This window comes from Solanum dulcamara, chromosome 2, assembly GCF_947179165.1.
Source record: "Solanum dulcamara chromosome 2, daSolDulc1.2, whole genome shotgun sequence".
In the NCBI taxonomy this organism is placed as follows: Eukaryota; Viridiplantae; Streptophyta; class Magnoliopsida; order Solanales; family Solanaceae; genus Solanum; species Solanum dulcamara.
The window spans coordinates 5,671,108-5,741,757 of NC_077238.1; the positions used below are offsets into that span (position 1 = coordinate 5,671,108).

The following is a 70,650-nucleotide window of genomic DNA, read 5'->3' on the forward strand; positions in this document are numbered from 1 at the left end:
TCTGCCGTTGTAATTATGCTTGACATTCAACCAAAAGAGCTATAACTTATACTTAATCCGTTCACTTTTACTTATCCATTATTTTAAAAAATAGTTTTTCACTTTTACTTGTTACGTTGAACATAGCAAGAAAAGAAAATTAAAATTTTTTTCTATTTTACCCTCAGCATGTTACTTATTTCCCAAATCATTTCTCAAATCCTAAACTTATACATCATTTTATGAGTATTGTGGTAAAATACTCATATTAATTATTTTTCTTAAGGGGAATGCAATACACGTTTAAAGTGGACAAGTAAAAATGAACCGAGGAGTAATAATGATCGGGAAATTGAGCCACAAGAACACGCAAATAATATAAGGCAACAACAAAAAAACATATATAATTATCATTTTTCTTATTTAATACTCTCCCTATCCCAAAATAAGTATCGCTTTAATTTATTTCACGCTTATTAAAAAAATATAAAATATTTTGTTAAATTATCCTTATTTATTAGATATTGTTCAAAAAAATTTTTTTTTTTTACAAAGTACTTTAACAAGTTTCATCAATGCGGCTAGGATTGCCATTCATAGTCTAAATACTAATTCCACTCATACAATACGTTCCCATTTATTGATCATATAAAATAGTTAAAGCTTAATTTTTTTTAAAAAAATCCTAGGTTCTTTCCTTCTTAACCATGGATTTGGACAAGTAATTTTTAAGATTTAAAAAAAATAATTTATATATTTAGAAACTACATAAAAAAATATTAAAAATCATCAAAATTAACAATTTAAACATACAAATAAATGACGGTAAAAAAAATCTTTTTTGATTTTCAAAATTCGAATTATGTTATATAAATGTCACGACCCAAATCCGGGTGTGATGGCACTCATCTCAACCCACCGAGATAAGTCAGTCTAATACCCAACAGAAAATAAATGCTGCAAAAAAAAGAAATGAATCAAAATTTAACTTAACCGAAACCACGTAAAACAAACTCAATTCCCCCAAGATTGATTGTCACGTGTACAAGCCACTAATATATTACCGAAGTATGAAAAGAAATACAGTCACAATGTCTTTGTCTCTAGAATAGGACTAAAACATAATAAAAGAGTAAGAGATGTTCGCTAGATGGATGTAACAACTACCTCAACACTCGAGATGATAGCCTCAGACGTGGTAGACAACACTAAGAGATCAAGCAGGTCCGGGCTCACAACCTACACAAGTGTAGAAGCAAGGGGTGAGTACCAAACAACACGGTACTCAGCAAGTGGACAACTAAAACTAAGCAAAGCTCAATAGATACAAGAACTCCTGTCTTCCCAACCGAACCTCCTTAACTACAACCTACATAAAACCAGCCCAACTCTACACTTGTACAATAATAACAGTAATACAGTCCACGAATACTCATCAATAGTTTCATCAATGAATCATATCAAGTCAAGTTTAGCATATACAGAGAAATAAAGAGGTAAATACGAATTCACAAATATCAACAAAACGCGATGCAATGCAATGAGATGATGCATATCTGTCCTATCGATACACATCCGCTGAATTACAGTTCGGAACCCATATGGGACATTTCTGTCCATGTAACCTGCCATGGAGATTGGAGCGTGTGGCCCGTCCCCTCAATATATATATCCTGCCACGGAGTGTGTGGCCCGACCCCTTTGTTTCATAATATCTGCCATGGAGCGTGTGGCCCGACCCCTTTTGTTTCATATCATTTTTAGTCTCAACACAATATATCAGAACCAATGCAATCAATTCATGTTCATATAATTCATGATAATAACATGACAACAACAATAATTTTTTCTATCTCACATCAACATAGTCATTTCACATGTCCAAAATAAATCCATAATCATAACATATCAATTCCACCAATACATGTCATTAGATCACCATTTTATACCCCTCATCTTCATTTTTAAGGCCAATCATACAGTCAATAACCCAGTCAAATTCTCATTACTCTCCAATACACATAACACGGAAATACAAGCATCTACAATCTTAAACTGAGGTTTAGAAATTCACTTGCCTTAATTAATCAAGTAATCACTCCGGGACTTGAGCCTTCCCTTTTCGTTGGGTCTCCAAATCAACGTAATCTAGTCAAATAAATAATCACAATAAGATTTCAAAACTAACAACACCCTTATTATCATATGTCTAGCCTAGACCCAAAAATTTAAGCAAATCTATAAACACGTTCCTAATCTTGATGCCACTTAACATGTCAACTCCCATATTTTTTGAATTTCAAAACTAGAGTTAAACCTCAATTAAATTGAATAATCACTTTAAAACTTGAGCCTTTCGTAACGCTTCCGAACGATCAAAATCTGTTCAAATACATAATCTTCATAAGAATATGAATCCAATGACACCCATATTGCTATATTTATTTTCAGATAAAAAATTGGGTCAAAAAGTCATCCCGAGTCATTGAAGTCAAATCTGAAATTTTCTTTTCGATTATGTTCATTGATGATAAAATAAACTCACATGTCAAATTTCAGCTAAAACGGATCGTTATTCGACCCCCAAACCAAGATTTTATGTGAAGAACTCTAAGGTCATATTTTCTTATTTCAGCGTTATTTCTCCACCAATATACCCTAAAAATATGTTCATAATTACATAAATATTGTATAAATGCACTTATTAATTGTATAAATACAATGTATTTTACTATTATTATAATACAAATATAGTGTATTCTACTACATAAATATTGTCTAGGCATAAATACACTTATTATTCACACTGATACAATATATTCTACTATTATTATGCACGCAAATATAGAGCCCGTTTTGATTGGCTTTAAGTTGGTCAAAACCAACTTAAAGCCCCTTTTCAGCTTTTGGACGTGTTTGCCTAATGCTAACTTTAAGCCAAAAAGTTCTTAAAGTCAGTCAAAAATGAAAAGTTAGGATTCCTAACTTTTTTTTTCTAAGTGCTTAAAGTCATTTTCTTTGACCATGAAAATTACTTTTATATCCCTTATATTTTAACTAAATTCCCAAACTACTCTTTTTATTCTTTTAATCCTGAAATTCACATAATTTTTCTCATTTAAGCACTTTTATCCAAACACTCAACTGCTTATTTATAAAAATAACTTTCAGCACTTTAAAGTTCTAAAAACACTTCATACATAAAAGTTAATTTTTTTAAGCCCATCCAAACGGGCTCATAATATTTTTTATTACATTTTGAAATCAAAATATCATTTTGTTTCTTAATTAAGAAAATTTTCATTTTCTTTTGTAAATCTGAGAAAATAGCACCACTATAGCACTAGCAATCTCCCCACGCCACTCCACCCCCACATAATTTTTTTTTAGTTCAAATAGCGCTATTTAAGAAATTTTCTCCAATTTGTTAGGCAAAACGTCAAATCCATATTTTGGTCATCAAAATCAATTCTTGTAAGTTGAAACAATAAAATGTCAATTCCAAATCCTGTTTGGTCATCAAAATAAATTGTTGTACTAACATATAAATGTTTAGCAACTATTTCATACGTCTTCAATGAAACCTAGTGCCATCAGCACCATCAAAATAATATATCAATAGCAATTGCAGTATAAGTTAATGTATAATAATAATATAATAGCAAAGTAATATATTGTTACAGTATATATATGTATTGTGATACCACATGACATGTATCATACATATATAAGGTATTATAGAAAATTAATTCATTCCTTTAAGAAATAGTTCATTTTTATATGATATCAATCAAAATTATATCACGTATTGATAGAGTATTATTAAGGATATTAATTGTCTGAACTTTCATCTTATTAGTAAAAATTAATTGATTGTTAAAACTTTTATCTATAAGTATTTGATTCGATCTCTATTTTGTAATTCCTCCCCCATTTTTTTTTCGTGCATTGTATTTTTAATGCAAGTCCGTTACAATAAGTGTCTCTATTTTGTATTGATCATTAATTCATGTTCCTTATGACATAAACAATTTTCTTATAGAACTATATATATATATTTATATATTATTACATCATAATATTTCGTAAGTTTTGTTTAGTAAAAAAAATAATGTAAATCATAAGTATATATTTTTATATTATCTTTGTACATTCTACGTATATTTGTATATTTAATTTCAACAACAACAACATATATAGTGAAATTCCACAAGTTTGGTCTAGAAAGAGTATAGTGTACACTGACCTTACTAGCTACTACCTCATGGAAGTAGTAATGTTGTTTTCGAAAGATCTCAAATCAGTGCAACAAATTCATAGACAAGGAAGAAGAAAACAATGAAAAAAACACAGCAACTAACACGGGGCAATGCAAATCCTACAGGAAAGGACCAAGAACAAAAAAATACTGTGATAATCATAACACAATAAATAATAGACGACGATACACATCACAATCGATCGAAAACTACAATAATATCGCTAGTACGACGACAAAACACCAACAAGCTTAATTAAACTCTTAGAAAGTAAGACAACACTCCACTATCTACTAACATTCTAGTCTAATACGCTCCCTCCACACCTTCCAATCTAAGGTCATGTCCTCAGTAGCATGAAGTTGAGTCATGTCCTGTCTAATTACATCTCCCCAAAACTTCTTCGACCTACCTCTCCTCGTACCTACTATAACCAACTTCTCACACCTCCTAATAGGGGCATCTGTTTTCTCTTCACATTTCCAAACCATCTCAATCTCGTTTCTTGCATCTTATCCACGACGGTGGCCACTTCCACCGTATTCCGAATATCCTCGTTCCTAATTTTATCACTCCTTATATGCCCATACATCCACCTTAACATTCTCACTTTTACAACATACATTTTCTGAACATGAGAATTTTTAACGGACCAACACTCTGTCTCATCCCGCCATGCCGAACTTTCGTTGTTAACAAAAAGTAAAAATTAAAAGCCTCCATTTAGGAACAAAAATTAAAACAAGAAACACATGCAAAACGCCACATCGTTGTAGGGTATTTATTAGGCAAATGTCAAATCGAATCTCTACATAAATTATTGGCTGCTGAATTTTTCTTTTTATGAGTATTGTATTATGTAGCAGAAAAAACCAGTAATAACTCTCCGTCTGCTTCTACTATGGTAACATTTTTGTCAGCCGGAGCCGGTGGTGCTCCTCCGCCAGCATTTCTCCTATTTGAACCCAATTTGAAATGTTCGAATTCGAGACGTCTAACGATGTGGGCTCGCCGTGATTTTCCTGATTTTCTTCCTAAACAAGTCGAGAAAATCAAAGACCCTTATGCTAGAAAGTTGGCTTCACGAATTGAGAGAGTACCAGTATGTTATTCCGCTCTTTTTTAAAAAAATTGTGCTATTTTTGGGATGATTTATGTATCTTTTGATGTGCTTAGGTATTTCAATGAAATTCAAAAAAATGAATAGTTTAGGTGTGTTTTTGACACTTATATCTTTATATGTTGAACACCCTTCCACTTCTTTGTATGCTCTGCCGCGGTCATCAATGGTAAATTCAGAATTTTCACTCAAGCAGTTGAAAAAATAAAAGTATAAACACGTGAATAAGTCAATAAAACACAAATCTAAAAGAGACATTAGTATATAGTTTATAGGCACAAAAAAATTAATTTTTTGGGATTAGAAATCTCTAATTCACTATTCCAACACTTTCTTTTTTAAAAAAATAATCATAGTTGGCCAGTGGTCTCGTGGCTATTCTGGAAATTAATCAAAAAAAATAACAAAAGTTAAATGTTGAAAATAAATGAAAAAAATTAACACAAGCTAAATAAGTAATATAATTGGTGGGATTTGAAGACATAGGAGTGCAATGGAAGAGTCTTTACCACTAATCTACATTTTGTTTATTGTATAGGGGGTTCAAAATTAATATATGTACATAAATAAAGAAAATTTATACTATATATAGAGTGTTATTTTTTTGCCGAGGGGTTCGGGTGAACCCATTCCCGCTCCCCTAGATCCGCCAATGCGGCGGTGACAACAACCAATATAAATATATATTGTTTTCTTATATATCACACACACATAGTTAGCTGAATGCAGCGGGTGTGGATGTAACCATTACAGTAGTATACCTGCTGCCATGGAGTTGTCCACCCACGATCCACATCTTCTTGTATGGAGTATGTATTTTCCTTTTAATCCTAAGCTCAGATATCTAAATATCTTGCTTCTCCTGTTTTGTATTGAATCCATTCTAGTCCTTATTTTTACTGCCTTGATGGTTCATCTTTATTGCTGGTTATTCATTTAGGTAAACTTTTCGAAGGATCATGTCATGAGTAGTGTTGTGAAGCCAAAAGAACAGAAAGAGGCCAATCCAGTTGTGCTTCTCCATGGTTTTGATAGGTGTGCTTCATACTAAGCTAATAGTTTTTGATCACTTTTTCTAGCTGTGCTACTGTTGTTCATTAGATATACCTCATTGTTCAGCACGTGTTTAGAATGGAGGTACACGCTTCCATTTCTCGAGGAGGCTGGATTGGAGACATGGGCAATTGATATCCTTGGATGGGGTTTCTGTGATTTAGGTATTTATCTTGTTCTTGTCTTTGTTCTTTCTCAATTTTCATTTTTCAGAAATTTTTTCGCAAACAAATATTGAAGACTTGCTCATGCTATCACCTCTTTATGTTTCCTTGTGATTTTTAAGAAAAGCTTCCATCGTGTGATGTAGCTTCCAAGCGCGATCATCTTTACCAGGTACCTACTCATTTTGTGAAATTTATGTTCCAATTCAGTGCATACAAACTTGAAAGATTGGGTATAATAGCGTAATATTTACTTCGTCTAAGTTTATACATCTATAAAAATCAGTACAAGGGCAATAAGAATTCTCCGTTTACTCGTTTTCTAGTTTTTCAGTCTTGTTTTTATTTCAGCTGTGGTCTACCTACATCAGGAGGCCAATGGTACTTGTCGGACCAAGTCTTGGATCAGCTATTGCTATTGACTTCTCTCTCAACTATCCAGAAGCAGTTAAGTACATTCAGTAACTGTGAATCCCTTTCGAGATTTTACAGATTAATTTCAAGTATGAAGAAGGAATCATTTTAAGGCTTACTCCCAAGTACTTTTAACATTATAGGTGGATAGGTTGGTTTTAATCAATCCAAGTGTTTACTCGAAAGGTACAGGAAACCTCGCAACCTTACCAAAAGCAGTAGCTTATGCTGGGGTGAGTTCGAGTTCATCCCAAGTCATCCTTCTCTAAATAAACGGATACATTGTACTCCGAATCATAGATATAACATGTTTTCAGATATGCTTACAGCATTCTTCGAGTATCTTCCATCTATGATTTCTTTGTGTTTTCACTATCTTGACAACAAACCTGTTGCAGGTCTACTTGTTGAAAAGCATACCAATTCGATTATATGCAACATCATTGGCTTTCAATGGCTTACCATTAAGTACATGTATAGAATGGACTAATGTAAGTTTTGACTCTGTGATCGTTAAGAAACTTGATAGTCATGGAGCTCAGATGTTTAAAAATGTGCATCTGTACTTACTAGTTGTCTTATCCAGATAGGTCGTCTACATTGTTTATTACCTTGGTGGGAGGATGCAACAGTGAATTTCATGATCAGTGGAGGTTACAACGTCATTGATCAGATAGAACATGTATGTGGAAATTTACTAATAAGTGAGAGTGTTTCTTCTATCGTTTTGCTCCATTTTCTGGTTCCTTCTTGTCCTCGTGGAAAATTTTTCAGCATTCTCATTGCTAGGTGTTGTGTCATATAGGTAAAACACAAAACACTAATAATATTGGGTGAAGATGATCATATTATTGACTACAAGCTTGGAGTGGTACGTTTTCTTTCAAACTTCGGAGCAATATTACTAACATGCATGCTAGCTCTTAGCAGCCAAATATGCAGTAATAACTCAAGTGTATAGATTTTTATGTGCTCAGAGATTGCATTGTGAACTTCCAAATGCGACTCTACGCCAAATACCAAAGTGTGGCCACATTCCTCATGTGCAGAAGCCTGATGTTGTCTCCAGGTTGATCGCGGAATTTGTTCAGTCTGATCAATTACAAAGGGTGAAAACTGACTGTCTCAACCATCTCTGTTCCTGTGATGATTTCGGGTATTTGTACAAGCAGCCGGTGTCTCCACCATCTCTTCAATTTCGCGACATTACCCTTGTGGTCGGGCCCTTCCCCGAACCCTGCGCATAGCGAGAGCTTTAGTGCATCGGGCTTGCCCTTTTTATGTTGTCATAAACCAATACTATTTTTCTTGTGTACGTATATAAATAAAGGTAAATAGTCAAAATGTAGAGTTGTTTAGCCAATTAAGTTAAAAATGTCATTGTTAGATATGATGAGAATACTCAAATTTGATTCACAAGAATGTTGTGCAATATGTTCCCAAAGGATGAAAGGTAAGAATGAAAGTTTGATACTGAAGAGGAATTAAATTTGAAACAACAAACATAATCTAAATTAGATCTCTTTCTAATTAGCCTATTTTTTTTCCTCAAGCCAAAGAAAAACAAACAAAAAACATAATTGAAAGGAACAATATGACCAAAATTTTATTATTTCAATTTGTTTGGCCTATTTTTCTTTTTAGTTCGTTTAAAAATGAATGACCATTTTCCTCTTTAGAAACTCTTTAATTTAAACTTTTCAAGTAACATATTTCAGATCACAAGATTAAAGGACATTTTGGTATATTTGACTAGGGGTGTATATAGATCGATTGGTTTGTTTTTTCATTAAAAAAATAACAAATCAATTGTGTTGATTTAATAAATTTATGAACCAAACAAATCAACATAAGATTATTTTTTAAAATTTTGATTTTAGTCGGGATTTTTATTTTGATTTTCTTACAATTACACGATGATTGAAAAATATATCAAATATATTCTTACTTACCTGTGTGATAGGCTAGAACTTTAAAAACGTTAATTGAATAGAAATCTTCAAAAAGACTGAAAAATTTACATGAGTACAAAATACTTTCTTTGAAATATTAACATTCGATATGCTAAATTTATATTAAATGCCACAGTCAAACTGAATACATAGCATTTTTCTTTTACAAAGTAGATTGTTAACTTGCGATCTGAAATCTATAATAATGTAATTGTAACTTTCAATCTGAATACAAAATAAAATATTTACAAATCTAAATTTGAAATAATATATATATATATATATTGTTGGTTCAGTTAGGGATCATTTTGACTTATGTTTTCTGTTAATACCAAATCAAATCAAGAGTGGTTAGATTTATTTTTTCAACCTCAAACCAAATCACAAATCATTTTTTTTTTTTTGGTTTGACTTGGTTCGTCGATTCAATTTAATTTATACACTCCCATATTTGACATATTTTTAATTCAAGACTATAAAATTTAAAAATTATTTACTTTTTTAAAACTATGTATCAAATCAAAATAGACCAAAACAAAATTTTAAACGAATGGAGTACAGTAAAACCTCTATAAATGCATATGTTTGGGATCGGAAAAAAATATTTATTTATCGAGATTATTAGTTTATCGATAAATGCATAAAATATTTATTTATTGATAAATAAATATTTATTATTTTAAAGAATATTTTGCAGTATGTGCCATAAGAAAGAAAAAAAATATTTGAATTAAGAATTTCAAAAGTTTAAAAGCAAGAAAACTAAAAAGTTTAGTCTTTGCATATTTATTATTTAAATCTATGAAAACTAAACGAATTTAGTAAAGTTTAATGTTTCTAATTGTATTCATGTATATAGAATATGAAGAGATTTTATGTTAACTATAAAAGGAAAAAGCTAAATGTTTAAAAATTATAATCCAAGTATAATGTCTTATCATTATTTTGGTTTTGGTGGAAAGAAAAAACAATCAATTATAGAATCATATTTTAAAAAGAAATAGTTATTGGTCTAGTATTATTGACTGATTAATATTTATAAATTTTTGATGTATTCTATTAATTATTATTTCATATTTTTTCTGGGTCTTTAATACTTTATTTTTAATTATTATATAATGCATTTAGCGAAAAATATTACTTTAATATAATTGACCCAAGTCGGGAGTGAATTTTTTTTTTTATTTAGTGAGATTATTACTTTATCAAGGTTTTATTGTAGCTCTTTCCCATTAATCTATTTATTTATTTATTTTGAAAAAACTACCTAATTACACAATATTTCTACATAATTACATAAAAACTCACTATAATTTAAAATAATTATATATTTTCTCACTAATTAATAATTTCATTTCAGATTATATATATATATATATATATATATATATAATATTTTGTAAATATTTTGAATTGTCATTTTTTATTAAGTTTATTTTATATAGTTTTCAAATATATAAAATTTATTTTTAAAAAATTTAAAATTTTCATGTCCAAATGACACGTAAATTGAGACAGATTGGTATTTTTTAGGCTAATGAATGGCCAAATGGGTTAGTAAATTCTCGGAAAAGTTGAATCTTTGCAGAAAAACCCAGTAGTAACTCTCGGTCTGCGTCTGCTATGGTAACATTTTTGTCAGCCGGAGCCGGCGGTGCTCCTCCGCCGGCATTAACCAATTTGAAATTGTCGAATTCGAGGCGTTTAACGATCTGGGCTGGCTGTGATTTTCCGGATTTTCTTCCTAAACAAGTCGAGAAAATCAAAGACCCTAATGCTAGAAAGTTGGCTTCACGAATTGAGAGAATGCCAGTACGTTTTTCCACTCTCTTTTTTAAAATGTGTTTTTTTTTTGGTGTGTATGTGAAGCTGATTTTTCGTTGTGTTCGAAGTATTGGGGATCAATGGGGGCAAAATCTGTCCTTTTTGTTGTAATGGGTCGGTGCTGATTGGCAAAAAATCCGTTTCTTTAGACAAATTTAGTGTCTAAAATCAGTAGATTAAGACTTCCATCATGCATGCAAGATCCCTACACTCTCTGAACTCCATTTGTGGAGTATGTTGGTCGTGGCTGTGCCACCTTGTGTGCATGGATTACTTACTACCTCTCACGGCGCGTGTATTGGGTAATTTTGTGGCTTTGTGCAAATGGGATATTTTGATGTCTCTGACTGAGGACGTTAGACATGGATGGGGGTTGTGTTGGAGGACAAGAAGGAGTGGATACCACTTATGGAACTTGTTTTGAAGTCATTTTAGTAACTTGTTTTCGTGGAGAAAATGTTTTCCAAGAAATTTAACAACCAAATGTGTAAAACTGAAAACGTTTTCGGGTAAACATGTGAAAGTTTTACATAAATGACATGGAAGAAGTGTTGGCTATTGGGAAGGAGGGAATACTTTCTATTTAGTCATGGTTGTTTAGGAATATAGCAAAGGCGCATCCAAGATTTTAAGACAGGTATTGAGTACTACTACACATACTAGTGTGACAATGCATACGGAATTAATATAAGTATATATATTGTTAAAAGCTTTTTATGTATATCACACACAATACCTAGATGAATGCAGCGGGTATGGATGTGACCATTGCTGTGATAGAGGTGTCTGCCCATGATTCACAACTTAACCAGTCTTCTTGTATGGAATATGTATTCTCCTTTTAATCCTAAACTCAGATATCTAAGTATCTTGCTTCTCCTGTTTTGTATTGAATATCTAATTCGCTTCTCCTGGTTCATTTAGGTATACTTTTCGAAGGGTTGTGTCATGAGTAGTTGTGTGAAGCCAAAAGAACAGAAAGAGGCCAATCCAGTTGTACTTCTCCATGGTTTTGATAGGTATGCTTCATGCTAAGCTAGTTGTATTGAGCACTTTCTCTTGCTGTGATCCTGCTGTTCATTATACCTCATTGTTCAGCACATGTTTAGAGTGGAGGTACACGCTTCCATTGCTTGAGGAGGTGGGGTTGGAGACCTGGGCAGTTGATATCCTTGGATGGGGTTTCTCTGATTTAGGTATGTTGTTTTTTTCAAGCTCTTTCTCAATTTTCATTTTTCAAAAAGATTTTGCGAACAAAGACTCAAGATTTGCTCATAGTTTCATCCCTTTATGTTTCCTTGTGATTTTTAAGGAAGGCTTCCATCGTGTGATGTAGCTTCCAAGCGTGATCATCTTTACCAGGTACACACTGATTTAATGAAATATATGTTCTAATCTAGTATCGGAAACAACCTCTCTACCCCACTAAAGTAGGGGTAAGGTCTGCGGTGCCCTCACCCTCCCCAGACCCCAATTATGGGACCACATTGGGTATGTTGTTGTATATGTTCTAATCCAGTGCATACAAACTTGAAAGGCTGGAATTATTCTCTTTTATCGCAAATTCTAATAAATGTAAAAGTAGCTTATACAACAAGTACATACCTTGTGTAATCCCACAAGTGGTGCATGGGGAGGGTGGTGTGTACGCAGCCTTACCTCTACCTTGTGAAGGTAGAAAAGAAGTAGCCTTTATAAGTACAAAATTAAGTTAAAAGTCACATTCAATTAGCTCCGAATAGTGTAGGCTAAGTAAATATTTAATATGCAGGGTAAATGTTCCACAATTACACTATTGTTCAGTACTATAATATCACAGTTATATAGCATCATAGAGGAGCTCTCTTACTTACTAGGCAGAGACCCAACTTGGAAATAATGGTGTAATGCTTACTTCATCTAAGTTTATCTGTAAAAACCACTATAAGGGCAATAAGAATTTTCTGTTAACTCGTTTTCTAATTTTTCAGTCTCGTTTTTCTTTCAGCTGTGGTCTACCTACATCAAGAGGCCAATGGTACTTGTTGGACCGAGTCTTGGGTCTGCTGTTGCTATTGACTTCTCTGTCCACTATCCAGAAGCAGTAAGTACGTTCAATGACTGTGAATCCCTACCCATTTTATAGATTAGTTTCTACTTTCTAGTATCAAGGAGGAATCATTTTATGGCTAACTCTGAAATACTTATACTTTATAGGTGGATAGGCTGGTTTTAATCGATGCAAGTGTTTATGCGGAAGGTATAGGAAAGCTCGCGACGTTACCCAAAGCAGTAGCTTATGCTGGGGTGAGTCTTCCCCAAGTCTTAAAATAAAGAGATACATTCATCTCGATTTTGACCATTTGATGTAACTGAACATCCTTATCATAAGGATTGTTATTTCACCTATAACTTGGTTTATGATTAGCCTTAAATAAAAAGGAGAGAATCTTCTTACCTAATCGTTAATGATGATTGAATCAACTTAATTGATCCAAGATAAGCATCCCTTGTATACTGAGGCTCTTTGTTCGTCAGATCTTTCCCTTAGTGCTGCAAAACACCATATAAAGAAAGAACCCGTTCTAGATTCATGGGACTACTCAAAGGGAAATATTCTGATCCAAATCATAGATATAACATGTTCTAAAATATGCTTACAGCATTCTTCGAGTATCTTCCATCTATGATTTCTTTTTGTTTTCAGTATCTTGACAAAAACCTGTTGCAGGTCTACTTGTTGAAAAGCATACCACTTCGATTATATGCAATATCATTGGCTTTCAATGGCTTACCATTAAGTACATGTATAGACTGGACTAATGTAAGTTTTGACACTCTAATCTTTTAGAAACCTGAAAGCTGTGGAGCTCAGATATTTAAAATGTGTGTCTGCACTACTTCTTTTATCAAACCTTTACATGATTTCCTATCCAGATAGGTCGGTTACATTGTTTATTACCTTGGTGGGAGGATGCAACAGTGAATTTCATGATCAGCGGAGGTTACAACGTCATTGATCAGATAAAACATGTATGTGGAAATTTACGTACTAAATAATCTTAATGGCTTCCTATATAGACATCCACCTTTGTTTCTTTCTTTTGTCATGACTATGGTATAAAGCAACATTTTCTTGCTGTAAATGTGAAATGTTGGAGTCTATATACAGAAACTCATGCCAAATGGTTAATTTTGAAAATATGTTTTAGTAAGTGATATGCCAAAGTCTTGTCTGTCCAGCAAATTGGCATACTGTGAAGTTCACATGTTTTCTTTAACCACAACTATTAGGTGGAAACCGTACCACTTGCTTCAAGTAATTCCTATTTCCTATCCAATTAATTATCAGTTTTCGTTTTTTGGGTTGTCCCACATGATATCAATTTCTGAAAGGAAATAGAAAATCTCCTATATACTTATCACATAACACAAAAACTTACTCGCGTCATATTTTTTCCTATTAGTACAACATTGTACATTTCCAATTTCACCAAAACTGCAATCTTGATGAAGATATGAAAAAACAACATTGAAAAAAAATCCAGCGTTAGATGCTATCTCCAGTTTAATTTTGTATGTGGTGAAGTTTCTAGGAGCTCCTGAGTTAAGATACGGTGAATCATTAATTCCATGCTCAATGGTGTTGCTTAAAATTTGGTTTATTAGTTCTGTACTATCATGAATTTCCAATTTTTGTGCTTATCTTAGGATTTATTGATTTCTTTGCCTGGAAAGGGTAATTCTCCTGCATTCTGATGCTAGGAGTTCTGTCATACAGGTCAAGCACAAAACACTAATAATATGGGGTGAAGATGATCAAATTATTGACTACAAGCTTGGTGTGGTACGTTTCTTTCAAACTTCGGGAAAATATTACTAACATGTTAGCTCCTAGCAGCCAAACATGGAGTAGATGGAGTAATAACTGAAGTGTCCATTGACTTTTATGTGCTCAGAGATTGCATTGTGAACTTCCAAATGCGACCCTACGCCAAATACCAAAGTGTGGCCACATTCCTCATGTGCAGAAGCCTGATGTTGTCTCCAGGTTGATCACGGAATTTGTTCAGTCAGGTCAATCACAAAGGGCGAAACCTGACTCTGTCTCCGCCATCTCTGTTCCTGTGATTACTAGTACTTGTACAAGCAGATATTTAGCATATTCAATCTGTCTTCCTGATTCAACATAGTGATGACGTTAGTTTGCCAGCTTCAATGGTGAACTATGATTTCATTCTTCAAGCAACGTCGACAATATTACCAACGTACCAAAGGTGCTTTGGCATCCAGTGCATAGTGTAATAAACTGAACATTTATGCAATCAGCAAATACTTTAGAATTCTGGGACATATTTCTTTCAGTTTTACTTTGATACTCAGAGCTAGAGTTTATGACCGGTGAATCATAGCTTGGAGCAGTGCAAGCCTTAATGGGCTGAGTCACTCGATATTTTTGGTGAGAGGTAGCAGCTGGGGGAATTGTCGAGGAGCACACAAGCTGGCCCAAGACCCACAGTTGTGAAAAAAATAGCTTGGGGCATTGTTGAACTTTTCTTGTGTAACATATCTTGAATTATCGTAGTTGAGGCATATTATTAGATGGAAAGTTAGTTGACTGATATATGTTTCTACTATTTGTAATCTTGTTAAAAGATTAAGCTTTTCTGCACCAATGGTTGCATGGTTTCCTAATGGTTTCTAATAGATCCTCTTCTCAAAAGAGAAGTTACTTTCCCCCTTGTCTCTCTTCTTTAACTAATGATGAAGCAAATCCCTAAAGTCAAAGTAGTCCATGAGCGGGGTTGCCAAAAAAATATGACAGTAAAATATCAAAATACAAAGCAGATGAAACAACATATATTAATACACATGAAAGAAAAAGAAACTACACGATAACTAAAATACTATTACCTGCCTCTCACACTTTAAGTGAAACAATACTGGATTATCTACTAACATTCCACTAACATTGTATCTTAAATCTTTGACAATTATATTCTTAATAAGTCGAAATTCTGTTGATTTCCCCAACCCCCTCATTGAACTCCTTTAGGATATTTTATGTTAAGAAAACTCGATAGGTTAAATTACCATAATTTCTTCTTTTATCTTGCTAGCAAAATATAATGTTTCAACAAATGAAAATTGAAATAAACCTCATAATTATTATTTTTATATATATGTATAAAAAAATATTTTAAAAAATGTAAATTTATGGGTGAAATTTTAAAATTTTAGCCACATGATTGGATAATATTACGTCGGCGCCTTTTGGTATTGTCTTCTCTTCTCAGTATGAAAAACCAGTGGCCACCGTGCAGGGCTGAGTGAGTGAGAAACAAAGAATATGTTGACACTGCTCTCAGCCGGAGCCGGCGGCTCTCCGCCTCCGGCATTTCACCTAATCGAACCCAATTTGAAATGGTCCAATTCGAGGCGTTTAAGGATTTGGGCTGGTGAATTTCCCGATTTTCTTCCTAAACAAGTGGAGAAGATTAAAGACCCTTATGCAAGAAAGCTGGCTTCACGAATTGACAGAATACCAGTATGTTTTTTTGTTGCTATTATCTTTTTTGGGATAATTTCTGGATAGTTTTTTCATTTGGTTGTTGAGGAACCCAAGGAGTAGAATTTCGAAGTGCTTGAAAGATTGGAATTCAATTGGGGGGAAATTCTGTACTTTTTTCTGAAATGGGTAAAATATTGTTTAGTGTATGAAGAATTGACATGCAACAAAATTAACTTTGTAGGAGTACTTTTTATGAAATGGGTGCTGTTCTGATGAATAAAGTTTTGTTCTTTTGGACAAATATTACCACATAGGTAGCAAATTCGAAACTTTATTAATCCATATGTTTTTATTTGTCTGTCTGGTTTTGACTTGGTGAGCACTTTAAGAAAGTATTTAAGATTTCTGAATCTCGCAGTTTTAAACTAAGGAGAGGTAGAATGTATCAACATGTAACATGTCATGCGAGAAATTGAAACTAATGTGTTCCTAAAAAGGAAAGAGATAATTTTTGTGAAACAGACTAAAAAGATAAGTAAGACAAACAAATTGAAGCGGGAATAGTGTTTTAGAACCTAAAATCAATAGTACAAGATTTGCACTCATGGATGCAAGTACTTATTGCAGCTACAAGGGTTATTTTTATGCCTCTGCATGTGAATGTCAGATATGGATTAGATTACAAGGAACAAGAGAGTTCTTAACTTTCCTTTTTTGATCTTCTTAAGTTGTTTTCTTTCCAGCACATTTTATATGACTCTATTTAATTGAACCTAGGATCTGAAGATGCTAATTTGACTTCAATATTTTTTGGTGGTAGTGCAAGAAAATAGTTATGTAATTGGTGAAAAATTGAATTTAATACAGATAACATCCCAGTCTATAATTTGGATAGTTCAATGAACTTTATTCTTGAAAGCAGTGAAAGCAGTATAGAAGTGACATGTTGTCGAACATTTCGGGACATCCCATAAATGGAAAGAATAACATATATTGGGAAGCAGGGAATATATTTTTATAGAGGCGGATCCATGATTTTAAGACTTTGGGTGCTGACTACTACTGGACACACTGCTTTGTGACGCGATGCGTACTGACTTAGTATGAATGTATATTTTACAAGTATTTCCCTGTTCACACACACACACTTGGAACCTAATGGAGCAGGTGCGAGTACACCCATTGCAGTAGTGTATCCTCTGTCACAGAGGTGTCCACCTATCATATGCAACTTAATCATTCTTCTTTTATGTATTCTGTCCTTATAATCCTAACAAAGTCGCATATCTAGATATATTGCACTGAATTGAATTAATCATTCTCTTCTTTTGTTTTTGAAACTGGTAACTAATAATGCACTGAATTGAATTAATCATTCTCTTTCTTTATGAAGTTCTGGTTACTGCCTTTGTTTGATGGTCCAGCTTCATTGCTGGTTCATTTTAGGTGAACTTATCGAAGGGATGTGTCATGAGTAGTTGTGTGAAGCCAAAAGAACAGACAGACGCCAATCCAGTTGTGCTTCTTCATGGTTTTGATAGGTATGCCTCATGCTAAGCTAATAGTTCTGATCACTTTCTCTTGCTGTGCTCCTGTTGTTCATTATACCTCATTGTTCAGCTCATGTTTAGAGTGGAGGTACACACTTCCGATGCTTGAGGAGGCTGGATTGGAGACATGGGCAGTTGATATCCTTGGATGGGGTTTCTCTGATTTAGGTATGTTGTCTTGTTTTAGCGCTTTCTCAGTTTCTTATTTTTCAAAAAGATTTTTTCAAACAAAACCAAAGACTTGCTCATGGTTTTGCATTTTTTGTTTCCTGTGATATTTAAGGAAGGCTTCCACTGTGTGATGTAGCTTCCAAGCGTGATCATCTTTACCAGGTACCTCCTGATTCCAAAATATATGTTCTAATCTAGTGCATACAAACTTGAAAGGTTGGAATTAGTAGTTTTCAACTTTCATTATGCATACTAATAATAAATGTGTAGTTACATATCTAAGTTCAAAATTTAGGTAAATCTTACAATCATCTTTTTCCTTGTAGTGTAATATAATACTTAGCGTGCAGGATCAAGTACACAGTTATACCCCATTGTGCATTGTGCAGAATGCAATGGTATTATATCCAGTTATGCAGCATAAAGAAGGGGTACCCTTGCTTACTTCACACAGCTCTACACTATGAAAATATCGAATTAGTGTTTATTTGTCTATCTGTAGTAATCGCTAAAAGTGTAATAAGGGTCAGGCAGATCGTCCTGGCCTGGCCTTAAGACCATGTTGAAGTATTACTCGGATATTAAATTTCTTAAAGAACTTTCCATTTACATCTTTTGAAAATTCTCAGTCTCGTTTGTCTTTCAGCTGTGGTCTACCTACATCAAGAGGCCAATGGTACTTGTCGGACCTAGTCTTGGATCTGCTGTTGCTATTGATTTTTCTGTTAAATATCCAGAAGCTGTAAGTACATTCGGTGACTTAGGATCCCTGTCCAGATGTTGTAGATTAATTTCATGTATGAAGAAAGTACTTTTTATGCTTACGTCAAGTAGCTTTTACTTTATCAGGTTCATAGGCTGGTTTTAATTGATGCAAGTGTTTACACGGAAGGTACAGGAAACCTTGCAACCTTACCCAAAGCAGTAGCTTATGCTGGGGTGAGTGACCTCCTAGTCCTCTTAAAACAAAGGGATATATTCTATGCCAGATTGGATTGTTTGATGTAACATAACGTATATGTTATAATGTTTGTGGTTTATTAACAACTTGGTTTCTGACTAGCAAACTCAACAAGTGGAGAAACTTCTGCCTAATTGTTAATGATGATCGATCTAGGCTCTCTTTGTCTGTCAGATCTTTCTCTTAATGCTGCAAAACCCCAACTAAAGAAAGAACTCTTAGTATCAATTTGTTACCAAAATGTACTCGGATATGTTTCAGCTGCATTCTTCAAGTATCTGCCATCTGTATTTGTTCGTTTAGTTAATCCAGAACAACCTGCTGCAGGTCTACTTGTTGAAAAGTCTCCCACTTCGCTTATATGCAACTTCATTAGTTTTCAATGGCTTACCATTAAGTACCTGCATAGACTGGACTAATGTAAGTTTGAGCCATTGATCTTTTTAGAAACCTAAAAGTCATGGAGATCAGATATTCAAAATGTGCTTCTGGCATATTTTTGATGCTCTTTGTTTTACACTTTCTGATTAGCTGGTTTTCTATCCAGATTGGCCGCTTACATTGTTCATTACCTTGGTGGGAGGATGCATTGGTGAATTTCATGATCAGTGGAGGTTACAATGTCATTTCTCAGATAGAACATGTATGTGCAGATTTACTAAATTTTCTTAAGCATATCCTAAATAGACAAGCGTTTTGTCACTTTCTTTTTGCATCGACTCTAGTATCAAGAAACATTTTCTTGCCGTATTTAATAGACAATGATTGGATCACGAAGACTAGCAATATCGAGTTTTATCTTACTAGTTTCATCTTAGCATGGTTGTTATTTGGGCATGTAATTGTTGGAGTCTAAATACAGGAACTCCTGTGCACTGGTTTTAGTTTTGAAAAATATGTTCAAATAAGAGAGATGCTATCTGTTGTGTTGTTCTAAAACAGACCAGACAAGTGATATGCCATAAGTATAAACTGCAAACACCACACAACTTCTCTTGAAATTACAAACCTATTAACTTTAGATGTCATTAAAATCATTGATGTGGTATGTAGATTAAATTAAAGTTACAATGGCACTCTATTTCTGTGGCCCTCATAATTTGCAGGGACCAACACTCACCAACCTAATGGATCTCGAGTCTGATTGATTCAGCTTGCTTCTGATTCTGCTTTTACATGGCATTAAGAGTGTTTCTAACTGTAGCTCCATTTTCTATGTTGTCTACTGGTTTCCTTGCTGTCACAATGGAAAATTGTACAGCATTCTCATGCTATGACTCCTGTTATACAGGTCAAGCAAAATACACTAATAATTTGGGGTGAAGATGATCAGATTATTGACTACAAGCTTGCAGTGGTATGTTTTTTTTCAAACTTTGGAACAATATAAACCTGTTAGCTCCTAGCAGCCATTCATTCAGTACACGGAGAGTTGCTGAAGTGTCCATTGACTTCTATGTCGTCAGAGATTGCATTGTGAGCTTCCAAATGCAATTCTACGCCAAATACCGAAGTGTGGCCATATCCCTCATGTGGAGAAGCCTGATGCTGTCTCCAGGTTGATAGTGGACTTTGTTCGCCCTGACCAAGCACAAAGGGCAAATCCTGAATCGGTCCCCACCATCTCAGTTCCAGCTTGATTACTGGTACTTGTACAAGCAGATAGTTAGCATATCTCACATGCGAAGATCCGACTTCCTGATTCTACTTAGTGATGAGGTTAGTTTGCCAGCTTCAATGGTGAATATGCTCCCACTCTTTGAGCACGTCGACCTTATTGCCTACGTGTCTTTATCAAAGGTGCTTTGGCGTCCAGTAGAGAAGTGTATAAACTGAATACTTGAGCACAGTATTAGCTGAATGCTTTAGCATTCTGGTTTATTTATCTTCCAGCACATGCTAATCTTATTTTATGTCAATTACCAGTTACTTTGAACTTATTTGATTTGCTGTTGACATGTCTTGTTGTGCAACAAAAGTACAACCTTTCACAAAGTTCAAAGGTAGTTACCAAGTCATTATCCCTTATTATATCATAAAAAAACACATGCATGTGCAGTGGAGTCACCCAAGTGAAACAATTATTAGTGTTCTCTTTTTTTTAATAAAGAAACCAAACAAGTTTTCAGTCCAGATTCACTTTACCTAGCCCTTTTCGTCTGTATAAACCAAACAAGGTCAAAAAGATCTTGCTTTGAAACTTCTTAAAGTTGTTCATGCATTTTTGCACCTAACCGTGGTGTTTGCGTAATGTGCAAGACTGTATACATGCTAGCAAATGCACTACAATATCCTGACCACAAAGATTCCACTTTCTTTTGTCTCTATGAGATTCAAAATCTTGATCTCTTATAATTTTTGCTCATTTCATTTACAGTTGTATGAAGGAAGACTAGTTTGATTCATTACGTAAGATGCCAGGCAAAAGGGTGGTGAAGTAAACCCTTATTTGGTTTTGTTCTTTGTGAAAAAACAAGATTCCATTCACTCTGACAACTCAGATAACTTATTCCTATTTGTGCATTTTTTAAAGTTGGGTTTTCAATTATACTTTGCTCATATTCTTTAATATTATATACAAAACATTAGAGAGACAGATTACCAGAGATGCTGAGTAGGGTAGCAAGTACTCATTGATTAAATTTCTAAAATAAAAAATACAGTCTCTACTTCTCTAGATATACAAAAAGGAAAATCTAAAAAGAAGAGATCAGGATTCTTCTACATTACTAGTACATATTACTACCCCCAGAAACAGCCACATCTCCACTTCAAGAAGGAATCTAATTCCAACTTTTTCCACTCACCAGAGGAAAGGGAAGATGGAGATAATAAAGAAACAAGAAGAAAATAACAAAAAAAGTCCAAGTGGAAGTGTGTCCAGATGATTCTCCCCTGCTGACCATTGAAAAATGCTACCCATACTTTGTACCCAAAAAGTCCATTATCTTCTCATACCCTTCTTTCATTCAATGCCTCACATTCATACTTTTTTCTTTACACTCTTAGGCATACCACCAACAAGCTGCTTGTAAACAAAAGTGCTATGGCGAAAAAAAGTCTGTTTTGATGAAGAGCCTCTGTGCCACTGCCATCTGGGTTGTAGCCACCACTTCCTGTTGGTCCTAACCCAAAAGTTGGGTTGTTAATACCCGTATTAGTTCCTGTGCTTGTGCCTGTGCCTGTGCCTGTGCTCGTGCCGGTCCCAGTTCCTATCCCTGGATTTGTTGTGGTTCCTGGTGCAGTTGGGGTTGTGGTACCTCCAGTGTTGCTGGTTGAAGTAAAAAATATTATATACGAGAGAAAGAACAAGATCTACACCATCCATCCACTACAACAACAACATACCCAGTATAACTGGCTGGGGAGGGTAGAGCTTAATGATAATCGAACTATAAGAAACAACATATAGAAACAGAAATCACAAGATAATACAGGAGCAATGCTATACCGTCCATCCACTATATTCAATTATTAGTTCTATAAAGAAACTCAAAGTCCATCTAAGACAGGAAGCCGCCTTCAACTTGCTTGAGATTGACACTTAGTTAACACTCTGTTGTTGTCATTATAGTATATTCCAGAGTAACCATGTTACATAAATTGTGAGAAATGGTGGAAATGACTTTGGTTCTTATAAAATATTTGCATCACAGCTGGAAAACACATTTCAACTTAAAAAGATTTTCATTACGACAATGGGAGAAAGTGAAAAATAAAATATTAACATAAAGATTACATCATTATCAAGACAGGTCACATGGGGATATATAAATGATGAATCTAACTCATCTTGTTTGAATGTTATTGTCACAGTTAGGACACTAAAAATGACTATTGATAGATTTTGGTAAAAAGAAAGAAGAGACAGCTAACAACAATCTTTAATTATATCCTCAGAGAAAAAGGCCACTATATTAGGAAAAGTTTTCAACCATTCATTCATACAGTCAAATTAATCTAGCATTAATAATTGCACATCTTTTAGGTCCTTTTTACCTAGAGAGTTGAGTTTTAGCTTCCATGTACTGAATCTTGGGGGGAAAAAAGCTTTTTCCAAGATCAAGAAGTTAAGAATGATCTACAAGGTGAAGCTAACAGGGGCAGAACAAAAAATCTTATTATTTTGTGTCAAAATCAAGGGCAGTATCATCATTTTTTGTCCTAGAGGGAAAAAAACTTATTCTGGGAAAATAACAAAAAGAATTATGGACTTGATGCAAGTTGTGGAGATGTTGCATTCAATATTGACAAGATTTAACATCACAAATAATAAAACTTAAAAGAAAACATACCCTCCTGTGGTCTGGTAGCATGCAGAACTAGTGGCTGTTGATAAAACAAAGAAACAAAAGAAACAATATCAGTGACTATTATCAAAAGAGGGGAAACCAGAAGAGTAGAAGAATAAGTTGATTCAAGAACTTACAGGATGGTAGAGTTGAAGTCAAAGTTGCTGTTCCAGAGAAGTCACAAGTAGCACCAGTTGCAGCCTTCCTCTGATAATAGCTATTTACAGCATAGGAGCAGTGATCTTTGATAGTGTTTGGGTTGTAGCAAGGGCCATTTTGAAGGATACCAGTACAGTCAGCTCCATTTCCACAGGCATAGTCTATATTTTTCTGCAGAACTTGGTCCCCAGACCCATCTTTGCACACACAGTAATTAGCACCACCTAGAAAAAAAGACCACCATATGAAATCAGCTCAAGAAAGAGAAATTTTTTATAATGGTCAAGGAAAAAGGACTGGATCTTTGAATAAGAAGTTGTTGGATACACCACTATGAGCAAAGTCTGGTGAAACACATGATGCAGAAACAAAAAGAGAATCTTGAAGTTGGAGCCCCCAAAAAAACTCAATCTTTGACTAAAGGGTTCTTGGATACACCACTAAGGAGAAACATCTGGTGAAGCACATGGAAAATGCAGGAAAAACACAGAATCTTGAAGTGAAAGCCAAAAAACAAAAAATTCAAATCTTTGAATAAGAAGTTCTTGGATACATCACTAAGAGGAAAATCTGGTGAAACACAAAATGCAGAAACAAAAAAGAGAACCTTGAAGTGAGAGAGCTAAAACAAACTCTTATCTTTGAATAAAAAATTGCAGGATAACCAACTAAGAGCAATATCTGGTAACAAACCCATCACAAGAAAAGAGATTTTTGAAGTGAAACAGCAAAAGAAATTGTTGGATACACACTAAGAGCAAAATCTGATATAAACCCATGGCAAGAAACATTTGAAAAAATGCAGGAAAAAGAGAATCTTGAAGTAAGAGACATCAAAAGATATTGTTGGATACACAACTTAAGAGCAAAATCTGATGAAAATACAAGAAAAAGAGAAAATCTTGAAGAGAAAGAAGCAACAAGCAGCTTACTTGAGTAACCAGTTAAAGCCAAGAGAAGTATTAAAGACAGTACAAAAGCAGCCATGATTGTGCCAAGATCTAAGAAGTAGATATGAAGATATTACTGTTCCCTGTATTTTCAAGAAGGTTAATAGTAGAGCTAGTGAAATATAGTCCGAAGAAGAAGCAGAAAAAAGAGATGTTTCAAGGGAAACAGAGAAAGTGTACTATAGGGAAATGGAACTCTCGAGACAAGAAAAAAATAGGTGGAAGGTGGAGGCTCAATGTCCATTTTGAGTGGCATTTTATATGTATAAAATTTTATTTTATATTTAATATATTTTTAATTTAAAATAATAAAATTTAAAAATTTAATTCTTTATATTTTATATTAAATTAAAATAGATCAAACAAATTAAAACGAACAAAAACTTAAATGAGTGGGGGTATGGGGGAATGTGTTTTAGGATAGTGAGAAGCAAAAGCCAAAGCATATTTTGTCATGTATTTGACTGTATGTATATACTCTGTACTATGTATGTCAGTGGCATTGCTTTTCAAACGGTCATAAACTTAACTATGTGGTTAGAATTTAACCAAACCATGGTTCAAACTTGAAACAATTGGATGTGTTTTGTATAAATGAAATTATTTTCCTGAAATTTTTCAATAATATTGTTTCAAAAAGACCTTACATAATGATAAATATTATGAAATGAGATGGTAGATACTATCAAACACCTCTATAACTGTTATTCTCGGTAACAATTAAATTTTTTGATTAATTTTTTATGACAATGTTATATTATATTATGTATTTTTTATAATAATATTTTATTATAATAATAAAAGAGTTATCAAAACAAATAAACGACGATAATATATTCGATAAAATTTTATAAATAAAATTTTAAAAAAATAAAATATATACAAATCTTATTACTATCTCGTCACACAGCCTTTGAAACAGAAGAGGCCCCATAAGGCTTTTTGCTATTGTTGTGCTGTCACTGTTTAAGTTTGCACTTATTGTGTCTCTTGGCATTTCAATGGAGGTACTAAGAAAATCTCAGAATCTCCAAGACAGATAATACTTCAATATAATGAAATAAACTAATTCATTCATTATAATTTATGTGATATTTTTAAAATTTTAAGATTTAAATAAAAAAGTTATTCATAATTTTTGGAAAAATAACATTTATAAATTAAAAAAAGTATTTATCTTTAAATATCTCATTACTTGATACTTTATTTTTATTTTTAAATGACATAAATTTATTTTAAAATTCACACGTTGACGTCATGTGCGCACCCTACATGATACCGATAGAATATCACTATACCGACGGAGTATCACAGAGAGTTAAGTTCAGTCTCATACGATATCGATATGATATCAATATATCGACGGACTATCACAAAGAATATATTTACTAATTTAGAGTTTAATAAATAAGATTGTGATTTTAATAATTTTCTCTTAATTATTTTATTTTTATTTCTTAAAAAAAAGCTTAATCCTATATGATATCGATAGGGTATCAATATACCGATGGAGTATCACAGAGAATTAGGTTCAATTTTATATGATACCGATATGGTATTAATATATCGATGGAGTATTACAGAGGATTATTTAATAACAGTGATGTTAGCGTCAGCATGACATCATGCGCAAAATTAAAAGAGAGAAAGTTGGATAAGATGATGAATAATTTGGGTCATAAGTCTATTAAGTGTAAATAGTTTGTGTTGAATCCAATTTGAGTAAATAGTTTCACAATTAGGTCTATTTTATGTAAAAAAAAAATTATATCTTTTAAATATTTTAAATTATGAATATTGTGATTTATAATATTTTTTACATAATTTTTAAATATATAAATTTTAATTCAAAAAAAGATATATTAAAATTTCATGCTCGAATTTATGAGTTTAAATTAAACTATTGACTTTCGAAATTTGAATTGTACCATATAGTTTGGAACAAAGGGAGTACTTTTTGTGATTTTTTATTAGTTTTTGGGGTGAAAGTTTTTCCTACTCACGAGGTTTTAACTCTTTTTCAAGTTAAATTAACGTCCAAATAAAAATTAACTTTTAAATATCTTTTTCAAATTGAGTTTTGAAAACAATAGTATTTGTAGTTGAAAAAAATATTTGAAAGTTAGAATTGTATTTAAACACGATAATAAAATTGAAGTTTTAAGCATGGCAACTTGAACTTTTTTGAATATTTCCAAAAATCAATCATTTCAAATTTCAGATACTACTATATTTTAAGTTTGTAGTCCAAATAATAAGTCAATTTTATAAACAGACAAATATTTAAAATAATTTCTAAATAATATTTCAAATTTTTGGAACCAATATATATAGTCAATGAGTTAATTATTCATGAAAATCGAAAAGCTATGGTCTCTATCACATATCCTTTTATCTCTATTTCTTTTTGGGTGTGTGTCAAACTCTAGTCATATTAATGGTCATTTCAATTTCAAAGTACTATTTGCGTATGAGAAAATACTATTTTATTTTGATTTATGTAAATTTATTTAATTGACACGAAATTTATTAAGGAATAAAGATATTTGAAATATAGGTTTTAAACACATCAAAATAATCATAGGATTATAAAATTTATGAAACTTGCGGTTTTATTCATGTCATATCATTCGTGTGATTGTAAAAATCTGTCACCTAAGGTTGGATATAAAGTTTGAGTTAAATTATTTTCAATTTCAAGAAAAAAAACTCTTTTAAATAAACATAAAAGAAAATAATATCACGTAATTTGAATTCACAACCTCACAATTTTTCATCATTTCATTGACAACTATATTACATCTTTGGATGTACATAAATATTACTTCTTCCGTTTTAAAAAAAAATGATCTAATTTGACTTGACACGAAATTTAAGAAAATAAAAAAGACTTTTCAATTTTATAGTCCTAAATTAAAATTATATCAAATATACCAAAATATCCTTTAATCGTATGACTTTAAATATGTCACATGAAAAGTTAAAATTAAAGTATTACCAAAAAAGAAAATGGTCATTGTTTTTGAAAAAGACTAAAAAAAGTATATTATTCTTTTTGAAAAAAAGAGAGTATTAAATAGCAAATATTTTATAAAATCATTAAACTATAGTAATATAGCAAGTGAGAAATGCAAAAAGAAAAAAATACAAATAATTTTAGGCAGAGTAGATCAGAATCTCCCTAAACTTGTCGATTTTTATTTGGTGTATACCTAAATTTTGTGTTGGGTTAATTACCCCCCTCAACTTGATAATTTGATAGTCACGGCCCCCTTGAATGCTGATGTGACAAAGAGCGTGAATGCACTCTCTTTTAGTCACGTGAGAAGGAAGAAAAAATGAAAAAAATAACTTTCAAATGAGTATTTTCAATTATTAAATGCCACATAATCAATATAATGATTTATTTGTTTCAATCGTAGTTCTCTATATTTTTTCTTAATATACATTGCATATTTTATTTTGAATGCATTTTTTTTTCAGATGCAATGATTATTTATTGATATATATTTCTTTTATTTTTCAAGACCCAAATTTATAAAATTTAGTTGGAACTTTATTTATTTTATCCATATTAAGAGAAGGTTTAGCCAAAATAAAGAAATTCAAACATATATTTTCTACAAATTTTTTTTGTGTGTATTTTCTTCATGCAAAGTTTATTTATTTCAATTGTGCATTGTTCCTTTTTTGGGTCAAATAAATAAAATATTTTGTTGAAATTCTATTTAGTTCTTCTTTAGATATAACAATTATTTTTTCTAACTGTGTATTTTTTTTCCTGATATTGATTAAAATATCATTATCTTTAGCCAAATAAAAAAATATAGTCAAAATATCATTATTTCAATTTTTTTAATACAAAATTGGCCTTGAAAAGATGATTAAATAATTAATGAACTTAAAAAGGTAAAAATATATATTTTATTCTAAAAAAGCCACATGGACAAAAAAAATCATGTGGCAGCGTGTGTATTACACATCCATGAGTTGTCAGTATTCAGGAAGGTCACGACTATCAAGTTACCAAGTTGAGAAAGATAATTAAGCCAACACAAATTTTAGGTGTACATCAAATAAAAATCAACAAGTTTAAGGAGATCATGATCTTTAAAATTCTTTAAAGAAAGAATGAGTTCAAAGAAAATGACACAATCATCGTGGACATGAAAAGAAATATAAAGAAATGAAAGCCACGAGGTTAATATAACTTTTGGATTATTATTTTTTCATTCGATGTAAAATTTGTTTTAGGGTTTATGTAAATCTTATTTTAGAGTTCAATTAATTTAAAATGATTTTGAAATTTTTATTATAATGATAAAACAATTACCATTTCATTCAGAGCCTTGATCAAAGACATATGATTAAGAATTAAAAGTACTTATCACTCCATGCAAATTATGTTAAACTTATATTATTATTCTATATTTTGCAGCATAGAGAAATCAAAAACATACATAGCAATTAATTGAAGGTTAAATTACTTTAGCACTAAAATTATCATGCACCAACAATTGAGGGACCAGAAGCATTATCCCATTTTAATTCTATTTCATGTCCCTCTCAATGAATATAAACTTAAATCTTTATAAATATAGTATTTCATATAGAAGCAAATTTAAAATTTAAATTTGATATAATATAGTATTTAATATACTTAAATCTTTAACAATATAGTATTTCATATAGAAGCGAATTCAAAAATTTAAATTTAATATAATTTATTTAACTTCTCAAAGTTTTGTCAGTAAACTTATTATACTTCTAAAATTATAAGTACAAAAGTTAATATTTTATTAAAATTTAATAAAATTTTCGTGTTGAAAATATTAGGTACGACTAATCTGTGGTAAATACGTGACATCCTTCCCTAACGGTAGAAAATAAAAATATTACTCAATCTTTATATTGACATGTAATTTTTCACACCATCATTCAGACATAATTTATTTTATTATTAAAAATTAAACTGAAATAACAAGTCTATTTTATTTTTAAATCAAAGACTTCGAATATGAATTATAAATATGTTTTTATTTTTGATAAATTGTGCTTTACTATAAAGTGAAATTTCATAAACGACTTTGCAAAGCATATAAAGAGGTGATAAAGTAAACTAATCATTTTTGTCATTTTCTTTTCGAGATAAATACGTGAGCAAAAAGGGCATATCCAACTCATATACAAATTAATTTGAAGAAGACATTTATTTATTATCAATTAAATGAATGGACACATTTTCGTCAAAGATGAGCAATCTTTAATCATTTTATATAGTTGTTAACTAAACAAATAAAATAATATAAAAAAGGAAAAAAAAATTTGAAATCTAATACACTTACAAAAAGCATCTTTTTCATATTTTTTAAATTTTTTTTATTTGGTGTTAGGAGTCTGTGAAACTCCGATTAAATTCAAATTACACACTACAAAATTTATTCAAGGATGACGCTCCCAACATGATTTTTCCATGCCCAGGTCTCCATCTTCTATCTCTACTTCTCATCTTTTATCTTCTTTCTATTTTGCGGTACTAGTTAGTATTTCACATATGATTTTATTCTTCGATCTTTACTAGTACGTGTTGTTTTATTTGATGTGTATTTTTTGTTATTATGCTGTTAATTTTGTTTTATTCTTTGGGTATTTGTTTTTTAGTTAAAGATCTATCAGAAATAACATCATTTTCTCATAAAAACAAAGGTAAAATTTATATACATTTTAAATATATTTTATTTGAATTATATTATCATTGTATAAAGTTTTGAAAAGAAAAGTTCTATTTTCGTCATCACTATTGTCAAACGCGGTTGATATATTCTTTGCCTTTAACATATAGCAAAGGCAAAAAAGAGGGGTTTAGGGTGGGGTGGGGGACCTTACACCCACTAAATCCAACAAATAGTGACACCCTTAATTATTTGTCACAAAATAAATTAATCATAATTAGAGAATCACATTCACATTCACATGTTTCATTTATTTTGGACAACCAATAAGAGTAGATGAATCTTGATTAATACTACTACTTTTATGGGTCCAACCACCATTTTTGGTTCCATGGAATCAACCTCCTACTACCATGGCATCTCATTTTGATTTCAACAACAATGTTTTAAGTAATCAGTATGAGAAATCTATTGGTAAAGTTGTTGTTATATGATTAGGATGTCACATGTTCAAATTGTGAAACTAGTTTCTTATAAAATTGCAGGGTAATTAAAGTTGTGAACAATAGATCTTTGTGGTTCGGTCCTTCTCTGAATTTTGAGCATAATGAAAGCTTTGTGGCACCAAATTGCCCTTTTGTTAGAGACATCAACTGGCTTGTGGTGCAATGATTAATACTTTATTATTCTTAATCAGAGATCTCAGATTTGAGTCATGCTAGACTTAGAGTCGTTTTTGTCAGAGAACATTTTATCCTTCAAATTGAGAATTTCGATGTGAATTCAGATTTAGTCGAACTACAATATAGATATCGAACACCAATTTGAAAAAATAAATAAATTAGAGCCATGACCAAAACTTTTTAGTCATGGCCATTTTGACTTGACATGTTTATATTTATTTGATAAAAAAAATAATAATATTACAAGAGTGGAAGGGAAGGAACAATGAGAATCCAACTCCTATTTATTATGTGAAATTTTTGTGATAGTACTACTAGATTATAGTGGTTAGTTAACCCGTGTATCTTGTAGATCAAGTGATGTTTTTTCACATTTATATTTGTAACACATGCACAATATTTTTACCTTCATAAGGTAGAAATAAGATTACGTACACATTATTTTTCTCAAATATTATTTATAAAACTATACTGAATATATTATTATTATTATATATCATATAAAGATAAAGGAATTGATCACTTTTGGAAAAGGGTGAATCCAAAGTAGGAACAGGGAAGCAAAGAAGATGGGAAAGTCATGGAAATTTAAAATCTGTACAATGCAGAAGCATGCTATGAAGATAAAAGGAATAATCACTTTTTAAAAAGACAATTTAAATTTCAGACTTTGAGGTTTGAAATTTGGTTCCAAAATTACTAAATTTTAAATACTTTTATAAATTTTGAACATATTTAGGCATATTAAGAATTATATTATGTGGCTATAAAACATCATATTTCTATGATTTTGAGACATTACGTATAATCCTTTGATACTTGCTGCATAATATTAAGAGGGAATTATTGAGATAAGACATAACGTTTACTCGCTATTTTTTAATCATGTTTTTGAATTATTGAATTTCAATTTTCTCATTTAAACTTCCATGATATTATTCTGAAGTTGCACCCTTGGAACTTGAAACTCAATTATAATAATTATTTTTTCTATTACAAAAACTAAAAAGTGTCTATTTGTAAATTTTATACATTAGTTGAGAGGTTGCTTCGCGCCGTGAATATTTCTTATCTCTGATCATGTGATTTATAAAAAAGATCTTGATCTTTTGACCCTGTTTTCCCCACTAGTAAAACTTCAAGTTAAGCATTTTTAATTTTAAACCTTGAGGTTTTGTTTGGTAATTGGTTTGAATTATGCAGATATTAATTATACATGTATTTTTTATTTCATCTTCTAACCGCATAAGATAACAAATACATCAAGTCTCTCATTACTTAAACATGTATTAGTTATGTAAATTTTTAAATTGCAAACTAAATATCGTATTTATTTTATACACGAATAACTTATTTTCTATCTAGCTATCAAATATTGTAGAATATAACTTATATAAAAATTAATACGATTCGTGAAGATTTATCGATATGACAAGCCGAAGGTCAAAAAGTTTAACACCACCTCCTCACTCATTTCCATAGGCCTTTTTGAAGCCCATTTCAACTGGCCCAATTTTTGAAAGCCCAGACCAAAACAATCAAACATTCACTGGCCCATAGGCCATAGATCTATGTTTCACCAAATTTACCCCTAAAGTTTTAGATAATATCAACAATACCCCTCTAACCTTTCTTTCTTCTTCAACATCCTAAAACCCTAGCAAATAATTTCCCCCAAAAAACTTAAAACACTTACAATGGCGATCCTAATTCGATCACGACCGTTGATCAGAAAATTAACAAACTTCAAATCAATCACAACCGTTCCTTTCCTCTCACAAGAACCTCAACTCGCCGGAACTCCGCCGGAAACCACCACTACTCCACTACCACCAAATCCATCTTCGGGCAGCCCACTTTACAATGAAAACTGGAGATCCCCATTCGCATCTACCTCGCCATCATCTTCCTCTGTAGTTCCCTTGAGTGGCTTTCGCCAATCACCAGCTGTGCGTATTCAGTCAATGTCGGAAACACTTGATGTGGAAGGTTTGATGAATTTATTCGCTGATTGGATAACGACGATGAGGTGGGAGGATATGAAACAGATGTTTGAGCTTTGGATTAGGTCGTTGGATAGAAATGGGAAGCCGAATATGCCTAATGCGTATCTGTTTAATCATTACTTGAGAGCTAATTTGATGATGGGTGCTACGGCTGATGATTTGTTGGGATTAGCTAGTCAAATGGAGGAATATGGAATTGTTGCTAATACTGCTTCGCATAATTTGATCTTGAAAGCTATGTTTCAATCTGGTGCACCATTGTCATGGGCTGATAAAGCTGTCAAATTGCTCGAAAGGTTTGTATTTCAATGGAATACCTTAGCTTTGAATATATCTATTGTATGCTTAGCTGGTTTGGAAATGAGTTATGCAGGTATTAAATTTTGCATAACTAATACAACGTTTGCTAGTTAGTTTGGAGGTAAGTTATTCATCTGTAAAATTAATATTGTGTTTGGTTTGCAATTTAGAAACCCGCATAACTAATGCATGTATAACTTACGAGCGAATCTATATATTATCTTAGATTTCCTGATAACTAATCATTATATTACTAATACTTGCATAACTCTAAACAACTACGAAACGACCTATCAGTTGTACTACAACAACATACCCCGTGTAATCTCACATTCGGCATGTTTGGGGATCTTACCTCTACCTTTGCGGGATTGAGAGGCTGTTTCTGATAGACCCCCGGCTCAAAAGAAATGGTATTGATGCAGGAAAATAAGAAAGAAAAAGAGACAACAAAATATCAAAATATAAGACAAGTGTAACAACATATATGATGCATTTAAGTTATATACACTTGTAGTCTTTCAGTATAGGGTTGTTGCTTTACTTTTAGGTTATGGATCCATGCTTATTTAAACCATTAAGTAACCTACACTTATCCGGGTATAAAAATTAGAACTTTGTATGTAATTGTGAAGATCCCTTTATTTGCTTTATGTTCATTTATATGAAATCATTGCGAGCCTTTATTATATTTTCTAAAGTTGGAGACAGTTAGTTGAGATTAGTATTGAGCTCAAAAATTCATTGCAGCAAAAGAAAAGCAACATAGAAAACCTTAGTCTTAAAAACTAGTAAGTTGAGAGTTTTAAGACCTTTATATTCATAGATTAGAAATATGGAATTTATAAGCCGTGTATATTTATAACATAGAAAACCTTAGTCTTAAAAACTAGTAAGTTGATAGTTTTAAGACCTTTATATTCATAGATTAGAAATATGGAATTTATAAGCCGTGTATATTTATAGAAAAATGTTACTTTCATTTGTTGTGATATTAACATTTGCGGTCCTTTTATTTCACTGCTAGGGTGATCAAGGATTATGGTATGATATTTTTCTTGGAAGGTCTCATAGTAGGGGTATTTTCTATGGGATTAACTTTTCTATTTTCCTTTTTTTTTTCTTCCTTCATTGAATTGAAAGTGGAACCAGAAGTAATTTATAGGAAAAAATTGCTTCTGGCCTTTATTTATCATATAATCATATTTGTGTACTGTATTACACACTAAGAAGCTTTGCCAGATTTAATTGGTGTTGTGATACAGCCGCCAGCTGGGTGCGGTTGCCAAATCAAACTTCTCTATTTAGCCTCACCAAAACGATGAAACATCTAAATATCAGAGTGAGGATCTGCCTCTACAATGAACAGAGTGGGGCATGCAAAAACTATTCCTAATTCAGCAGAAGTCCAAACTCCTGTCTGTTAGCTACTATTGGATTCATAGCTTTGTTATTTTGGTTTTGTTTTCCTTTAATTTAATCTTGCTGTGAACTAAATTTTTCCATATGCCTTTGCTCCTCCTTGTCCCTTCTATACTTCCTTTCTCTCAGCTTGGATATTCTTGTATTCTCTGGCTCCTTTCGATGTAGTGTCGAATAGCAAGTCTACTAAGTGATAAGGAACGTCGTGGTGTGTATTGAACTTGTTTTGAATGCCATAGTTCACTATGTATTTTCACCATGCATGCAAGTACTCTGTCATGCATTGATAATATTTGATAGATTTCATGTGTTATACTTATGCCAGGATGATTGAGACTGGAAAAGAGTATAAAGAAGCTTTGCCTGATGAGGAGTCATATGACTTGGTTATTGGCTTGCTATTTAAAGCAAACCTTATTGATGATGCGTTGAAATGTATTGATTCAGCCTTAAAATCTGGGTATAAGCTATCCATGATTGTATTTAACGAGTGTGTGCTAAGCTGTGTCTACAACAACAGGCTGGATACATTGGTGTCAATAATAGAGAGATGCAAGGTATGGATCCCTTCGTTGAGATCATTCGAACCATGAAGCTTTCTATTATTTGAAATATATTTTAGTCTTTGATACTGCTGTTATTGGTATTCCCAGAAAACAGATCAGAACAAAGGCCTGCTACCGCCTTGGAACATGTGCACACACCTTGCTGATGTTGCACTACAAGCAGATAATTGTGCACTAGCTTTTTCTTCCTTGGAGTTCTTTATGAAATGGATTGTTAGAGGTGAGACTGTGATGCCCCCTGTTTTACTCACTGTTGACGAAGGACTGCTTGTGGCTGCACTTGGAACTGCTGGTAGAACTTACAATGTGAAACTCCTCAATGGTGCTTGGGAAGTCCTTAAGCGCTCACTAAGGCAAATGAGGACCCCTAATCCTGAATCTTTCATTGCGAAGGTATGTGCCCACTCATCAGTGGGACAATTGCAAAACGCTTTTGCTACCCTGCATGAGTTTGAGAAAACTTATGGTAGTTCTGAAGAAGAGAGTGCAGAAGACCTATTTTCTCCCTTTACCTCTTTGAATCCACTGGCTGTTGCTTGCTGCAGGAATGGTTTTGTCACTTTGGACTCTGTATGATCTCTTTCTCTTCCAACTAGGAATTATGTATATATCACAGCTTAGCACTATGCTGTACCTGCTTCAGTGTGTTGGATGTTCTCTATATGGTTACCTCACACTTAGCATTACCACTGACCTCCAAATATTTCAGGTTTACTATCAGCTGGAGAATTTGAGTCGAGTAGACCCCCCTGTCAAGTCTCTTGCTGCACTCAATTGTGTAATTTTAGGCTGTGCCAATATATGGGATATTGAACGTGCTTATCAGACATTTGCTGCAATTGAATCCACTTTTGGATTAACCCCAGATATCCATTCATACAATGCGCTGATATATGCATTTGGGAAGCTTGGGAAGGTAAATAGAAATGAATGTAACATCTGAATGCACATAGTATGGGTTCAACCTAGAGGTCATTTCCTTGGATCCTCTTTATTTGTTCATTGGTAAACATGTGACTGAGAATAATCTGAAGGGGTCATTCTACTAATTAGCCCCCAGGGGTTAGCTCAAACGGTAAAGGTTTAGGGACATGTGTTTTATGTCACAAGTTCAAGCCCCGTGTCAAGTGAACTTAACTAAGTCCAAGGGGCGGGCCCACCATCCTTGAGTTTTGAAGGCTGCGGTTCGCCCAAAGGATTTGCCCGAGACGAATTTCTCAATCATAAAAAGTACTGACTGCGATACTCTTGCAGATTCTTATCCCAAGTATTGTAATAATAAATGTGTAGAAGCTACATTCTTTCATTTGTTTGCACAAGTAATTGGAAAACATATTTGCATGCGATGCCTTTCTTCTGTTCTATGATTATATGAATATTGATGAAATATCTTTTCTTGTTGCAGAGGGATGAAGCCACAAAAGTCTATGAGCACTTTATGGATTTAGGCGTGAAGCCAAATGAAATGACATATTCTCTACTTGTTGATGCTCATCTTGTTAAGCGAGAACCGAAAGCTGCACTTTCAGTAGTTGATGAGATGGTAATATGCCTTCCACTCTCTCAATGCAATCATTAGTGACAAAAGCCTGCTTGTCATTTTAGCTAAGGCATTGAGCTCTGGCTTCATGTGCAGGTGAATGCCCAGTATAAACCTTCCAAGGACATACTGAAAAAGATCCGAAGACGATGTACTAGAGAGATGGATTATGAATCTGATCTTCGAGTCGATGAGTTGACCAAGAAGTTTAACATCAGGATGGGCCCAGAGAATCGTCGTAACATGCTCTTTAATCTTAGATACAACATGGAATATGCTGGTTAGATGTTACTGAAGTGGATTAGAGTTTCCTTGCATAGTCGACACCATTCAAAATTTCTTGGCCTTCTGCTGAGGAACTTGGAATGAAATAGTAGAATATCTGTGCTTCTAGCATTTGAATTTGGACTCTTTTTCCTCTTCTTCTAGCTGATGCAGGTGTTTGCAAAGTTTCGTGGTGTCACATCTCTCATATGCCTTAGCGCGATCCTTTAACCAGTGGCTGTAAATTACTTAGTTCTGGTTAGTATTGAGCTGTGGAGGATGGTGTCTGGTTAGAAGAGTTCTTGTTTAACATATTTATGTATTCTTTTTTACCACCCATTAGGTAGCTTAAAGACGCAGCATTGAATAAACTGTACTCTTCATGCTGAAGCAGTTTGCATCAAATGCAATTTTCTGCTTCATTCTTGGTTTTTCAATTTCTTCCATAGCTGATTACCATTTTTACAAGGGAATGAGTTGTTGTAGCCTCCCCCACCCCCACTCCAAAAAGAAAAAGAAGAATTTTTTTAGTACCATAAGACAAAAGTTATCCATGGTTCAATATGAGTCTTTACTATCATGTATATCCAGTGTATTTGTACAGATAATAAAAAATTTACTTGCGCTCAGTGTTTTAAAATCAAATCAATAAATATAAAACATGTGTTTTATTACATACATTTGTCACTTAAATCATGTGTTTTAAGCAAACACACATGATCTATCCTAACGGCATACAACGCGACTGTATGTGTTGATACACCAAATTTGAGCTAATAGCTAATGTATGTAGTGTATACCAAAACAGTAGTTATGAAGTGTGATTAGGCAACTAACACTATATAAATGATAATTATGCTCCAAAGTCCATGAAATTTCCATTGTATATCCGTTACACTTATCAAATAGTTTTAATAAAAAAATAAAAATATTAGTAGTTTAATTTGATATTAAATTGTAGAGCCCAAAACTGATCCAATTCAAAATCCCCCAAACCAGCCCACTAAAATCTTGATTTTTAGATTAAACAAACTGAGAATACCTAGTTTTTTGTCGATAAATTGAATCAAAACCCCTTTCAAGAAACCAAAATTTTATATCAAAAATCAAATCTTTCATGGATCATTCTCCAGGAATTTGATAAATTCTCACACCCAGAGAAACCCAAGAACTAAAAAGCAAATGGGGCAGAACACTGGTGCAAGTGGCAAAGGAAAGAAAGAAGAAGAAATGAAAAAGGAAACAGTAGAAGAAGAAGAAGTTGAAGAAGGTGGAGAAGACGCAGAACATGATGAGCAAGATGGAATGTCTGTTCATTCTCCTTGTAAACCTGCCTCTTCTGCTCTTCGCAAGGTACCATTTTTTTTCTTAATTAAGAAAAATTTAGGTTGCCCTTTTCTACCATTGCTTCATATTCCTGTGTTTTTATCATATGCATGGGCAGAGCTAGGGTATCGGAACAAATCCCCTTCGTCGAAAAATTATCCTATTAAAATTAAATTTTAGGTATATGTATATGAAAGATGTTGAATCACTTTTGTTTAATTTTCCATCTGTCCTAGCCTTGAACGGCAGAGTTATCTGGTGCTTGGTACCTGTTACTGGTGGAGGTTACAGGTACCCATACACCATGGTTATTCAAAAAAAAAATGTTGAATCCCTTTGGTTTCTTTTATATTTTGAATCCCCTCAGTAAGAATTCTAGCTTTGCTGCTAATTATATGCTTGCTGATGTGTTTGATTATTATTCTATCAATTCTTTTGTTTCTTTTCTTTTATGGGAGTGTTTATTTTTCAAACTATAGGAGCAATCGCAGGTGGAATTGGAGATAAGATTGTTGGAGGCTCTTGAAATCTACCCCCCTGCCAAATTGAGAGGTATAATTTGTACAAGTTTTATGTGTCATTACTCATTTTATATGTATCTTCTTTAAGTTTTGCTATATTTTCTGTTATTAAAGATGAAAAGGTGGTAACTTTATCATAGTTTCTCTAGTTCATAAGTAAAATGCACAGTAAAATGTGGGGGATAGAAACTCGTGGTGTAATCTGGAACTTGCATTAAATTTTTCTTTTTGCTGTGGGAGTGGAACGTTTAACGTTTCACCTTGATTCTTATTGCAGGCATCCATCGTCATTTTGTCCTTTATGGCTTAACAGAGCATCTGCGCAGAAGGTTACTAGGCTACGCTTGTCCTTTTCGTTTATTAACTCTTCATTTTGTGGCTTTGTGAATGAGCTTAGCTCATGCCACTCTCAGAAAAGAAATAAGAAAACTGAGGCACGTGTAAAAAGTGTACCTAAGAGTGTGAAGAAACTTAATGTGACTTTATCGTTTGTCTTTCAACACTGATTTTTTTTGGGCCACAGCTTCAATAGGCAATTTGCTCCTGATGATGTTTTGAAGCTGCTGGACCGCTTCTACAACTTAGATATGGTGGTATGTATTATTGGTTTTACTTTCTATTTAACTTCAATCTTCACAACTTTTCCATCATTCAGTATTTGACTTTGAAAGGCTGCTTGTTTGAGCAGAAGATTTTACATATGTAAAGCCATTCTTCCTGCTCCACAGTTAGCAGGATCATAACTGATATCCCGACATACAGAGTTGAACACTGTTCTTGACGTAATAATCCGAGTTTATTAGAAGTCAAGTCCTCTTAATTTATCATAGTTAATCCCGTGTTCTCCAAGAGACCAAGATTAGGACATTGGAAAGCGACATCAAGGAGACAGATTTGTTCAATTTGTTGCCAAATTTTGTCCCAATATAGCATACATCCTTATTGATATTTGACCAGGAAAGAAAGAGATTGAAATACTTGAAATAGAATTTGTTGGACTGCATAATTTACCTTGAGAGTTAAGTAGCACATTATGAAAGGATGCTTATTTTACTATATTCGTCAGTTTATTTTTCATCGAACCTTCAACTTATGCTTAGCTGTTATGTTTCATAGACTAGAATCTTGGTTTTGCGGGGCAGTCTTTTTTGGAGTTACGTGGGATGAGTGTTCTTACTGTCGTATTCTTTTAATAAATTTCAGAAACCAGATGACGAGGATGCTGAAATAATAAATCAGGAGGAAGAGTTTTGCCTACCGCAAAGTTATTTCTCCAAGGAGGAACCTTAAACTAGTTTGGAATCAATATGGATATTGAACTTTCACATATGGCAACTTTTGTATAGTAGTATCAGGGTGGTTAAACTATTTTTTTTGATGCCATAAACATTCTGCATCTTCTGTTGGATCTTCCTTTATGGGTAGTCCAAAAATCTTACTGAAAAGTTTGTATGCATGGTGAGAATTGATTTCAGCTTTCCTATATACAGACAGTTTATCTATTAACAATTTTTCTCATAGAGAATCCTCCTCCCCACTCCTCTTTCTGTTTTTTGATATTTTGTGAAGCATCAACAGTCCCTGTGCTAAGAGATGTTGTCTACATCAGGCTCCTTGGGTGTAGTCCTTCCCCAAATCTTGTGTGAACTCGGGATGTTTTATGCATCGGACTGTTCTTTTTAATATGGTCACTTAAGGAGCTTGACTGATAACGGATACTGAACAAATCATTGTGGAATTAGTAGTTGTGTTGCATAATGCAAATTGTATGATGGCTACTACTACTATAAAACAGTGGTAGTTCTAACATGGTTAAATAGCTTCATGGTAAATTTCTTTCATGTCATCATGTGGCACAAATTTATAAGTGCCCCAAAGGGATGACAGCGGTCAATTAGCACAGAGTTACAAGGAATTAAAGATCTTTCATTTCACCGTAACAGCAACTTTGCTAACCTTCTCGGCTAGTTAGTCTAACCACATAGAATTCCTTGTGCTTATTCACCCACTGTAAATAATTTCTAACGGACTTGAAATATGAATGAGATAAAAAAGGCAATCACTGGGACAAATGGGTGCAATAGCTTTGGTTAGAGCAAAACTCGAAATGACATAACCAAATAATTGTTTTGTCAATGATGTATTTCATGCCACAAAATGAATCGAGGAACTAAGCCCAAAGTGGCATTAATCAAATAATTGTTTTGCTAAAACCGAAGTTTGAATTCCAGCAAAAATGATAACTAGATGAATTTTTCTCATTTGTCTAAGCAGTTGAGTTATGCACAAATTAGTCATATATCACCATTTTTCCAAACAAAGAAAAACAAAATGGAATTCAAGTAGCAAGGCTTGATAAAGATCTACAAATGGTTTGAGTTAAGATAATTGAACGCTAAAAGTACTCAAAAAAGCACTGTGGACAATTGGTCATCTGGGATACATTTATGGTTTATACATGCATTGATTTAGTCGAAGAGTAAGATCACCTGAAGTTGATTATTTCGTTGCTATTGAAAAGTGAAAACAAATAGTTAATATAGTTTCAAATTCTTAATCTGTACTTATTTCTTCTATAGGATCCATACTATTTTTTTTTTTGCATTTAGGGGGTCACGAAATAAGAATTGAGGATTTTCTCAATTTTTTGTATGTATTAGCTTATGAGTATTTTGTAATTATGACCGTCCGAAACTTTTTAACTCCAAATTTTATAGGACCATCAGTAATTACCTAGTGAATGATATTCATAGCTTCTATAAGATCTATGCCACTTTTTTTAGCATTTAAGGGTCACGAAACAGGATTTCAGGTTTTTTTTCTCAATTTTCGTAAATAAGATTGTCTGGAATTTTTTGACTCCAAATTTTACAGGACCATCCGTAATTACCTAGTGAATGATATTTTTTGCTTCTATATGATCCACACTATTTTTTTTAGCATTTAGGGGTCACGAAATAGGAATTAAGATATTTTCTCAGTTTTTCATGCGTATTAGCCTATGAATATTTCGTAAATATGGCCGTTCAAAAATTTTAGCTCCTAATTTTATAGGACCATCCATTATTACCTCAGTGAATGATATTCATAATTTCTAGGGGATCTGCACCACCCTTTTTTTTAAAAAGTATTTGAGGGTCACAAAATAGGAATTCAATTTTTTTCTCAATTTTTTCGTGTGTTCTACGATGATATTGTAAATATTTCTCTCCGAAACTTTTTGACTCCTAGTTCTGTATAACCATCCGCAATTACCTAGAAAATGATATTCAAAGCTTCTATAGGAACCAAGCCACATTTTTAGCGTTTAGTGGTCACCTAACATGAATTCAAGATTCTTTTTTGCGTTTAGTGGTCACTTACCGTGAATTTAAGATTTTTCTCAGTTTTTCGTGTATATTATTAGCCTAATATTTTGTAAATACGACTGTCCAAAGTTTTTGACTCCTAGTTTTGTAGGACCATCCATAATTATCTAATGAATGATATTCATAACTTCTATAAGATCCACACCACATTTTTTAGAATTTAGGGGTCACGAAACATGAATTTAGGATTTTTTCCAATTTGAATATATTATAAATATGACCGTTCATAACTTTTTGACTCCAAATTTTTTAGGACCATCAGTAAGTACCTTGTGAATGATATTCATAGTTTCTATAAGATTCACGACACTTTTCTAGCATTTAAGAGACACACAACAAGAAGTGATGATTTTTTTTTTCTATTTTTCGTTTGTCTTAGATTATGAGTATTTTGTAAATATGATTGTTTAGAAATTTTTGACTTCTAATTTTGTAGGACAATCCATAATTACCTAGTGAATGATATTCATAGCTTCTATAGGATTCACACCACTTTTTAGTGTGTATGGGTCACGAAGCATGAATCAAGGATCTTCTCAATTTTTGTGTATCTTAACCTATGAATATATTGGAAATATTATTGTCCGGAACTTTTTGACTTCTTTATAAGACCATCCATAATTACCTAATGAATGATATTCATAGCTTCTATAGGATCCACATTACTTTTTTTTAGAATTTAGGGGACACGAAACATAAATTCATGATTTTTCTCAGTTTTTGTGTGTATTATCTTACGAATATTTTGTAATTATAACTGTCTAGAACTTTTTGACTCCTAGTTTTGACCTTGTAATTACCTAGTGATTGACATTCATAGCTTCTATAGTATCCAAACCACTTTTTTTTACCATTTAGTGGTCACCTAACATGAGTTCAAGATTTTTCTCAGTTTCGAGTATATTAACCTATGAATATATTATAATTATGAACATCCAGAACTTTTTGACTTCTAGTTTTATAGGACCATCCGTAATTTCTTAGTGAATAATATTTATAGCTTCTATAGGACCATTTTTTTTTTTGCATTTAGGATTCACGAAATAATACTTTATTTTTTTAAAAAAATTATACATGTGTATTAGACTATAAATATTTTGTAAATATGACCGTACAAAATTTTTTGACTCCTAATTTTGTAGGACTATCCATAATTACCTAATGAATGATATTCATAACTTCTATAGGATCTACACCACTTTTTTAGCATTTAGGAGTCGTGAAACAGGAATTCAGGATATTTCTTAGCTTTTTGTGAGTATTAGCCTATGAATATATTATAAATATTACTATTTTTGACTCCTAATTTTGTAGAACCATCCATAAATATCTAAATAATGATATTTATAGCTTCTACATGATCCACACCATTCTTTTAGTGTTTAGTAGTCATGAAACAAGAATTTAGGATTTTTTTTTAATTTTTCGTGTGTACTTGCCTATGAATATTTTATAAATATGACCTTCTAGATATTTTTTGACTCCTACTTTTGTAGGACCACCCGTAATTACCTAGTGAATGATATTCATAAATTTTATAGGATTCCACTTTATTTTAGCATTTAAGAGTTACCAAACAGGAATCCAAGATTTTTTTAGTTTTCCGTGTGTTAATGCCAATGAAAATATTTTAAATATGACTGTCCAAAACTTTTTGACTCCTAACTTTGTAGGATCATCCATCATTACCCAGTGAATGACATTCTTAGCTTATATAGGATCCATTTCACTTCTTTTAGCGTTTATATACCACGAAACATGAATTCAATGTTTTTCACAATTTTTCGTGTGTATTTGCATATGAATATATTGTAAATATTAGTTGTCAGAACTTTTTGAATCCTCATTTTGTAGGACCATCCAAAATTACCTAGTGAATGATATTTATAGCTTTTATAAGATCCATTCCACTTTTTTAGCATTTAAGGATCACGAAACAGGAATTGAGGATTTTTCTCAATTTTTCATTTGTATTAGCCTATGAATATTTGTAAATATGACTATTCGGAACTTTTTGACTCCTAATTTTTTTAGGATCATCCATAAATACCTAGTGAATAATATTAATAGCTTCTATAAGATCCACACAATTTTTTTAGTGTTTAGGGGTCACGAAATAGATTTTTTCAAGAGTTTTCTCAGTTTTTCGTGTGTATTACCCAATGAATATTTTATAAATATGACTGTTCAGAACTATTTGTCTCCTTATATTTTAGGACAATCCGTAGTTACCTAGTGAATGATATTCATATCTTCTATAGTATCCACACCATTTTTTTAGCGTTTAGGGTTCACGAAACATGAATTCATGATTTTTCTTAGTTTTTTGTGTGTATTAACCTATGAATATATTCTAAATATTATTGTACGAAACTTTTTGACTCTTAATTTTTATGAACATTAGTAATTACCTAGTAAATATTATTCATAGCTTATATAGGATCCACCCATTTTTTTAGTATTTAGGGATCACGAAACAATAATTAATTTTTTTTTCAGTTTTCGTGTTTTATTAGCCTATAAATATTTTATAAATATGACCCTTCGGAAATCTTTGAATCCTAGGTTTGTAGGATCATCTATAATTATCTAATGAATGATATTCATAACTTCTATAGGATCTACGACACTTTTCTTAGCATTTAAAGGTCATGAAACAGGAATTCAGGATTTTTTTCAAATTTTCGTGTGTTTTAGCACTTGAATATTATAAATATGACCGTTCATATCTTTTTCGCTTCAAATTTTGTAGGACCATTCGTAATTACCTATGATATTCATAGTTTCTATAGGATTCACGCCATTTTTAGTATTTAGGGGTCACAACATAGGAGTTCAAGATTTTTTTTTGTTTTTTCGTATGTATTAACCTATGAATATTATGTAAATATGATTGTCTGGAACTTTTTGACTTCTAATTTTTTAGGACAATCCGTAATTACCTAGTGAATGATATTCGTAGCTTCTATTGGATTCACACCACTTTTTTAGTGTGTATGGGTCACGAAGCATGAATCAAGGATTGCAAATATTATTATCCGAAACTTTTTGACTCCTAATTTTTTAAGACCATCAATAATTACCTAATGAATGATATTCATAGCTTCTATAGGATCCACATTACTTTTTTTTAGCATTTAGGGGACACAAGTCAAGATTCATGATTTTTCTTAGTTTTTTGTGTGTATTATCCTATGAATATTTTGTAAATATGACTGTCTTGAACTTTTTGGCTCCTAATTTTATAGGTCCATTCATAATTATCTAGTGAATGATATTTGTAGCTTCTAGAGGATCCAAGTCACTTTTTTAGTGTTTACGGGTCACGAAACAAGAATTCAGAATTTTTTTAGTTTTTTCATGTGTGTTAGCCAATGAATTTTTTGGTGATATGATTTTCGATCACTTTTTTCCAAAAACTTTAGAGGACCATCCATAATGACCTGGGGAAACAATACTATAGTCTCGGCATGATCCACTCCATTTATTTAGCATTTAGGGGCCATTCAATAGAAATGAGGCAATTTTTTCAGTTTTTCGTGTGTATTAGCCCATGAATTTTTTGGTGATATGATTTTCGGTCATTTGTTTTTTCAAAAACTTTAGAGGACCCTCTGTAATGATCTAGGGGAACAGTACGTACAGCCTCGGTATTATCCATGCCATTTATTTAGCATTTAGGGGCCACTCAATAGGAATTAGAAGATTTTCTCAATTTTTATCATATGTGCTCATTAACTGTTTGGTGATATGGGTTTTAGTCACTTTTTTTTCCAGAAAACATTATAGGACCTTCCGTATGACCCGGGGAAATAGTACATATAGCCTTGGCATTATCGACACCTTTTATTTAGCATACATGGGTCACTTAACAGGAGTGAGGCAATTTTCTCAAATTTTTGGTGATATGATTTTCGGTCACTTTTTTTTCTAAACTATACAGGAACCTTTGTAATGACCAGGGGAATAATATATATAGCCTTGGCATGATCCACTCTATTTATTTAGCATTTTAAGGGCCAGTCAACAGGCATTATGGGATTTTCTCAGTTTTTCGTGTTTGTTAGCCATAATTTTTTTGATGACATGACTTTTGGTTAATTTTTTTGGAAAAACTTTATAGAACCATCTGTAATGGCCTGCGGGAACAGTACCTGTAGCCTCGGCATGATCAGAACCATTTATACAACATTTATGGGTCACTCAACAAGAATTAGATGATTTTCTCAATTTTTCGTGTGTGTTAAGCCCATAATTTTTTTGGTGATATGAGTTTCGGTTAATTATTTTGCAAAACCTTTACATAAACATCTGTAATGATATGTGTAGCCTCGGCATAATCCACACCATTAATATAGACTTTAGAGGACACCTCAACAGGAATTAGATGATTTTCTCAGTTTTTCGTGTGTGTTAGCCTATAAATTTTTGGTGATATTTCTTTTAGTCAATTTGTTTTTGTAAAACCTTTATAGAACCATCCATAATGATAGGGGGAAATAGTACGTGTAGCCTCGTCATGATACACACTATATATATAGCATTTAGGAGCCATTCAACAGGAATTATGCGATTTTCTCAATTTTTAGTGGTGATATGACTTTCGGTCAATTATTTTTGCAAAAATCTTTTCAAAACCATCCATAATGACTTGGAAAAAAGTATGTGTAGCCTCGGCATGATCCTCACCATTTATATAGCATATAGGGGCCACTCAATACGAATTTGACATTTTTCTCAGTTTTTGTGTGTCTTATCTAATGAATATTTTGGTGATATAACTTTTGGTATATTTTTTTTGAAATTTTTTACAGAACCATCCATAATAACTTGAGAGAATAGTACATGTAGCCTCGACATGATCCGCACAATTTATATAATATTTAGGGGCCATTTAATAGGGAGCAACACGTGTAGCCTCGGCATGATTCACGGTGTATTCATAGCATTTGGGGGCCGAACAAGTGAAATAAGATGATTTTCTAGTTTTTTGTGTGGGAGACATGGGCCCACACGCTACACACAATAATGAATTGTTATGCAGTCGCTTCTTTTTTGTCGATCGAGCCGCTTTCCCTCATTCCACTCGTCCAGCCCTCTTCACGAACTTGTACAATCGATGCCACAAAGATAGTTTTCTTTAGTTGCTATATCTTTATTTTGAAGAAAGGTGGATCTATAGAAAGTCTCAAACTCAGGGTTCGAAGGACCGCTGCACGGATTTCTTGAGAAACAAAGTCCTTAGCTCATGAATATTTTGGGGATATGACTTTCGGTCAATTTTTTTTCCAAAAACTTTATGGGACCCTCCATAAGTACCCAAGGGATCAGTACGTGTAGCCTTAGCACGATCCACATTGTATTCATAGCAATTAGGGGCACACAAGTGGAATTATGCGATTTTCTCATTTTAGGTGTATGTTAGCCCATGAATATTTTGATAATATGACTTTCAATTAATTTTTTTAAAAAAATTTATTGAACTCTCCGTAAGTACCGGGGGGAATGATACATCTATTCTCGATCCCATCCATGGCGTATTCATAGCATTTAGGGGCCGCATAAGCGGAATTAGATAACTTTCTCATTTTTCGTGTGTGTTAGCCAATGAATATTTTAGTGATATGACTTTCGGTCAATTTTTTTCTAAAACCTTTATGAGATCCTCTTTTAGTACCCGGGAGAGAAGTACGTATAGCATCGGCATAATCCACAGTGCATTAATAGCATTAGGGGCCACAAAAGCAGAATTATGCGATTTTCTCACTTTTCATGTGTGTTAGCCCATTATTATTTTGGTGATACGACTTTCGGCTAATTTTTCTTGAACCTTTATGGGAATCTTCGTAAGTACCCAGGGGAGCAGTAAATATAGCCTTAGCATGATCCACGACCTATTCATGCCATTTAGAGGGCTACACAAGTGGAATTATGCGATTTTCTCATTTTTTGTGTGTGTTAGCCTATAATATTTTGGTGATATGGCTATCGATCAATTTTTTTACGAAGTCCTTATGTGAACCTCCGTAAGTACCTGGGTTAGTAGTACATGTAGCTTCGGCATGATACATGATGTATTCATATCATTTTGGGGACGCACAAATGAAATTATGTAATTTTCTTATTTTTCGTGTGTGTTAGCAATGAATATTTTAGTAATATGGATTTCAGTCAATTACTTTCCAAAACCTTTATGGAATCCACCAAAAGTACCTGGGAGAGCACTACATGTAGCGTCGGCATGATCTACGATGTATTCATAGTATTTAGAGACCTCACAAATGGAATTAGATAATTTTATCATTTTCTATCCGTGTTAGCCCATGAATATTTTGGTGATATGCATTTTGGTTAATTTTTTTCCAAAATATTTGTGAGACCCTATGCAAGTACCCTGAGAAGCAGTACATGTAGCCTCGGAAAGATCAATAGTGTATTGATAACATTTATGGACCGCACAAACGGACTTCAGCGATTTTCTCATTTTTTGTGTGTGTTAGCTAATTAATATTTTGGTGATATGAATTTTGTTCAATTTTTTTCCAAAACCCTTATAGGATCCACTATAAGTACTCGAAATAGCAGTACGAGTAGGCTCGGCACGATTCACAACATATTCATAGCATTTAGGGACGCACAAATGAAATTAGGCATTTTTTTTTATTTTTCGTGTGTTTGCCTATAAATATTTTGGTGATATAATTTTTGGTTAATTTTTTTGCGAAACCTTTATGGATCCTCCGTAAGTACCAGCGGAGAAGTACTTGTAGCCTTTGCATGATCCACGTTATATTCAAAGCATTTAGGGACTGCACAAGCGAAATTAAATGATTTTTCTAATTTCTTGTGTGTGCTAGCCTCATGAATATTTTGGTGATATGACTTTCGGTTAAATTTTTTGTGAACCTTTATGCAACCCCCGTAGGTACCCCGGAGATAGTACGTGTAGCCTCTTTATGATCCACATCATATTTATATCATTAAGGGATGCACAAGTAGAATTAAGTGATTTTCTCATTTTCTGTGCGTATTAGCTCATGAATATTTTTGTGATATGCCTATCAGTCTATTTTTTTTCAAAACCTTTATAGGAACCTCCATAAGTACCCGATGTAGCAGTACATTTAGCCTTGGCACGATCCATGACCTATTTATAATATTTAGAGCCGCACAAGCAGAATTAGGCGATTTTCTCATTTTTCTTATGTGTTAGCCAATAAATATTTTGGTGATATGACTTTCGTTATTTTTTTTTCCAAAATCTCTTTGGGACCCTCCGCAAGTATCTGGGGGATCAGTATGTGTATCTTCGACAAGATTCACGGGGTATTCATAGCATTTAGGGGCCGAATAATCGAAATTAGAGGATTTTCTCATTTTTCGTGTGTGTTAGCACATGAAAATTTTGGTGGTATAACTTTCAATAAAAAAAATCCAAAACCTTTATGGAAACCTCCGTAAGTATCCGGGGGAGAAGTACGAGTAGCCTCGGCATGATTCACGTTATATTCATAGCATTTAGGGGCTGTACAAGCGAAGTTGAGCGATGTTTCTCATTTTTTGTGTATGTTAGCCATTTAATATTTTGGTGATATGACTTTTGATCAATTTTTTAAAACCTTTATGGGACCTACCATTAGAAATCAGGAGAGTAGTAAGTGTAGGCTCGACATGATCCATGACATATTAATAGCATTTACGGACACGCAAGCAAAATTCATCTATTTTCTCATTTTTCGTGTGGTAGTCAATGAATATTTTGGTGATATGCCTTTCAGTTAAGTTTTTTTCAAAAACTTTATGGGACTCTATGTAAGTACCCAGAGGAGCTGTATATGTAGCATCAAAAGGATCCACGGAGTACCCATAGAAGTATGGGGCCGCACAAGCAAAATTTGATGATTTATTTCATTTTTTTTGTGTTAGCTTATGAATATTTTGGTGATATGATTTTCGGTGAACTTTTTTTCAAAACATTTATGGGAAGTACTCAGGGGATCATTACATGTAGTATCAGAAGGATCCATGACATATTCATAGCATTTAGAGGCCGTACAAGCGAAATTAGGCAATTTTTTGATTTTTCGTGTGTGTTATCCTATGAATAATTTGGTGATATGGATTTCAATTAATTTTTTTTTTGCGAAACCTTTATGAACCCTCCGTAAGTATCATAGGGAGAAGTAGGAGTAGACTCGGCATGATCCACGTTATATTCATAGCATTTAGGGGCTGTACAAGCGAAATTGAGTGATTTTTCTCATTTTTCGTGTGTATTAGCCCATGAATATTTGGTGATATGACTGTCAATCAATTTTTTTATAAACCTTTATGGAACCTTCGTAAGTATTCTGGGGAGTAGTACGTGTAGCCTCTTCATGATCCACATCATATTAATAACATTAAGGATGTAAAAGCGTAATTAAGCGATTTTTTCTCATATTTCGTGTGTATTAGCCAATGAATATTTTAGTGATATGACTATCAGTATTTATTTTTTCAAAACCTTAATGGTACCCTCCTTAAGTAACTGGTCTAGCACTATATTTAGCCTCGGCGCGATCCACGACCTATTCATAATATTTAAGGCCGCACAAGCGAAATTTAGCGATTTTTTTCATTTTTCTTGTGTGTTACCCAATGAATATTTTGGTGATATGAATTTCGATAATCTTTTTTCCAAAATATCTATGGGACCCTCTACAAGTAGCTAGGAGAGTAGTACGTGTATCCTCGACATGATCCATGGGGTATTTATATCATTTAGGAGCCGCATAATCAGAATTAGAGAATTTTATCATTTTTCTTGTGTGTTAGCTATGAATATTTTGGTGATATAACTTTCGATAATTTTTTTCAAAACCTTTATGCGACCCTTCATAAGTATCCGGGGGGAGTAGTACGTGTAGCCTCAGCACGATCACGATATATTCATAACTTTAAGGGCCGCATAAGCAGAATTAAGCAATTTTTTCAGTTTTCGTGTGTGTTAGCCATTTAATATTTTGGTATTATGACTTTCGGTCAATTTTTTTTAATATCTTTATGGGACCTACCGTAAGGAATCGGGAGAGTAGTAAGTGTAGACTCGACCCATGACATATTCATAGCATTTAGGGACTAATAAGCGGAATTCGATAATTTTTTTATTTTTCATGTGTGTTAATTCATGACTATTTTGGTGATATACCTTTCGGATAATTTTTTTTCAAAACCTTTATGGGACCCTCTGTTAGTACCTAGGGGAACAGTACGTGTAGAATCAGAAGGATCCATGATGTACCCGTAGCATTTAGGGGCCGTACAAGCAAAATTTGGCGTTTGTTTTTATTTTTTTGTGTTAGCGAATGAATATTTTGGTGGTATGACTTTCGATCAATTTTTTTTCCTAAACCTTTTGGGACCCTCCATTAGTATCCAGGGATCATTACATGTAGCATCGGAAGGATCCACTGCATATTCATAGCATTTAGGGATCGTACAAGCGGAAATAAGCAATTTTCTCATTTTTTTTGTGTGTTAGTCAATGAATATTTTAGTGATATGACTTTTGGTCAATTTTTTTGTAAAACCCTTTATGGGAACCTCCGCAAGTACCCGGGTGAGCAGTAAGTGTAGATTTTGTTTGATCCACGGCGTATTAATAGAATTTAGGGACTACACAAGCAAAATTGGATGATTTTCTAATTTTTCGTATCTGGTAGTTTATAAGTATTTAGGTGATATGACTCTAATTTAATTTTTTTCCAAGAAATTTATGAAACCTTCCGCAATTACTCGATAGAGTAGTATGTGTAGCCTCGAAATGATCCACGACGTATTCATAATATTTACGGACCGCACAAGTGGACTTCGGGGATATACTTATTTTTCATGTATGTTAGCCCATTAATATTTTGATGATATGGATTTGAATCAATTTTTTTTCAAAACCTTTATGGGACCCTCTTGTGTTAGCCCACGTATTTTTTAGATGCCGGGGGTCCAGGTCAATATTTTTTGAATTCTTCCATAGTATCATCCGTAACGACCTGGGGAACGACTCCAGTAGCCCCGACGGTGCTTAGAGAGGTTTAGCAACATTTTATCAGCGACACAACAGGAATTAGACTATTTTGCCAGTTTTTCGTGTGTGTTGTTAGCCCACATATATTTTAGGTGCTGGGGGTTAGGGTTGAATTTTCATAGATTCTTACATAGTAGAATCCATAAAGACCTGGGGAATGACTCCAGTATCTCCGGCGGTGCTTTAGAGGGGTTTAGCGGAATTTTAATAGCGACGCAACAAGAATTAGGCGATTTTGCCAGTTTTTCGTGTGTGTTAGCCCACAGATTTTTTAGGTACCGGGGGTCCGGGTTGAATTTTCTTGGATTCTTCCACAGTAGCGTCCGTAACGACCTGGGGAACAACTCTAGTATCCCCGCGGTGCCTTAGAGAGGTTGAGGGGAATTTTATTGGCGTCGCAACAGGAATTAGGCGATTTTTCCAATTTTTCATGTGTGTTAGCCCACAGAATTTTTAGGTGCTAGGGGTCTGGGTCGAATTTTTTTAGATTCTTCTATAGTAGTATCCGTAATGAACGGGAGATGACTCCAGTAGCTCCTGCGGTGCTTTAGAGAGGTTTAGGAGCATTTTATTAGCGATGCAAAAGGAATTAGGTGATTTTGCTAGTTTTTCTAGTGTGTTAGCCCACAAATTTCTTAGGTGCTGGGGTTTCGGGTTAAATTTCTTGGATTCTTCCATAGTAGCGTCCGTAACAACCTGGGTAACGACTCTAGTATCGTGATGGCGTTTTAGATGGGTTTAGGGAATTTTATTGGTGATGCAATAGAAATTAGACGATTTTGCCAGTTTTTCGTGTGTGTTAGCCCACATATTTTTTAGGTGCCGGGGGTCCAAAACGAATTTTCTTGGATTCTTCCATAGCAGCATCCGTAACGATCTGGGGAATGACTCTAGTAGCACCGTCAGTGCTTTAGAGAGGTTTAGGAGAATTTTATGTGCGACGCAACATGAATTAGGCGATTTTGCTAGTTTTTTGTGTGTGGTAGCCTATTGATTTTTTAGCTGCTGGGGGTCCGGATTGAATTTTTTTGGATTTTTCCAGAGTAGTATCCTTAATGACCTGGGAACTACTCCAGTATCCCAGTGACGCTTTAGAGGAGTTTAAGAGCATTTTATTTGTGGCGCAACATGAATTAGGGGAATTTGCCAGTTTTTAGTGTGCGTTAACCCATAAATTTTTTAGGTGCCGAGGGTCAGTATTGAATTTTCTTGGAATTTTTCATCGTAGCATCCGTAATGATCTAGGGAACGACTCCAGTAGCTCCGACGGTGCTTTTGAGATGTTTAGGAGTAATTTATTAGCGATGCAACAACAATTAGACAATTTTGCAAGTTTTTCGTGTGTGATAGCCCACATAATTTTTAGGTGCTGGGGTCCGGGTTGAATTTTGTTTGATTCTTCAACAGTAGCATCCGTAACGACCTGGGGAACGACTCTAGTATCCCCGGTGGTGCTTTAGAGAGGTTTAGGGGAATTTTATTGGCAACGCAACAGGAATTAGGTGACTTTGCCAGTTTTTTGTGTGTGTTAGCCTACAAATTATTTACATATCGGGGGTCCGGGTTGAATTTTGTTGAATTCTTCCATAGTAGCATCCTTAAAGACCTTTGGCATGACTCCAGTATCCCCGGCGGTGCTTTAGAGGGTTTAAGAGCATTTTATTAGCGATGCAATAGGAATTAGTCGATTTTGCCAGTTTTTCGTATGTGTTAGCGCACAGTTTTTTTAGGTGCCGGGGGTCCGGATCAAATTTTTCTTGGATTCTTCAATAGTAGCATCCGTAACAACATGGGGAACGACTCCAGTATCCTCGGCGGTGCTTTAGAGAGGTTTAAGGGAATTTTATAGGCGAGGCAACAGGAATTAGGTGACTTTGCGAGTTTTTTGTATGTGTTAGGCCACTAATTTTTTAGGTACCGGGGGACCGGATATAATTTTCTTGGATTCTTCCATAGTAGCGTCTGTAACAACCTGGGAAATGATTCAAGTAGCCCCGGCGGTGCTTTAGAGAGGTTTAGAAGTTTTTTATTAGCGACGCAACAGAAATTAGGCTATTTTGCCAGTTTTTCGTATGTGTTAGCCCACAGATTTTTTAGGTGCCGGGGGTCCGGATCAAATTTTGTTGGATTCTTCCATAGTAGCGTCCATAACAACCTGGGGAACGACTCCAGTAGCTCCGGCGGTGCTTTAGAGAGGTTTAGAGGATCTTTATAGGCGATGCAACAGGAATTAGGCGACTTTGCCAGTTTTTCGTGTCTATTAGCCCATAGATTTTTTAGGTGTCGGGGTACCAGATCGATTTTTCTTGGATTTTTCCATAGTAGCATCCGTAATGACCTGGAGAACTACTCCAGAAGCTTCGACGGTACTTTAGAAAGGTTTAGGAGCATTTTATAAGCGACGCAACAGGAATTAAGTTATTTTGCCAGTTTTTCGTGTGTGAGAGCCCACAGAATATTTTGGTGCCTGGGGGTCCGGTTGAATTTTTTTGGATTCTTCCATAGTAGCGTCCGTAATGACCTGGGGAATGAGTCCAGTATCCTAGGTATTTTTTTAGAGAGGTTTAGGGAATTTTATTAGTAACGCAACAAGAATTAGGTGACTTTGCTAGTTTTTCGTGTGTTAGCCCATAGATTTTTTAGGTGCCTGGGGTCTGGGTTAAATTTTCTTGGATTCTTCCATAGTAGCGTCCTTAACGACCTGCGAACGACTCCAGTATCCCCGGCGGTGCTTTTGAGAGGTTTAGGGGAATTTTATTGGCGACGCAATAGGATTTAGGCGACTTTGCCAATTTTTTGTGTGTGTTAGCCTACAGATTTTGAGGTGCCGGGGTACGAGTTGAATTTTCTTGTATTTTTCCATAGTAGCATCCTTAACGACCTGGGGAACGACTCCAGTATCCTCGATAGTGATTTAGAAGGGTTTAGGACCATTTTATTGGCAGCGCAATAGGAATTAGGCAATTTTGCCAATTTTTTGTGTGTTTAAGCCCACTAATTTTTTAGGTGCCGGGGTTCGGGTCAAATTTTCTTGTATTCTTCCATTGTAGAGTCCGTAACGACCTGGGGAACGACTCCAGTATCCCCGGCGGTGCTTTAGAGAGGTTTAGGGGAATTTTATTGGCAGCGTAACAGGAATTAGATGATTTTGCCAATTTTTTGTGTGTGTTAGCCCACAGATTTTTTAGGTGCCGGGGTATGGATCAAATTTTATTAGATTCTTCCATAGTAGCGTGCGTAACGATATGTGGAATGACTCTAGTATCCCCGGCGGCGCTTTAGAGGGGTTTAAGAGCATTTTATTAGCTATGCAATAGGAATTAGATGATTTTGCCTGTTTTTCGTGTGTGTAGCCCACAGATTTTTTAGGTGTCGGGGGTACGAATAGAATATTCATGGATTCTTCAATAGTAGCATCTGTAACGACTTGGGGAATGACTCCAGCAGCTCCGGCGGTGCTTTAGAAAGGTTTAGGAGCATTTTATTAGCGACGCAATAGGAATTAGGCTATTATGTTAGTTTTTCGTGTGTGATAGCCCATAGAAATTTTTTGGTGCCTGGGGGCCCGGGTTGAAATTTCTTGGATGCTTCCATAGTAGTATCCGTAGTGACCTAGGAAATGACTCCAGTATTCCCGACATTTCTTTAGAGAGGTTTAGGGGAATTTTATTAGCAACGCAATAGGAAATATGCGACTTTGCCAGTTTTTCGTGTGTGTTAGCCCACAAATTTTTTAGGAGCCATGGGTCAGGGTTGAATTTTCTTGGATTCTTCCATAGTAGCATCCTTGTCGACCTGGGGAACAACTCCAGTATCCCCGGCGGTGCTGTAGAGGGATTTAGGGGAATTTTATTGGCGACTCAACAGGAATTTTGCGATTTTGCCAGTTTTTCGTGTGTGTTAGCTCACAGATGTTTTAGGTGCCAGGGGTCTGGGTTGAATTTTGTTGGATTCTTCCATAGTAAAGTTCTTAACGACCTAGGAATGACTCCTTTATCCTCGACGGCGCTGTAGAGGGGTTTAGGGGAATTTTATTGGCGACGCAACAGGAATTTAGCGATTTTGCCAGTTTTTCGTGTGTGTTAGCCCGCAGATGTTTTAGGTGCCGAGGGTCAGGGTTGAATTTTCTTGAATTCTTCCATAATAGCATCCTTAACGACCTGGGTAACGACTCTAGTATCCCCGACAATGTTTTAGACGGGTTTAGGAGCATTTTATTTGCGATGCAATAGAAATTAGTTGATTTTTCTAGTTTTTCGTGTGTATTAGCCAATGGAATTTTTAAGTGCCGGGAGTCCGGGTCGAATTTTCTTGAATTCTACAATAGTAGAATCAGTAATGACCTGGGGAACGACTCCAATAGATCCAGTGGTTCTTTAGAGAGTTTTAGGAGCATTTTATTAATGACACAACAGGAATTAGACGATTTTGCCAGTTTTTCGTGTGTGTTAACCCAAAGATATTTTGGATGCCGGGGGTTTGGATTGAATTTTCTTGGATTTTTCCATAGTAGTGTCCGTAAAGACCTGGGAAATCACTCTAGTAGACACGATGGTGCTTTAGACAGATTTAGGAGCATTTTATTAGCGACGCAGCAGGAATCAGGCGATTTTGTCAGTTTTTCGTGTTTGTTAGCCTATAGAATTTTTTGGTCCTAGGGGTTTGGGTTAAATTTTCCTGGATTCTTCCATAGAAGCGTCCATAACTAGCTGTGTAATGACTCCAGTATCCTCGACGACGCTTTAAAGGCGTTTAGGGGAATTTTATTGGCGACGTAATACGAATTAAGCGATTTTGCCAGTTTTTTGTGTGTGTCGGGGGTCCGAATTGAATTTTTTGGGATTCTTATATAGTAGCATCCGTAATGACCTAGGGAACGACACTAGTAGCCCCGACGGCGCTTTAGAGGCGTTTAAGAGTATTTTATTGGAGACGCAATAGAAATTAGATGATTTTGTCAGCTTTTCGTGTGTGTTAGCCTATAGAATTTTTTGGTGCTGGGGGTATAGATTGAATTTTCTCGAATCTTTTGATAGTAGTATCCGTAACGAAATAGGGACTGACTCCAGTAGCCCTGGTGGTGCTTTAGAGAGGTTTAGGAGTATTTTATTTGCGACACAACAAGAATTAGGCGATTTTGCCAGTTTTTTTTGTGTGTTAGCCCATAGAATATTAGGTGCCAGGGATTTGGATTGAATTTTATTATATTCTTCCATTGTAGTGTCCGTAACGACCTAGGAAACAACTCCAGTATCCTCGGTGGTGCTTTGGAGGGGTTAAGAGGAATTTTATTAGCGATCCAACAGGAATGAGGGGATTTTTGCTAGTTTTTCATGTGTGTTAGCCCATAGATTTTTTAGGTGCGGGGTGTTCGGGTTAACAACTTGGGGAATTACTCCAGTATCTCCAGCAGCACTTTAAAGGAATTTAGGTACATTTTATTGGAGGCGCAACAGGAATTAGGCAATTTCGCCAGTGTTTCGTGTGTAACGCTCACAAATTGTTTAGGTGCCGGGGTCTGAGTTGAATTTTCTCGGATTCTTCTATAGTAGCGTCTGTAATGACCTAGGGAATGACTCCAGTAGCCCTAGCGATGCTTTAGATAGGTATAGGAGCATTTTATTAGCGACGCAACAGGAATTAGGCGATTTTGCCATTTTTTCGTGTGTGTTAGCCCACGGAATTTTTAGGTGGTAGGGGTTTGGGTTGAATTTTCTTGGATTCTTCCATAAAAGCATCTGTAATGACCTGGGTAACGACTCTAGTATCCTCGGTGGTGCTTTGAAAGGGTTAAGGGTAATTTTATTGGCGATTTTGCCAGTTTTTCGTATGTGTTAACCCAGAGATATTTTAGGTGTGGAGGGTCCGGGTTGGATTTTCTTAGATTTTTCCATATAAACGTCCTTAATGACCTGAGAATGACTCCAGTAGCCCCGGAGGTGGTTTAGAGGAGTTTAGGAGCATTTTATTGGTGGTGCAACTGGAATTAAGCAATTTTACTAGTTTTTCATGTGTGTTAGTCCATGTAATTTTTAGGTGATGGGGGTATGGGTTGAATTTTCTTAGATTCTCCATAGTAGCATCCGTAACGATGAGGGGAAGACTCCAGTAGCCTCGGCGGCGCTTTAGATGGGTTTAGAAACATTTTATTAGCAATGCAATAGAATTAGGCAATTTTACCAATTTTTCGTCTGTGTTTGCCCGCGGATTTTTTAAGTGCCGGAGGTCCGGGTCGAATTTTCTTTGATTCTTTTATACTAGCTTCCGTAACGACATGATGAACGGCTCCTATAGCCACGATGGTGCTTTAGAGAGGTTTAGAAGCATTTTATTAACAACGCAATAAGAATTAGGCAATTTTATCAGTTTTTCATCTGTATAAGCACAAAGAAATTTTTGGTGCTGTGGGTTCAGGTTGAATTTTCTTGGATTCTACTATAGTATCTTCTGTAACGATCTAGGTAACGACTTCAGTATCCCCGATGGCTCTTTAGAGGGGTTAGGGAAATTTTATTGGCGATGCAATAGGGATTAGGAAACTTTGCTAGCTTTTTGTGTGTGTTAGCCCGCGTATTTTTTAGGTGCTGGGATCCGAGTCGAATTTTCTTAGATTCTTGTATAGTAGCGTCCGTAACGACATAGAGACTGACTCTAGTAGCTCCAGCAGTGCTTTAGAGAGGTTTAGGAGCATTTTAATAGCGACACAACAAGAATTAGGCGATTTTGCCAGTTGTTTTTGTGTGTTAGCCCACAGAATATTAGGTATCGGGGCTTTAGGTTAAATTTTCTTGGATTTTTCAATTGTAGCATCTGTAACGACCTGGGAAACAACTCTAGTATCCCCGGCGGTGCTTTTGAGGGGTTTAGGGGAATTTTATTGGCAACCCAACAAGAATTAAGCGATTTTGCCAGTTTTTCGTGTGTGTTAGCCCATAGATTTTTTAGGTGCGGGGTGTTTGGGTTGAAATTTATTGGATTCTTCCATATAGATGTCCTTAACGACCTGGGTAATGACTCTAGTATCTCCGGCGGCACTTTAGAGGAGTTTAGGAGCATTTTATTGGAGGCACAACACGAATTAGGTAATTTTGCCAGTGTTTCGTGTGTGTTAGCCCACAATTTTTTTAGGTGCCGGAGTCTGGGTCGAATTTTCTTGGATTCTTCTATAGTAGGATTCATAACGACCTAGAGAATGACTCCAGTATCCCTGATAATGCTTTAGATAAGTCTAGGAGCATTTTTTTATTAGCGACGCAACAGGAATTAGGCGATTTTGCAATTTTTTCGTGTGTGTTAGCCTATAGAATTTTTAGGTGTTGGGGTTGGATTGAATTTTCTTGGATTCTTCCATAAAAGCGTCCGTAACGACCTGTGTAACGACTCCAGTATCTTCAGCGGCGCTTTGGAAGGGTTAAGGGGAATTTTATTAGTGACCCAACAGGAATTAAAAGATTTTGCCAGTTTTTCGTGTGTGTTAGCTCAAAGATTTTTTAGGTGCGGGGGTCCGAATTGGATTTTCTTGGATTTTTCCATATAGACGTCCTTAATGACCTGAGAATGACTCCAGTAGCCCCGACGGTGCTTTAGAGGAGTTTTAGAGCATTTTATTGGCGGCGCAATAGCAATTAGGCAATTTTACCTGTTTTTCATGTGTGTTAGCCCACGTATATTTTTGGTAATGGGGGTGTGGGTCAAATTTTCTTAGATTCTCCATAGTAGCGTCCGTAACGACCAGGAAAATGACTCCAGTAGCCTCAGGGGTGCTTTAGATGGGTTTAGAAGCATTTTATTAGCAACGCTATGGAATTAGGCTATTTTGCCCGTTTTTCATCTGTGTTTGCCCATGGATTTTTTAAGTGCCGGAGGTCCGGGTCAAATTTTCTTGGATTCTTCCATACTAGCATCCGTAATGACCTGTTGAATGACTCTAGTAGCCCCAATGGTGCTTTAGAGAGGTTTAGAAGCATTTTATTAGCGATGAGATAGGAATTAGGCGATTTTGCCAGTTTTTGTGTGTTTTAGCACAAAGAAATTTTAGGTGCCGCGGGTTAAGGTTGAATTTCCTTGGATTCTACCATAGTAGCTTCCGTAATGATCTGGGTAACGACTCCAGTATCCCCGACGGCTCTTTAAAGGCGTTTAGAGGAATTTTATTGGCGATGCAACAGGAATTAGGCAAATTTGCCAATTATTTTTTGTATGTTAGCCTACAGATTTTTTAGGTGCTAGGGGACCGGTCGAATTTTTTTGGATTCTTCCATAGTAGCATCCGTAACTATCTGGGGAACAACTTCACTAGCCTCGATGGTGCTTTAGAGAGGTTTAAAAGCATTTTATTAGCGACATAATAAAAATTAGGCGATTTTACAAGTTTTTCATGTGTTAGCCCTCATAATTTTTAGATGCCGGGGGTTAAAGTTGAATTTTCTTTGATTCTTCCATTGTAACATCTGTAACGACCCGGATAACGACTCTAGTATCTTCGATGGTGCTTTAGAGGGGTTTAGGGGAATTTTATTGGCGACGCAATAGGAATTAGGTAATTTTGCCAATTTTTTGTGTGTGTTAGCCTACAGATTCTTTAGGCGCTGGGGGTCCAGATCGAATTTTCTTAGATTCTTCCAAAGTAGCGTCCATAATGACCTGGGTAACGACTCCAATAGCCTTGGCGGCGCTTTAGATTGGTTTAGAAGCATTTTATTAACGATGCCACGGGAATTAGGCAATTTTGCTCGTTTTTCATCTGTGTTTGCCCACAGATTTTTTAGGTGCCGGGGGTCCGAGTTAAATTTTCTTGGATTCTTCCATAGTAGCATATTTAACGAACTGTTGAACGACTGTATTTGCCCCGACGGTGGTTTAGAGAGGTTTAGAGGCATTTTTTTAGCGACGCAACAGGAATTAGGCAATTTTGCCTATTTTTCGTATGTGTTAGCACAAAGAATTTTTAGGTGATGTGGGTTCGGGTTGAATATTTTTGTATTATTCTATATTAGCTTCTGTAATGATTTGGGTAACGGCTCTAGTATATCCGACGGCGCTTTAGAGGGGTTTAGGGGAATTTTATTGGCGACGCAACAAGAATTAGGTAATTTTCCCAGTTTTTCGTGTGTGAACGCCTACAGATTTTTTAGGTTTCGGGGGTCATGGTTGAATTTTCTTGGATTCTTCTATAGTAGCATTCTTAACGATCTGGGGAACGAGTCTAGTATCCCTAGAGGTGTTGTAGAGAGGTTTCGAGGAATTTTATTGGCGACGCAACAGAAATTTGGCGATTTTGCCAGTTTTTTGTGTGTTTTAGCCCACAGATTTTTTAGGTGCCATTGGTCCGGGTTGATTTTTCTTGGATTCTTCTATAGTAGTGTCCGTAATGGATTTTTGTGTGTATTAATAACGCATCATAAATTAGGCAATTTTTCCAGTATTTCGTGTGTGTTAGCCCACAGAATTTTTAGGTGGCAGGGGTTTGGTTTAAATTTTCTTGGATTCTTCTATAGTAGAATCTTTAACGACTGGGAATGACTCCAGTATCCTCGGTGGTGCTTTGGAGGGGTTTAGGTGAATTTTATTGCAACACAATAGGAATTAGGCGATTTTGCCAGTTTTTTATGTGTGTTAGCCCACAGATTTTTTAGGTGCCGGGGGTACGGGTTAAATTTTCTTGATTTCTTCTTTAGTAGCGTCTTTAACGACCTAGAGAACTACTTTAGTAGGCCCGGTGACACTTTAGAGGGTTTAGGAGCATTTTATTTAAGACACAATAGGTATTAGTCAATCTTGCCAGCTTTTCGTGTGTGTTAGCCCATAGAATTTTTAGGTTATGGAGGTCTGGGTCGAATTTTCTTGGATTCTTCCATAGTAGCATCCGTAACGACCTGGGGAATGACTATAGTATCCCTGACATCACTTTAGAGGGGTTTCAGAATATTTTATTGGCGGCGCAACAGGAATTATACGATATTGTCAGTTTTTCGTGTGTGTTTGCCCACAGAATTTTTAGGTAATGGGGACTCGGGTCGAATTTTCTTGGATTTTTCTATTGTAGCATCCGTAACGACCTGGGGAACGACTCCAGTAGCTCCGGCGGTGCTGTAGAAAGGTTTAGGAGCATTTTATTGGCGACGTAACAGGAATTAGGCGATTTAACCAGTTTTATGTGTGTGTTAGCCCACAGATTTCTTAGTTACCGGGGGTATGAGTTAAATTTTCTTGGATTTTTCCATAGTAGCATCCTTAACGACTTGGGTAACGACTTCAATATCCCCGGTAGTGCTTTAAAGGGGTTTAGGAGAATTTATTGGCGATGCAACAGGATTTAGGTGATTTTGCCAGTTTTTCGTGTATGTTAGCCCATGGATTTTTAGGTGGCGGGGGTCCGGGTCGAATTTTCATGGATTCTTCTATAGTAGCATTTGTAATGACTTGGGAACGACTATAGTATCCCCAACGGTGTTTTAGAGGGTTTCAGAGTTTTTTGGTAGCGGCGCAACATTAATTAAGTGATTTTGCCAATTTTTCGTGTGTGTTAGCGCACAAATTTTTTAGGTGCCAGGGGTCTGAGTTGAATTTTCTTGGATTCTTTAATAGTAGCATCCACAACAACCTAGAGAATGACTCCAGTAATACCGGCGGTGCTTTAGATGAGTTTAGAAGCTTTTTATTAGTGACGCAACGGAAAATAGGCGATTTCTGCCAGTTTTTCGTGTGTGTTAGCCAACAGAATTTTTGGGTGCCTGGGGTCCGGGTCGAATTTTTTCATGGATTCTTCTATAGTAGTGTCCGTAATGATCTTGAGAACTACTCCAGTATCCCCGCGGTGCTTTAGAGGGGATTAAGGGAATTTGATTGGCATCATAACAGGAATTAGGTGATTTTTTCTAGTTTTTCGTGTGTGTTTGTCTATAGATTTTTTAGGTGTCGGGGTCCGAGTTGAATTTTTGTGGATTTTCCATAGTAGCATCCTTAACGACCTGGGGAACGACTCCAATATCCTCGACAGTATTTTAGAGGGGTTTAGGAGCATTTTATTGGCGGCGCAACAAGAATTAGACGATTTTGCTAGTTTTTCGTTTGTGTTAGCCCACAAAATTTTTAGGTGCCGGGGGTCAGGATTGAATTTTCTTAGATTCTTCCATAGTAGCGTCCATAATGACCTGGAGAACAACTCTAGTAGCCCCGTCGATGCTTTAGACGGGTTTAGATGCATTTTATTAGCGACGCAATGTGAATTAGGTTATTTTGCCAGTTTTTCGTGTGTATTAGCCCTTAGATTTTTTAGGTGTCGGGGGTCCTAGTCGAATATTCTTGGATTTTTCCATAGTAGCGTCCGTAACAACTTGGGTCAAGACTTCTGTTGCCCCGGCAATGCTTTAGAGAGATTTAGGAGCATTTTCTTAGCAATGCAATAGGAATTAGGCGATTTTGCGAGGTTTTTATTTATGTTAGCCTATGGATTTTTTAGGTGTCGGGTGTCCGGGTCGAATTTTCTTAGATTCTTTCATAGTAGCATCCGTAACGACTCGGGGAACGACTTCATCAGCCTCGGCGGTGCTTTAGAGAGGTTTAGGAGCATTTTATTAGCGACTCAACAGGAATTAGGCGACTTTGCTAGTTTTTCGTATGTGTTAACCCACAGATCTTTTAGGTGCCGAGGGTCTGGGTCAAATTTTCTTGTATTCTTCAATAGTAGCGTCCGTAACGACGTGTAGAACGACTCCAATATCGCCAACAGTGCTTTAGAGAGCTTTAGGAGTATTTTATTAGCAACGCAACAGGAATTAGGCGACTTTGCCAGTTTTTTGTGTGTTAGCCCACAAATGTTTTAGGTGCCATGGGTGCGGGTCTAATTTTCTTGGATTCTTCAATCGTAGCATACGTAATGACCTAGGAAACAACCTCAGTAGCTCCGACGGTGCTTTTGACAGGTGTAGGAGCATTTTATTAGCGACACAACAGGAATTAGGCTATTTTGCCAGTTTTTCGTGTGTGATAGCCCACAAAATTTTTAGGTGTCAGTGGTCCAGATTGAATTTGCTTGTATTCTTCCATAGTAGCGTCCATAACGACCTAGCGAACGACTTCAGTATCCCCGGCGGTGCTTTAGAGGGGTTTTGGGGAATATTATTGGCGATGCAACAGGAATTAGGCGATTTTGCCAATTTTTCGTATGTGTTAGCCCATAAATTTTTTAGGTGTCAGGTTTCGGTTTGAATTTTCATGGATGTTTCCATAGTAGCGTCCATAACGGCCTGGGGAATGACTGCAGTAGCCCTGATGGTGTTTTAGAGAGATTTAGGTGAATTTTATGTGCGACACAACAAGAATTTTACAATTTGTGCCAGTATTTTGTGTGTCTTAATCCATAGATATTTTAGGTGTCGGGGGTCCGGGTTTAATTTTCTTAGATTCTTTAATAGTAGTGTCCTTAATGACCTGCGAAACGACTCCTGTATCACCGGTGGCGCTTTAGAGGGGTTTAGAAGCATTTATTGGTGGCGCAACAGGAATTATGGATTTTGCCAATTTTTCGTGTGTGTTAGCTCATGGATTTTTTAGGTGTCGGGGGTCCATGTCGAAATTTCTTAGATTCTTCCAAAGTAGAGTCCGTAATGACCTGGGGAACGACTTCAGTAGCTCCGGCGGTGCTTTGGACAGGTGTAGGAGCTGTTTATTAGCGACGCACAGGAATTAGGCTATTTTGCTAGTTTTTCGTGTGTGATAGCCCATAGAATTTTTAGGTGTCAGTGGTACGGATTGAATTTTCTTGAATTCATCCATAGTAGTGTCTATAAAGACCTGGGCAACGACTCCAGTATCCCCGGCTCTGCTTTAGAGGGGTTTAGGGGAATATTATTGGCGACGCAACAAGAAGTAGGCAATTTTGCCAGTTTTTCGTGTATGTTAGCCCATAAATTTTTTAGGTGTCAGGGTCTGGGTTGAATTTTCTTGGATTCTTTTATAGTAGCGTCCGTAATGTGTTAGGGAACGACTCCAGTATCCCCGATAGTGCTTTAGAGAGGTTCAGGGGAATTTTATGTGCGATGCAACAGGAATTTGGCGATTTTGCTAGTTTTTAGTGTGTGTTAGCCCACAAATTTTTGAAGTGCCGCGAGTCCGGCTTAAATATTATGGGATTTTTTAATAGTAGCGTCCTTAACAACCTAGGGAACGACTGCAGTATCTCCGGCGGTGCTTTAAAGGGGTTTAGGAGCATTTTATTGGCGGCGCAACAGGAATTAGGTAATTCTGCAAGTGTTTCGTATGTGTTAGCGTACGGATTTTTTAGGTGCCGGGGGTTCGAGTCAAATTTTCTTGGATTCTTCTATAGTAGAGTTCGTAACAACCTGAGGAACGACTGCAGTATCCCCGACGATGCTTCAGATAGGTTTAGTAGCATTTTATTAGAGATGCAACAAGAATTAGTCAATTTTGCTAACTTTTCGTATGTGTTAGCCCACATAAATTTTAAGTTCTGGGGGTGTGGGTCGCATTTCCTTTGATTCTTCCATAGTAGCGTAACGGGAATTAGGCGATTTTGCCAGTTTTGCGTGTATGTTAGCCCACAGATTTTTAGGTGTCGGGGGTCCGTGTTTAATTTTCTTAGATTTTTTTATAATAGCGTCCTTAACGACCTAGGGAATGACTCCTGTATCCCCGGTGGTGTTTTATTGGGGTTTAGAAGAATTTTATTGGTGGCGCAATAGGAAATAGGCGATTTTGCTAATTTTTCATGTGTGTTAGCTAGCGTTCGTAACGATCTGGATAACAACTCCAGTATCCCCGATAGTATTTTGAGGGGTTTAGAGGAATTTTATTGGCGACGCAATAAGAATTAGTCGATTTTGCCAGTTTTTCGTGTATGTTAGCCTATGGATTTTTAGGTGTCGGGTGTCCTAGTCGAATTTTCTTCGATTCTTCCATAGTAGCGTGCGTAATGACCTAGGGAATGACCCCTGTGGTGCTTTTGAGAGGTTTTGGGGAATTTTATATGTGACGCAACAGAAATCAAGCGATTTTGCCAGTTTTTTGTGTGTGTTAGCCTATAGAATTTTTTGTTCGTAGGGGTTTCAGATGAATTTTCCCATATTCTTCAATATAAGCATCCGTGATGAGCTAGGTAACGACTCTAGTATCCCCGACGACGCTTTAAAGGCATTTAGGGTAATTTTATTGGCGACGTAATAGGAATTAGGCGATTTTGCCAATTTTTCGTGTGTGTTAGCCCATAGATCTTTTAGGTGCCGGGGGTTCAGATTGAATTTTCTGGGATTCTTCTATAGTAGCATCCGTAATCACCTAGGGAACGAATCCAATAGCCCCTACAACGCATTAGAGGGGTTTAGGAACATTTTATTGGAGACGCAATAGGAATTAGGTAATTTTGCCAGCTTTTCCTGTGTGTTAGCCCATAGAATTTTTTGGTATTGGGTTCAGATTGAATTTTCTTACATTATTGCATAGTAGCGTCCGTAACGACCAAGGGAACGACACTAGTAGCCCCGACAGTGCTTTAGATGAGTTTAGGAGCATTTTATTTTGCGATGCAATATGAATTAGTTGATTTTGTCGGTTTTAAGAGCATTTTATTAGCGATACAACAAGAATTAGGCTATTTTTCTAGTTTTTTTTCTGTTAGCCCAACAAAATTTTAGGTGCCAGGGCTTCGGGTTGAATTTTCTTGGATTCTTCCATTGTAGCGTCTGTAGCGACCTAGGAAACTACACCAGTATCCTCGGTGGTGCTTTGGAGGGGTTTAGGGGAATTTTATTGGCGACCCAATAAAAATTAGGCAATTTTGCCAGTTGTTTATGTGTGTGAGCCCATAGATTTTTTTGGTGGAGGGAGTCCGGGCTGAATTTTCTTAGATTCTTCCATATAGACGTGTTTAACGACCTGGGGAATGAGTCCAATATCCCGAGCGGTGCTTTAAAGGAGTTTAGGTGCGTTTTATTAGCGGCGCAACAGAAATTAGGCAATTTTGCCAGTTTTTCGTGTGTGTTAGCCCACAGATTTTTTAGGTGCCGGGCTCTGAGTCAAATTTTGTTGGATTCTTCTATAGTAGAGTCCGTAACAACGTAGGGAACGACTCCAGTAGCCCCGACAGTGCATTAGAATAATTTATGAGCATTTTATTAGCGATGCAATAGGAATAAGTCAATTTTGCCAGTTTTTCATGTGTGTTAGCCTACAAATTTTTTAGGTGTCGGGGGTTCGGGTTGAATTTTCTTGTATTCTTCCATTGTAGCGTCTATAATGACTTGTGAAACTATTTCAGTATCCCCGGCAGTGCTTTGGAAGGGTTTAGGGAAATTTTATTGGAGATCCAACAAGAATTAGGTGAATTTGCTAGTTTTCGTGTGTGTTAGCTCCTAGATTTTTTAGGTGCAGGTGGTCCGGGTCAAATTTTCTTGGATTATTCTATAGAAGTGTCCTTAACAACCTGAGGAACGACTCCAGTATCCCCGATGATGCTTTAGAGGTGTTTAGGTGAATTTTATTGGTGATGCAACAGAAATTAGGTGATTCTTCTAGTTTTTCATGTGTGTTAGCCCAAAATATTTTTAGGGTCGGGGGTCTGGGTTGAATATTTTTGGATTATTTCATAATAGCGTCCTTAATGATCTAGGGAATGACTCTAGTATCCTCGACAGTACTTTAGAGGAGTTTAGGAGCATTTTATTGGCGGCCGAACAGGAATAAGGCTATTTTACCAGTTTTTCATATGTGTTAGCCCACGTAATTTTTAGGTGATGGGGTTGCAGGTCAGATTTTCTTGGATTCTTTCCTAGTTGCGTCCGTAATGACCTGGGGAACGACTCTAGTAGCCCCAGCGGCACTTTAAACGGGTTTAGAAGCATTTTATTAGCGACGCAATAAAAATTAGTCGATTTTGCCAGTTTTTCATGTATGTTAGCCCATGGATTTTTAGGTGCCGGTGGTTTTGGTCGAATTTTCTTCTATTCTTCAATAGTAGCGTGCGTAACGACCTAGGGAATGACTTCTATAGCCCCGATGGGGCTTTAGAGAGATTTAGGGGAATTTTATGTGTGATACAACAGGAATTAAGCGATTTTGTCAATTGTTTTTGTGTGTAAGCCCACAGATTTTTTAGGTGCCGGGGTTTCGAGTTGAATTTTCTTGGATTCTTCAATAGTGGTGCCTGTAACGACACGGGGAACGACTCCAGTAGCCCCGGTGGTGCTTTAGAGAGGTTTATGGGAATTTTATGTGTGACGCAAAAGGAATTAGGCGATTTTGCCAGTTTTTCGTGTGTGTTAGCCTACATATTTTTTAGGTGCCGTGGGTCTGTGTTGAATTTTCATATATTCTTCCATAGTAGCATCCTTAATGACCTGAGGAACGACTCCAGTATCCCCGGTGGCGCTTTAGAGGAGTTTAGGAGTATTTTATTTGCAGCGAAATAGGAATTAGGCGATCTTTGTCAGTTTTTTGTATGTTAAGCCCATGGATATTTTAGGTGCCGGGGGTCCGGGTCAAATTTTCTTGGATTCTTTAATAGTAGTGTCCGTAACGACCTGGGGAACGACTCCAGTAGCCCCGGCGGTGCTATAGAGAGGTTTAAGAGTATTTTATTAGCAACGTAACAGAAATTAGGCGATTTTGCCAGTTTTGCGTGTGTGTTAGCACACAAATTTATTAGGTGCCGGGGGTACAAGTTAAAATTTCTTGAATTCTTTCATAGTAGCGTCCGTAATGACCTAGGTAACGACTCCAGTATCCCCGATAGTGATTTAGAGGGGTTTAGGGGAATTTTATTAGCGACGCAATAGGAATTAGGTGATTTTGCCAGTTTTTCGTGTATGTTAGCCCATGGATTTTTAGGTACCGGGGGTTCGAGTAGAATTTTCGTGGATTTTTCCATAGTAGCATCTTTAACGTCCTGGGGAACGACTCCAGTATCCTCGACAGCGCTTTAAAGGGGTTTAGGGCATTTTATTGGCAGCGCAACAGGAATTAGGCGATTTTGCCAATTTCTTGTGTGTGTTAGCCCACAGATTTTTTAGGTGCTGGGGTCCGGATTGAGTTTTCTTGTATTCTTCCATAGTAGCATCCATAATGACCTGGCAAACCACTTCATTATCCCCAATAGTGCTTTAGAGAAGTTTAGGGTAATTTTATTGGTGACGCAACAGTAATTAGGCGACTTTGCCATTTTTTTGTGTGTGTTAGCCTAAAGATTTTTTAGGTGTCGGGGGTACAGATTGAATTTTCTTGGATTCTTCCATAGTAACATCCGTAATGACCCGAAGAACTACTCCTGTAGCTCCAGTAGTGCTTTAAAAAGGTTTAGGAGCATTTTATTAGCGACGTAACAAGAATTAGGCTATTTGCCAATTTTTTCATGTGTGATAGCCCACAAAAGTTTTAGGTACCGGAGGTCCGGGTTGAACTTTTCTTGAATTCTTCCATAGTAGCATCTGTAACGACCTGGGAAACAACTCTAGTATCCCCGGCAGTGCTTTAGAGAGGTTTAGGGGAATTTTATATGCGACACAACATGAATTTAGCAATTTTACCAATTTTTTGTGTTTGTTAGCCCATCGATTTTTTAGGTGCCAAGTGTAGGGTCGAATTTTCTTGTATTCTTCCATTTTAGCATCTTTAATAACTTGGAGAATGACTTTAGTATCTCCGGAGGTGCTTTAGAGAGGTTTCGGGGAATTTTATTTGAGACACAACAGATATTAGGCAATTTTGCTAGTTTTTCGTGTGTGTTAGCCTATAGATTTTTTAGGTGCTGGGGGTCCGGACTGAATTTTTTTAGATTCGTCCATAGTAGCATCTTTAACGACCTGGAGAATTACTCCAGTATCCTCGATGGAGTTTTAGAGGGGTTTAGGAGCATTTTATTGGCAGCGCAACAGAAATTAGGCAATTTTGCTTGTATTTCGTGTGTGTTAGCCCACAGATTTTTTAGGTGTCGGGGGTCCGGGTCGAATTTTCTTCAATTATTCCATAGTAGCATGCGTAATGACCTGGAGAATGACTCAAGTAGCCCCGGTGGTGCTTTAGAGAGATTTAAGGGAATTTTATTGGCGACGCAACAGGAATTAGACAATTTTGCCTGTATTTTGTGTGTGTTAGCGCACAGATTTTTTAGGTGTCGGGGGTTTGGGGTGAATTTTCTCCGATTTTTCTATAGTAGCATGCGTAATGACCTGGGGAATGACTTAAGTAGCTCCGGTAGTGCTTTAGAGAGGTTTAGGGGAATTTTATTGGCGGTGCAACAGGAATTAGGTGATTTTGCCTGTATTTCGTGTGTGTTAGCCCACAGATTTTTTAGGTGTCGGGGGTCCGAGTCGAATTTTCTTCGATTCTTCTATAGTAGCATGCGTAATGACTTGGGGAATGACTTAATTAGCCCCAGTGGTGCTTTAGAGAGGTTTAGGGGAATTTTATGTGTGACGCAACAGGAATTATGTGATTTTTCTAATTTTCCTTGTGTGTTAGCCTACAGATTTTTAGGTGCTGAGGGTCCGGGTTGAAATTTCTTGGATTCATCAATACTAGTGTCCATAATGACCTGGGGAATGACTCCAGAAGCCCCGATGGTGCT

General features: G+C 35.2%; 6 protein-coding genes across 11 annotated transcripts; 5 read left to right on the plus strand and 1 right to left on the minus strand.

The window, feature by feature from the left end:
- The first annotated feature begins 5,038 nt into the window (after nt 1–5,038).
- On the plus strand, nt 5,039–8,377 carry LOC129880093 (alpha/beta hydrolase domain-containing protein VTE7-like). Of its 2 annotated transcripts, XM_055953959.1 has the most exons (10): nt 5,039–5,340; nt 6,299–6,393; nt 6,478–6,575; nt 6,698–6,747; nt 6,927–7,022; nt 7,133–7,222; nt 7,388–7,480; nt 7,576–7,671; nt 7,795–7,860; nt 7,967–8,377. In XM_055953959.1, the coding sequence occupies exons 1-10, from the start codon at nt 5,140–5,142 to the stop codon at nt 8,234–8,236; spliced, it is 1,155 nt and encodes a 384-aa protein (XP_055809934.1). In that variant the 5' UTR covers nt 5,039–5,139; the 3' UTR covers nt 8,237–8,377. The 2 variants fall into 2 exon arrangements, with proteins under 2 accessions (XP_055809934.1, XP_055809936.1); XM_055953961.1 differs by lacking the exon at nt 7,133–7,222.
- A 2,119-nt stretch (nt 8,378–10,496) lies between these two features.
- Nucleotides 10,497–15,414, plus strand: LOC129880094 (alpha/beta hydrolase domain-containing protein VTE7-like). Its single transcript, XM_055953962.1, has 10 exons — nt 10,497–10,753; nt 11,690–11,784; nt 11,864–11,961; nt 12,078–12,127; nt 12,753–12,848; nt 12,962–13,051; nt 13,476–13,568; nt 13,682–13,777; nt 14,526–14,591; nt 14,704–15,414. The coding sequence occupies exons 1-10, from the start codon at nt 10,565–10,567 to the stop codon at nt 14,935–14,937; spliced, it is 1,107 nt and encodes a 368-aa protein (XP_055809937.1). The 5' UTR covers nt 10,497–10,564; the 3' UTR covers nt 14,938–15,414.
- A 591-nt stretch (nt 15,415–16,005) lies between these two features.
- LOC129880095 (alpha/beta hydrolase domain-containing protein VTE7-like) lies at nt 16,006–21,463 on the plus strand. 5 transcript variants are annotated; one of them, XR_008765331.1, is made up of 12 exons: nt 16,007–16,292; nt 17,703–17,797; nt 17,877–17,974; nt 18,090–18,139; nt 18,304–18,408; nt 18,624–18,719; nt 18,827–18,916; nt 19,266–19,358; nt 19,486–19,581; nt 20,230–20,295; nt 20,405–20,657; nt 21,316–21,463. XR_008765331.1 is itself a non-coding variant. In XM_055953963.1 (11 exons), the coding sequence occupies exons 1-11, from the start codon at nt 16,095–16,097 to the stop codon at nt 20,576–20,578; spliced, it is 1,161 nt and encodes a 386-aa protein (XP_055809938.1). In that variant the 5' UTR covers nt 16,007–16,094; the 3' UTR covers nt 20,579–20,952. The 5 variants fall into 5 exon arrangements, 4 of the variants coding, with proteins under 4 accessions (XP_055809939.1, XP_055809938.1, XP_055809940.1 ...); XM_055953963.1 differs by lacking the exon at nt 21,316–21,463 and having other exon boundaries at nt 20,405–20,952; XM_055953966.1 differs by lacking the exon at nt 21,316–21,463 and having other exon boundaries at nt 16,205–16,292; nt 17,681–17,797; nt 20,405–20,952.
- A 90-nt stretch (nt 21,464–21,553) lies between these two features.
- On the minus strand, nt 21,554–24,605 carry LOC129880096 (PLASMODESMATA CALLOSE-BINDING PROTEIN 3-like). Its single transcript, XM_055953967.1, has 4 exons — nt 24,322–24,605; nt 23,368–23,613; nt 23,234–23,267; nt 21,554–22,209 (listed from the first exon to the last, which is right to left on the minus strand). Exons 1-4 carry the CDS (start codon nt 24,374–24,376, stop codon nt 21,936–21,938), a joined length of 609 nt encoding a protein of 202 aa, XP_055809942.1. The 5' UTR covers nt 24,377–24,605; the 3' UTR covers nt 21,554–21,935.
- A 7,722-nt stretch (nt 24,606–32,327) lies between these two features.
- Nucleotides 32,328–37,265, plus strand: LOC129880097 (pentatricopeptide repeat-containing protein At1g26460, mitochondrial). The gene is made up of 6 exons (XM_055953968.1): nt 32,328–32,996; nt 34,748–34,979; nt 35,076–35,558; nt 35,698–35,904; nt 36,394–36,531; nt 36,625–37,265. The coding sequence occupies exons 1-6, from the start codon at nt 32,392–32,394 to the stop codon at nt 36,811–36,813; spliced, it is 1,854 nt and encodes a 617-aa protein (XP_055809943.1). The 5' UTR covers nt 32,328–32,391; the 3' UTR covers nt 36,814–37,265.
- Nucleotides 37,266–37,723: 458 nt separating this feature from the next.
- On the plus strand, nt 37,724–40,148 carry LOC129880098 (uncharacterized). Its single transcript, XM_055953970.1, has 5 exons — nt 37,724–38,145; nt 38,598–38,670; nt 38,917–38,968; nt 39,163–39,232; nt 39,843–40,148. Exons 1-5 carry the CDS (start codon nt 37,975–37,977, stop codon nt 39,927–39,929), a joined length of 453 nt encoding a protein of 150 aa, XP_055809945.1. The 5' UTR covers nt 37,724–37,974; the 3' UTR covers nt 39,930–40,148.
- The last annotated feature ends 30,502 nt before the right edge of the window (nt 40,149–70,650 follow it).

Coding starts and splice junctions, on each gene's coding strand:
- LOC129880093 (XM_055953959.1), top strand. CDS start 5,140: ATGGTAACATTTTTGTCAGCCGGAGCCGGTGGTGCTCCTCCGCCAGCA. Junction 6,576..6,697: donor ATGGGGTTTCTGTGATTTAG/GTATTTATCTTG, acceptor GTGATTTTTAAG/AAAAGCTTCCATCGTGTGAT. Junction 7,223..7,387: donor AAGCAGTAGCTTATGCTGGG/GTGAGTTCGAGT, acceptor AACCTGTTGCAG/GTCTACTTGTTGAAAAGCAT.
- LOC129880094 (XM_055953962.1), top strand. CDS start 10,565: ATGGTAACATTTTTGTCAGCCGGAGCCGGCGGTGCTCCTCCGCCGGCA. Junction 10,754..11,689: donor CACGAATTGAGAGAATGCCA/GTACGTTTTTCC, acceptor TGGTTCATTTAG/GTATACTTTTCGAAGGGTTG. Junction 13,778..14,525: donor TCATTGATCAGATAAAACAT/GTATGTGGAAAT, acceptor TCTGTCATACAG/GTCAAGCACAAAACACTAAT.
- LOC129880095 (XM_055953963.1), top strand. CDS start 16,095: ATGTTGACACTGCTCTCAGCCGGAGCCGGCGGCTCTCCGCCTCCGGCA. Junction 18,720..18,826: donor CTGTTAAATATCCAGAAGCT/GTAAGTACATTC, acceptor TTACTTTATCAG/GTTCATAGGCTGGTTTTAAT. Junction 19,359..19,485: donor CCTGCATAGACTGGACTAAT/GTAAGTTTGAGC, acceptor TTTTCTATCCAG/ATTGGCCGCTTACATTGTTC.
- LOC129880096 (XM_055953967.1), bottom strand. CDS start 24,376: ATGGCTGCTTTTGTACTGTCTTTAATACTTCTCTTGGCTTTAACTGGT. Junction 23,614..24,321: donor GGCTTTAACTGGTTACTCAA/GTAAGCTGCTTG, acceptor CTTTTTTTCTAG/GTGGTGCTAATTACTGTGTG. Junction 23,268..23,367: donor GACTTCAACTCTACCATCCT/GTAAGTTCTTGA, acceptor TTTTATCAACAG/CCACTAGTTCTGCATGCTAC.
- LOC129880097 (XM_055953968.1), top strand. CDS start 32,392: ATGGCGATCCTAATTCGATCACGACCGTTGATCAGAAAATTAACAAAC. Junction 32,997..34,747: donor GCTGTCAAATTGCTCGAAAG/GTTTGTATTTCA, acceptor TACTTATGCCAG/GATGATTGAGACTGGAAAAG. Junction 35,905..36,393: donor CATTTGGGAAGCTTGGGAAG/GTAAATAGAAAT, acceptor TTCTTGTTGCAG/AGGGATGAAGCCACAAAAGT.
- LOC129880098 (XM_055953970.1), top strand. CDS start 37,975: ATGGGGCAGAACACTGGTGCAAGTGGCAAAGGAAAGAAAGAAGAAGAA. Junction 38,146..38,597: donor CCTCTTCTGCTCTTCGCAAG/GTACCATTTTTT, acceptor TTCAAACTATAG/GAGCAATCGCAGGTGGAATT. Junction 38,671..38,916: donor CCCCCCTGCCAAATTGAGAG/GTATAATTTGTA, acceptor TTCTTATTGCAG/GCATCCATCGTCATTTTGTC.